At 33.8% G+C, this 72,089-nt stretch overlaps 2 protein-coding genes across 11 annotated transcripts in view; one reads left to right on the top strand and one right to left on the bottom strand.

The window, feature by feature from the left end:
- Positions 1–9,593, top strand: part of LOC141719099 (protein FAR1-RELATED SEQUENCE 5-like) — a 14,369-nt gene extending 4,776 nt beyond the window's left edge. The window contains exons 4-5 of the mRNA XM_074521481.1: positions 8,301–8,818; positions 9,063–9,593. Of these exons, the coding sequence (XP_074377582.1) occupies positions 8,301–8,818; positions 9,063–9,593 (1,049 nt within the window). The remainder of the gene's footprint in view (positions 1–8,300; positions 8,819–9,062) is intronic.
- A 3,842-nt stretch (positions 9,594–13,435) lies between these two features.
- On the bottom strand, positions 13,436–46,985 carry LOC141720380 (uncharacterized). 10 transcript variants are annotated; one of them, XM_074522760.1, is made up of 24 exons: positions 46,538–46,985; positions 45,163–45,231; positions 43,785–43,880; positions 43,477–43,601; positions 39,593–39,788; positions 37,180–37,355; positions 35,893–36,022; positions 35,176–35,336; positions 32,076–32,152; positions 31,859–31,952; positions 24,014–24,084; positions 22,966–23,073; positions 21,468–21,601; positions 21,266–21,387; positions 20,373–20,483; positions 19,358–19,977; positions 19,055–19,261; positions 18,796–18,951; positions 18,353–18,473; positions 16,458–16,510; positions 15,943–16,051; positions 15,702–15,818; positions 13,820–14,045; positions 13,436–13,652 (listed from the first exon to the last, which is right to left on the bottom strand). In XM_074522760.1, exons 1-12 carry the CDS (start codon positions 46,811–46,813, stop codon positions 22,979–22,981), a joined length of 1,566 nt encoding a protein of 521 aa, XP_074378861.1. In that variant the 5' UTR covers positions 46,814–46,985; the 3' UTR covers positions 13,436–13,652; positions 13,820–14,045; positions 15,702–15,818; positions 15,943–16,051; positions 16,458–16,510; positions 18,353–18,473; positions 18,796–18,951; positions 19,055–19,261; positions 19,358–19,977; positions 20,373–20,483; positions 21,266–21,387; positions 21,468–21,601; positions 22,966–22,978. The 10 variants fall into 10 exon arrangements, with proteins under 10 accessions (XP_074378861.1, XP_074378860.1, XP_074378859.1 ...); XM_074522759.1 differs by lacking the exon at positions 19,358–19,977 and having other exon boundaries at positions 13,820–14,100; XM_074522758.1 differs by lacking the exon at positions 19,358–19,977.
- Between the last annotated feature and the right edge of the window lie 25,104 nt (positions 46,986–72,089).

Genomic DNA, 72,089 nt, shown 5'->3' with positions numbered 1-72,089 from the left:
TCTCAAATCAACATAATTTAATCAAAACATTCATCACAACATAAAATTAAAAGTCGATGAAGTAAAGATTAATAAATTGTAATTAAACATGCACAGTCACATAATTTGAGAAACAAAGAACAAATCTTGCAATTTAAAGAAAATTTCATTGATATATCAGATGATTACATTCGATGAAATTTATCAATTTCATGCAAAAACTACAAGATGGTCCTATTCTATGATTCCTAACATCAACAGCCTTAGTCCTAAGCGAAGAAGCCTGACAAAGCTGACGGTGAAGAGAAACGAATGGATAACAATTAATTCATCTTCCTACTTTCAACAAAGAGAATAGCAAGACGAATGATTTGCTCCTGCTGTCTAAGAATACGAAGATGAGCTTCTCTTTGGAAAGACAACAGATCATTTTTAATGTTCTATGGAAGTTGAATCTAGATGACAAATGGAATGTTGTTGATAGGATATGAAGTCAGAATTCCATTTCGAAAAATGAACACAGTTTCTGTGCCATAGCTGTAACACCAACTAAAATGAGCCATCGTTTGAGAGAAATGACCAGATGTGGTTTTACTGATGAATGATCAGTCATTTAAATAGGCAATGGAATACTAAGGGACACGAGGACTGGTTAAACATTATAAGTAAAAATAATGACCCCTCGACTCCCTAGACTGATGTTCAATAATAACAGTCAGTAAAAGATCTAAAGCCAGAGTTATTGGGCACGGGATATAATAATAATTACTGTGTGCATGCATTTTTTCAAGACATACACGCTAACCACTAACCCATAATGATTATGACTATTTTATCACACATTAACCAATATTCTGTAAAAATATTATCGTTCACGTAATGACCAAAAATAAACCAAGTAAATAAATATTGTCACGTCAGCATCAAAACTTGATTATTATCAGGATTTAAAAGTCATCAGAATATGGCTCCTTAACTCGAAAAGTGAATGTGTATTCCTGTAATTCTTCACATAAATACTGATATGGTTTCATCAGAACTTAATCATCAAAACTTCCATCAGAACTTGTCCTCAGAATTTATGCAATCTGACACATAAACTGTTCATCTAAAATAACATTGATCACCACAGTAATTTTCATCATTCATATGGAGTGTAAGTGTGTGCATTAAGCTAAATATCAGACAAAGAGTAAAGTCTGATTCACTTCAGTACATCTTAGAAATAAGGCATAACTAAGAACTTTGGTCACAATCTGTCATTATTCTGAAGCCTACTATTGAATGAGTTCATGCATGAGTCCACCTCAACTATTTTGTGCTCATTTTATGCATCTTTTGAAATTCTATTTTACAGTGGCTTCTCAGTGTAAGTGAGTCACGACTGCTTATCAGAATCTATGCTGTTATCAGAGTATTTCTCCAGTAATCATCGAGTGTGAAAAGTCACCAAGAAAATTTTATTTTGCTTTTCTAATGCATATTACTTAATACCAGCAATGCACTTGGGTCTTCCCTTCCACATTTTTACTCTAGATCTCAAAGGAGTACCTGAATTTTATTTCTTTTCTTTTTCTTTTGATAAGTGAGGCTTATCAGCACTTAGTACATTCACCAGATTTACTAACATCAGAACTTAACAGATAAGAAGCACTATTCTAGTTTTTAACTTAGTAATAAGATACATAAAGTAAAGTTAACTAAGCTCAATATTAGAATTTGCTTGTGTTAAAAGATTTCCACATAAATAATTACTTCAAACATGGAATCTTTAGTATATTAAAGATTACTAGGTCAACATCTAGCACAGTTATCCTCATTGGATTGAATAGTCACAGAAATATTCATATCACTATCAGAGTTTAGAAATTCACATCAGACAACAATCATCACTTAAGTAATTTTCAATTTAAGCACAGAATACACAAAGATAGTAATATCTGTAAATACTGATCATAAAGTCTGATGTAACAGAACATAAACTAAGCAGATTTAGAGAAATAACCTGAAACCATTCCAAGTTCATTTACCAATCTTATAAAAGTAGCTTCACATAATGGTTTTGTGAAGATATCTGCTAGTTGTTGATCTGTGGGAACAAAATGCAATTCCACTGTACCTTCATACACATGTCCCCTTACGAAGTGGTACCTTATGCTGATGTGCTTTGTCATTGAGTGCTGAACTGGATTACCTATCATAGAAATAGAACTTTGATTATCAGAGTAAATAGGTATTTTAGAAAATTCTAACCCATAATCCAGTAACTAATTCTTCATCCAAAGAATCTGTGCACAACAGCTTCCTGCAGCAATGTATTATGCTTCTGCAGTTGATGTGGAAATTGACTTCTGTTTCTTGCTAAACCAAGAAACCAATCTGCCTCCAAGAAATTGGCAGCTTCCACTTGTGCTTTTCCTGTCAATTTTGCATCCTGCAAAATCTGCATCTGAGTAACCTATTAGCTTAAAATCTGATTCTCTAGGATACCACAATCCCAGATCAGTTGTACCCTTAAGGTACTTGAAAATTCTTTTCACAGCTGTTAAGTGAGGTTCTCTTGGATCTGCTTGAAATCTTGCACAAAGACAGGTAGCATACATGATATCAGGTCTACTTGTAGTAAGATAGAGTAGTGAGCCAATCATACCTCTGTAATCAGTAATATCTACTGATTTACCAGTATCCTTATCCAACTTAGTTGCAGTGGCCATATGAGTGGATGCACTTGAACAATCCTGCATTCCAAATTTCTTCAACAAATTTCTGGTGTACTTAGATTGACAAATAAAAGTTCCTTCTTCATTCTGCTTGACTTGAAGGCCCATAAAATAGTTAAGTTCTCCCATCATACTCATTTGATATCTTGATTGCATCAGTTTGGCAAACTTCTTACAAAGTCTGTCATTTGTAGAACCAAAAATGATATCATCAATATATATTTGCACTAAAAGTAAGTCATTTCCTTGGTTGAGGTAGAACAGTGTTTTGTCAATAGTTCCTCTGTTAAATCCATTTTTCAGAAGAAACTGAGCTAAAGTCTCATACCATGCTCTTGGAGCTTGCTTAAGGCCATAAAGTGCTGTATCAAGCCTGTAGACATGATTTGGAAATTTGGGATCTACAAAGCCTGGAGGTTGTTCAACATATACTTCCTCTCCCAATTCTCCATTAAGAAAAGAACTTTTCACATCCATTTGAAAGACTTTAAACTTCTTGTGAGCAGGATAAGCCAAAAATATCCTTATGGCTTCCAGTCTAGCAACTGGTGCAAATGTTTCATCATAATCAATTCCCTCATGTTGAGAGTATCCTTTTGCAACCAGCCTTGCTTTGTTCCTTGCCGTCACTGTCAGTTTTGTTTTTGAATACCCATTTTGTACCAATAACTGATCTGTTCCTTGGTCTTGGCACTAGGATCAAGACTTTATTTCTTTCAAATTCATTTAACTCTTCTTGCATTTCTTGCACCCAATCAGTATCTTGAAGAGCTTCTTCTACTTTATTTAGTTCAGTCTGAAAAAGAAAAGAATGATAAAGATATTCATTTGATGTAGCTGTTCTAGTTCTGACACCTGCATCAGGATTTCCAATAATTAAGTCAGGTGTATGTGCTTTAGTCCACTTCCTTGCAGATGGAAGGTTTTCTCTAGAACTGGATGCTCCCCCATGATCCATGCTGTCTCCATCAACATTTTCTGATGCTCCCCCTGAACTTATGCTCTCTGAGTTGGATCCTTCATTATTTGAGTTTCCAGAAATATCAGAACATGTGTTTCCAGAATTATTAGAACTTGGCCCATCAGAACTTGAAGAGCCTGTTGTAGGTTCTGATACTTTTTGAGATGTGGTTGGATCTTCAGTATGCTCCCCCTGCACAGGTGCATTTTCCTTAGGCGTAGTCACCACAGTTTCAATAACATCAGAGTTTAATCCATCAAAGTTTGCAGTATCAGGATTTACAGAATCGAAATTTAAAACTTCATTTTTGAATCTCAGCTGATCATGATCATTGAAATCTTCAAGTCCAGTAATCTTCTTATCATCAAAAGAGACATTGATATATTCCATGACAACCCTTGTTCTTAAATTGTAGACTCTGAAGGCTTTTGTAGAAAGTCGATATCCAACAAAAATTCCTTCATCAGTTTTTAGATCAAATTTGGATAGCTGTTCGGGATGAGTCTTAAGAACAAAACACTTGCATCCAAATATATAAAAATACTTCAGATTTGGCTTCTTTTTCTTCACCATCTCATATGGTGTTTTTCCATGCTTGTTAATGAGTGTTGCATTCTGAGTAAAACAAGTAGTCTGCACAGCTTCAACCCAAAATTAGGTTGGCAAATTTGCTTCATCAAGCATAGTTCGTGCAGCTTCAATAAGAGTTCTATTCTTTCTTTTAACAACTCCATTTTGCTGTGTAGTTCCAGGAGCAGAAAATTCCTGCTTTATTCCATGGTATTTGTAGAACTCTTCCATAATCAAATTCTTGAACTCAGTGCCATTATCACTCCTTATGATCTTCACAGAATCTTTGACCAATTTATCCAGTTGCTTGACATGATCAATCAAGATAGATGCAGTTTCACTTTTTGTGTGCAAGAAATACACCCATGTGTATCTGGTGAACTCATCCACTATGACCATAGCATATTTCTTCTTTGCAATAGGCATGACATTAATTGGACCAAATAGATCAACATGTAGTAGGTGATAAGGCTCAAGAATTGATGATTCAGTCTTGCTCTTGAATGAAGATTTTCTTTGTTTTGCCTTTTGACATGAATCACAAAGGCCATCAGGAGCAAATACTGATTTTGACAGTATTTCTTGACTAATTCATTTATATTGTTAAAATTTAAATGAGAGAGTTTCTTGTGCCAATCCCAGCTTTCTTCAATTGATGCTCTGCTCAACAGACAGATTGCAGAACCATCAGTATTTGTTGAAAGCTTGGCTTCATAAATGTTACCATGCCTGTATCCTTTCAGAACAACTTTGCCTTTAGATTTGCTTACAACTTCACAGTGTTCTTCAAAGAAATCCACATGATAACCACTGTCACAGATTTGACTCACACTCAGCAGATTGTGTTTAAGTCCTGAGACCAGAGCTACTTTTTCAATGATGACATTCCCAGGATTGATATTGCCATATCCCAGAGTTTTTCCAATGTTGTCATCTCCATAAGAAACACCTGGGCCAGCTTTCTCCACAAAGTTTGATAGCAGGGCTTTATTTCCAGTCATATGTCCTGAACATCCACTGTCCAGAACAAGGATGTTCTTCCTGTTGCCCTGCAATCACAAAGACCACTAATGATTAGTTTTAAGGACCCAGACTTGCTTAGATCCTTTGGCCTTTTTAAGTTTGTTAACATTTACACCGGATTTAGAATCAGAGTTTATGTTAACAGTTTTATTATCAAAATTTGCAATATCAGACTTTGCATCATAACTTATACTAGAAGGAATAATGCTAACTTTCTTTACAGAAGGTTTTATTTGATAATAATCATAGTACAGACTATGATATTCTTTACAAGTATAAATGGAATGCCATAAACTACCACAATGAAAACAAGGATTTTGTGGCTTATATCTAACAGACTGACTCTTAACTCCTAATTTTGAAGGTAACGAGTTTATATTTTTATTCTTCCTGCAAAAAGAAGCTAAATGGTTAGAATTTCCACAGTTATGACATGTTTTTCTAGGAGCATTAGGAATAGGTTTATAATTGTTACTTTTGTTCACACCTTCCTTTCCATTCCTATTTTTCCTAGGTGGCTTTACCTTGTTTACATTCTTAACATCTTTCAGCTTATGCTTAAGCTGCTTCTTAGTCATTAAGCCTATATTAACTTCAGTTGGCTTATCATGTTTATGTTTGTCAGAAGTTACTTTCTCCTTAACTTCTGATTTATCAATATCAGACTTTGCAGTTACAAACTTAACAGGATTTACCTTTGGTTTTTGTTTAACAGCTATAGGCTCAGTTTCTATAGTTCCCTTACTGTTCTTACAATCTCCATAACCTAAGTCCTCTTTCCAGTTTCTACTACTAAGAATATCCTGAGTTGTTTTACCAGAGTTAGTCCAAGTCCTGATAATCTCTCTTTCCTTTTTTAACTCAGTTTTTAGAGATTCATTCATTTTTAACACTTCATCCCTAACATAAAAGGCATCATCTCTATCTTTCTGAGTTTGATGGAACATGACTAACTCTTTTTCTAAATAATCATTTCTCTTTTTATAAGCAAGATTTTCAGAAGTTAATCTTTCACATGTTAAAGTTTGATCTTTATAACTAATGAATATGGTTTTAAGATATCTTCTCAACTCAGTAATATCATCCATATGAAAGGCACAAGTAGTTTGAGGTACCTTTAAGTCAGCAGTATCAGAACTGCTATCAGCATTTTCCATCAAGGGATAATTTTCCTCATCCTCAGAATCTGAAGCATTTGACCAACTTTTCTTCTTTGTGACAAGAGCCTTTCCTTTGTCACTTTTCCCTTTTCTGCAATCTGGAGATATGTGGCCTTTCTCACCACAGTTGTAGTATTTAACATTTGAGTAATCTCCTTTGTCAGACTTTCCTCCTTTGCCTTCAGATTTTCTGAAACCTTTCTTATCAGAACTTGCACCTTTCCTGAAAAACTTCTTTCCTCTCCTGAATTTCCTGTATGCAATCTTTGTGATCCCTTTCACCATAAGAGCACACAGCTTCATCATCTCCTCATCAGGGTCCATCTCAGGTATACTTTCAGTTTCTGAGTTATCATCACTATTAGAACTTGATGACTCAGTATCAGACTTTGTGATGAGAGCCTTTCCCTTGCCTTTCCTTGAGGCAGCTTCTTTGGGACTTTCCTCCTCAGCCACAAAGGAAATTGTCCTTGACTTTCTTCCATTCCTCTTGCTTCTTTGTTCCATCTCAAGTTCATGAGTCTTGAGCATCCCATAAATTTCATCAATAGTTGTTTCATCAAGATTATAGTTGTCTCTTATTATTGTGGCATTCAAATCCCATCTTTCAGGAAGAGCTAACAGGAATTTAAGATTTGAAACTTCAATATCATACTCCTTGTCAACTAGTGACAAATCATTCAAGAGTTTGACAAATCTGTCATATAAATCAGTTAATGACTCATCAGGCTTTGAGTCAAAGTGCTCATACTCTTGAGTGAGTATCGTCTTCCTGTTCTTCTTGATTGAATCAGTTCCCTGACACCTTTTTTTAAAGCATCCCATATCTCTTTTGTAGTCTTGCAGTTAATTACCCTGTTTGACATGACATTATGAATGACACTATGCAGCAAGTGTCTTACCTTTGCATACTTTACAATCGATGAGATATCTTCAGTAGTGTAATCACTTTTCTCCTTTGGTACAGACTTTGTTGGCTGACCTGCAACTTCCACAGAGAGTTTGGTTGGCATATGTGGTCCTTCATAAATCCTGTCGAGATATTCTGGATCTGTAGCTTCCAGAAATATAGCCATCTTCACTTTCCATATGGAATACTCAGAAGGTTTCAACATGGGAACTCTTATAGTCTCATATCAACTATGAGTTACGGTTTTTGGAGGTTCTTCAGTTTTGGTGGGCTTGGTTGGAGTTTCTTCTTCAGACATGATTGATTTTGGATCTTAAACTGTTTATGTGTTAACAGAAGGCTATGATACCACTTGTTAGGTCACACACACTGTAGAAGGGGGTTGAATACAGTTTTTAGCACAATCAAATCAAATATAAGAACTTAAGTAACAGAAAATAGATTTTATTCAACACAATAAACTCTGTTACAATATGGAACTGTCCAATCTCAGTAATGAACAAATTATCACGAGAGCTGCTAGAATTACAAAGAATAATAACTTCGATAATCGTAACACTTATGGTGTAAACTCTATGCCCGTGTTTATATACTACACAGTTACAAGATAATCTTCTAATTGATATGGAATATAATTCTGCTTCCTAAAATATATCAACTAGTTTTCTTTTCTTCCAAGTATGCTATTCTTCATAGAATTCCTTCTTCATGCACAATTCTTTATGTCTTAGTCTCGATCTTCTTTCCTTTCAATCAACCGCCTGCCTTATCTGAAAGTCATCTTAAGTCCTGATATTATCTCCTGATAAATATCTTCTGAACCTTAAGTTCTGATAACTTAAGTTCTGATATCTTAAGTTTTGTCTTCAGTATAAGTGCTGATTTCCAGTTAAGTATTGATTTGTCCTGTTAGGTAAGATCTGAAAACTAAACACAAATCATATTACACATGACATTATCAAATATATCTAACATAGAGACTGATGAGTTTGAGAGAGGCTGGACGAAAGTTTTAAAGGAGTTCAAATTAGACGAGCATAAGTGGCTTTCAGACATGTATTCTATCAGATCTTCTTGGATTCCATCATTTTTTAGAGATGAGCCTATGTTTGGTCTAATGAGGACAACATCGAGATCAGAGAGTGAGAATTTCTTTTTTGGGCAGTTTCATAGGCAAGAAGATACTCTGTGTGAATTTTGGTTGTGTTTCCAAAGTGCAATGGAACGGCAAAGGAATGAAACTGAAAGGCTGGATCATGAGTCAAAAAATTGCATTCCGGAGACATTATCAACATGGTTTATTGAAGATGATGCAGCAACTTTGTTCACTCGTGTAATATTTTATAAAGTTCAGGAAGAAATAATTTCTTCTTGTTTAGATATGCAAATAAAGCGAATGAGTGAGGAGATAAATGGGGTTACGCACTTGGAAATCAGGGATGTCAAAGTTAAAGATAAACTATTCAAGGTGACATTTTTTACTGGTTTTAAAAAGGTTGTTGTTTTATAAATGACAGTAAGTGCTTAAATGTTTAATGGTAGTAAGTTAATTTAATATTGTTTGGTTTTATCTATTTATAAATATCTTTTAGTTGCCCTAAATATTCTTGTATTCTATTAAAATTACTTAAGTATATTTTAGTTTCAGGCTTTAATTAGTTGTCTTTTAAGATTTATAATTATTTTTAATGAGTTCTTAATTTAGTTTTTAACTTTTATATTTGAATTTTTTGACGCAGGTGTCTGTTAGTAAGGATCATGCTGTTTGTTCATGTAAAAAATTTGTAATGTGTGGAATAGTTTGTAGACATGCCTTTTGTGGTTTGAAACAAATAGGAGTTACGAAGTTTCCTATGAGCCTTGCTCTAAATCGTTGGATGGAAATTGATAATTCAGGGACTATGTCTAATTCAGTTTCAGTATCAAATGATTACATAAAGATGCAACAAGCCTCTCTGAAATTGACAAATATCTGGTATGACTTTCGTCAAGCTGTTAGCAAGATTGGAATGGTGTTTGAGAAGCTCGATTTTGTGCATCAAACTATAAAACAGTTGAATACGGATTTGGATGTTCAAGGTGGTTGTGATGTATTTACTAAGAGAGATCACATTGCTGCTATGGTTGGGGAACAGTCTAGCGAAGAAATTTTTGTACTCGTGCCAAATGTGTGCAAGAACAAAGGAAACTACTTCAAAAGACTGATTGGCGCGAGAGAGAAAGCTTTGAATAAATGTAAAAAAAAGAAGTCGGCAATTTTTGTTGTGTAAGGCATATACTCATGATGCGAGGAGATGTGTTAAGAGGAATAAAGTTATGGCAGAGTAAATTATTGAACTATATTAGTTAGATTACTCTGATATGATAAATTTAGTTTAGAAGGTAGTAACATTACTTTAAATTTGTTGATACAATTTTAAACTAGTCATGTCTCATAATTTTCTCTTTTATTATTTTTGGTTTGTTACTGGAAATCTGTATATACTATTGTTTTTGTTATTGATGGAAAATCTGATTAGATTTTAACAATTATTTTGGAAACCAGTTGTGAATGTGATATTTACAAGAGAGAAAGACAGAGAGAGAGAGAGAGACAGAGAGAGAGAGAGAGATTGGAACAATTTAACCTCAATATCAAAATACTGCTAAAAAGCTCTAACTATATATAATTGTCAAATATATTGATTATTACTGATTTGTATGATATATTATACTGATTAAGACAATAGACAATATTGATTTGTTGTTTATGTATTAGTGATTGACAACAAATATATTGATTGGTCTTACATATTTATACTAACAAGCATAAATATAAAAGACTAAATACATAATAGACAAAAATAAATAAATATCAAAGCACTATTTCAGTTTTAATATGGATTCATTCAATCATGAATGATAAAAATAATCATAAAATTACTAAGTCATTGTACTGAAATACAATTTCATGCTTGATTAAAATCAAAATGTTGTTAAAAAAGTTGTAACTGTATATGATTGTCATATATTTGTTTTATTACTGATTTGTATCATATGTTATAGTGATTAAATCAATAGAAAATACTAATTTGTTGTTATGTATTAGTGATTGACAACTTTATACTGATTTGTCTTACATAAAAGACCAAGTACAGAATTCCTGGAGTAATCAATGTACAAAAAACAAAATAATCGAAACATTAATTTCAGTTTTAAAATGGATTCATTTCGGTCATGAACAATAACAATGGCAATCACAATCTAAAAATCAACAATTTTTGGGTGTTATGACAGACATCCCAAAAATTACTAAGTCATTGTACAATTACTAATTCAATGTACTGAAATACAATTTCAAGATTTCTCAGTGAGGTTAGATGCAAATGTAACCATCTTTTTTTTACTTGGACCAGCACTGTGAAGTTTATTATTAGCCACCTTCATCATTGTCTTTTCAGCATCATCTTTGAGCAATTTCTCTGCTTCTGATATGATTGCACTGCTCTTTTCATTAATGTGAGATGTCAATATAGCAGTGTTGTATTTTGTTCGAAGCTTTACCATTTGTGTGAACTGACCACACTGCAATGAAAATAAATATAATATACACAAGTTATAAATCAAAAACTAATGTAAACAAATACTGATTATATATTTATCAAAATAACAATACCAAAACAAAAGTACTAATCAATCTAACATATAAAAATAGTAGTGTTTGATTTTTCTTACCCCTACAGTCTTCAAATTACTTTTCCAACTCTGTGTATTTCCCATAAATGTCTCCATATGTCTCATTAAAAAAATAGCACAGTCATTTGCATTTTCTTGTGTTTGCCACGACATCCTCAAGCAAGAAATCTTTAACTTGCGAAGCGTCTGAGACATAGCTTCAAGACCTTTCCCTTGCAAATATTTGATGAAGTGAGAGTGCTGCAATTTAAATAATAGGTAAGTTTATTACATTCAGTATGAGTTCCTACTTCTAACGCTAATTATATCACCAAGGACTAATTGTAATTTTATCATATATCTTTGTTGTATGGGTGTAGTAATCATACATGCACATGATTATTATCAATAATGAAGGCGACCCGACAGCTGAATATAGACATAAGCAATCTCGTACTACATTATTAATTTAGTGCTACATTATCGATTAAAATGATTAAGATAATTAGATTACCAGAATATTTGGTATTTTTCCATAGTACTTCTTTGGTTCTTCATCACACTTTATGTTGTCAATGAGAACATAAGCTGGGTTTTTCAAATTATAACATATCAAATAGTAGTGTTCATATGCATATAAAGGGAAGAACACCTATAAAGATACAAAAAAAACTTGTCAATGATGTGTACAAAATCAGTAACTAATTAAAAAGATTTAATCAGTAATATACCATGTCTACATCCTGAAGTTTCCTTGTGGGGTATTTCTCTAGAATAGCATCCATATTATTCAAGAAGATAGGATATGTTTGAGCAACTTTCCTATTTGGATCAAGGCTCCAATTCTGTATGTAAGAATAATGTTAATATAATGAAAAATATTGGAAATATTTATTTATTAATCAAAATATAGTAAATTACCAAACCACCAATAGAACAAAAGAAACGCAGTGGCGATTCTTCTGCCTTATAGTTCTCAGTATCATTCAGTATTGTAGACCATGTGTCGACTGCAGAGTAGTACACTTTCGCATCAGATTTCAATGTATACAAATGCTCTCTTATGCATTTTATTCCATTCCAATCAAATACCTCTTCCCTGTAAAACAGAACATAAAAGAAGAACAGATCAAAACTTAATGAAATAATAAATAAAGCACCTTGTATTCCACATATTCAATATTCTCCTAATTTTACGGTTAAAAATAAATGAATTACTTATAGTCCATATCTATTTGTCATTGACATGTATCTCCACATTGTAATATCTTCAGAAGTATATTTTGCATTAATATCAATAATTCTGTTGATATATGGAGACTTTGCATATAGACCCAACTTTATCACTCTTGTACTTTTCTCTCTAAGCATCTGTTTTGGGGTCACAAAATCTTCATTTCCAACATCATGTTCATGTTCTTTATTAATATCGTAACAGACTTGGTTCACGATATCATAATCCACTCCAAGTGCAAATGATGGAACGAATGCAAGATCTTTATTCTCAGTCTCAGATAACTCGATGTTTGGTATGATCCCCTGTTCCAAATATAATATATCTATAATATCCATTCGACTTAGAGGATCTCGATCCAAATTAACTACACCATCACTCTCAGAAAACTCGATGTTTGGAGTGCACACCTCTTTATCAGTTGTTACTTCTGCCCCTTGTGTTCTTTCATCACTAAAACTTGCAGTTGCATTCTTTGTAGCAACTTCTGCATTTGGATTGCAAGGTTCTTCACCATTTTTTGCTTCTTCCTGTTTATCCTCCTCATTTACACTTGCAGATCCACTTTTTCTAGCAACACTACTAGAAAAACGTTAATAGACATCGGCTAAAAACCGATGTCTATGAATAAAAAAATCCGATGTCTTCGTGGGTGATGTTAAAGACCCCATTTAACATCAGTTTTAAACTGATGTGAAATGGGACATATAACATCGGGTTTTAATATGAAATCGATATCTATTTCTTGATGTTAAATTTCTAATGCACATCTATCATTTATATATTACTATAATATGATATTTTTATCAATTTAAAGATATGTGGGATAAGCAATAATTTTGCCTCTGACTGGTATAATTTAGTTAAAACTGATGTTATTAATACTTTTTACATCGGTTTTCATAATAAAATGATGTTACTAATTGTTTTAACATCAGTTTTTTTTAAAAACTGATTTCTATAGTAGATGAAACTGATGTCTATCAGTATAATTAACATCACTATTTTGTAAGCAAACGTTATCTACTGTACTATTTATCATCGGTTTTTTATTCTAAAGCATTTGTCTGTTGTGGTATTTAACATCAGTTTTTCTGCATGAACTGGTGTATATATACTACTAAAACTGATGTTATTATGTTAAATTAATATCATTTTTCATTGAAATAAATGTTACACGTTTTAAAAATATAGATGCCAAAAAATTGTCAAAAGAAGAAACTATTAAAATCAAACTCTAATTATCATTACTAAATCAAACCAATCAAGTCTTACAACAATGAAAAAACCAAAAACTTGTAATTCTCACGCCTATAATATCATTCATACATTGCTCAAATGAATGTAGTTTGGTCACTGGTTCTTCAAGTATCAATGCAGTTGAGCTGGGTCGTTGAGTCCTAAAAATATGGGCATATGTCTTCTCTAGAGTGTTATTATTCTGCGCATGTCAAGGTCAAAAATTAATTCATCTAAATGATGAACACTTGGAATTGTATATAAAAGGATAGAAAAAATTCAAAAAGAAAAGATACCAAGTATAACAACTTAGGATATGCATAGCAAATAAAAATTTACTATCAAATTATTTTTGGAAAATGAACTTACATGAAGCATACACTCAACAGCTTTTTCTATTACGAGCAAATCTCTGAATGGTTGGTCCGGGGATTACCCTTGATCCTCCTTTGAAACACCATTCAGTTCTATTCTTCGTCTTTATGCTCAGTGGATGTCGACTTTCAGTTTTGAAACTTTTAAGAGCATATGTTGTTAACTGCTCCTTTCTAAAACAAGCTTCTAATAATCTGGTAGTCAGTCTTAGGTCGTCATTCTACAGTTTTAAAGCAGAAACATGAAGGTTATTAGCATCCTTATTCCAGGGTTACCTGCGAAACAAGAACTTAACTATAGAAAAAAAAACTGAGGGATACATAAGGATCGCTACTTAACAATCGCTTTAAAGGTAAAATTTTCAACATATTTTTCTACTATATAGGAATTCCAAAACAATATATGCATACTTACCATTAAAGATAAGCCCTCACAGAGATTACACTACGGTATTTTAAATCTGATTATCAAATGAATGTCAGCTATGTAAATTAACCTTGAACTAACCTTATAAATTATATGACCAAAATTAGGACAACTAACCTTGAACTGCATGTTATTGCCAAGAGTAACATAACTAGGGAAATGGCGATCTATGGTGCTGGCTCCAATGGCAGAACTTGACTATGTGTTTATATATATACTGACTCTTGTATTACAGAACTAATGAAATCGTGGCCGAAGTCGTCTTTGGCCTACCTAGCTATTAATAAAACTTGTCAAGATTATACAAGAAAATTTAGTAGTACATATGAAAAAGCTTCTGGAACAGAAAGACCAGGATGGCAATACACCTCTCCACCTACTCCGGTTATCTCTTTCCTACCGAGGCACGAATAAATGTTACGTTCCAGAGCTCATAAATCATAAAGGACTAGATCTAATGGCAAAGAACAACAAAAGATGGACTCCTCGAGATTTGTTGTATTTAGAAGATGGAATTACTGATGAACAGGTTCTTAAAAAAATAGGTTTAAATTAGCTTACACCAACTAATCTTATTGATATCTTATCCCTGTTAAAAGTAAAAAATTTAATATAAAGTAGTTACTATTTTGTTTTTGTTTTTAATACAGGTAGAACCTAATTTAGAACCTCCATCTTGGTAAATATGGTGTTTTAGTACGTAGTTAATCGTAAGTTAACTCTTTAGTCTCTATAGGTGAGGCCTCGAGGGCATTTAAGGTTGTCAGTGCTGGGGGTTTTAGTATATATAGTAGTATATAATTTCTATTCATGTTTGGTTTTAGCTAATATAAAAAAAAAAGTCTTTTCAATTTATTTCTTAACATTGAAGATAAACATTTGTTAAATTTGTAAGCTTTACTTATAGGTACAAATTAAAGTTTCACTTGACCATGCCCAGACTAATCATCATCGGAAGTTTTGGGAGGTCTTGTTTTTGGCAGAAAGGCACAGGCACAGAGAAGGATAGGGATATCTTTTAAAGTATAGTACTTCCAAATAGACGACAAACAAAAGATTGTCTACTCAATAAATGTAGAAATGAAATGATGGACAATAGTGATGCAAAGATGAGAAAAAGAGAGTAGAAACGTACAATGACAGGACCAACACCCAAATAGTAGTTGTTGCACTTATAACTACAGTTACTTTTACGGTGGGAATTATTAATCTTGTACTTTGCATTATTAAGCATTCAAATGTTCTCATTTTTCTAAAAAGGTGCAATGTATAACCGCCAATCACTGAGCATGAAAGCAGGTATTAATTTTAACAAATCAAATTAAAAAACCCATCTTACACGAGGAAATGGAAGATTAATAAGACATAGTATGGCACAGTCCTTCCTGTCTATAGCGCAGAGATCCACATAGAGACTACAACTAAATAACGTTGGATAAAGTTACCATACATGTTGCTGTGAAAGCCTGGATCAACATCGTTTTGACTCCGCTGCTTCTTTTGCTGCTCTTTGAGATTCCAAAGCTTCTTCTTCCCTCTTCTTTTCAGCTTCAAGTTTAGCCAGCACCTATAGGATATTATACAACTAATAAGCATCTACAATTCCAAAATATATGCGGTCCCATTGCTAGAAGCTCCAGTAACCTACATTTGGTATGGTGTTATATTTCTATTGAATTTTCGGAAGATACCTCTGCATCTTCAAGAGCCGCATCATATCTTATTCTTCTTTCTTCAATTTGAGATATGTGTTCATGTCTCCTTTGTACACCAGTTAAGTACTTATCAAGATCCTCTGCACTAAATGATTATATATCTTCTCAACCAGTATGAATGATACTACTGACTCGACAACATTGATTAATATTTCTATTGTGAGAATTAACAACCAGGAAAGGCAGAATTATTTTGAAATCAAAAGTGTACCCTTTTGTATTCATATATATCAACTACAACCACTAACACGATTTCCAGAACCACCAATAGAGACGCGTATACATAAAATATTCACAAATCCACTATGATTTGCATTGAAAACATCTAAAAGGTATTTTGTGCCATAGAAACTAGCATATAAATGTTATACAACTATTACATAAATAAACAAGCAATAGTTAGAAGAAAGTCAGAGGTTTGTACTTGAAACCAACGCACTATATTACTGAGATTCACATAAAATATCAAACAACACAAATATATAACTTACAGTCCGAGAGTGCAGCTTGTTTAGCAGCGAAACACTCCGAAAGAACACCATTTCTGAAACCAAAATTACACCATTTCATAAACACAACATCAACACACAAATACAGATCCGATTTGTTCACTTTAAAATTTAACAGAGGAAAATGAAGAGAAAAAAACATGGTATTGAATTGCATACAACTGATTGGAAGGTCTTGAGATTCGCTAGTATAGAATCTTAAGTAACAGCTTACATTAGATGATGATATAGACTCCAAATTACTGCGTTGCAAGACTCCAAATTTTCACTTGATCAAAAGTTAAAATCAAAAACAAAACATTATCCTCACTCCTTACCACAAAAAAAACATAACACTAAGTAAAGAAAAAAATAAAAAAATACATTTGACACAACATACACAAGCATATACATTAAAATTGACACCCACATAAGCAATTCAAATAGTTACTCAACTTATTAAAAAACTAATTAAAAATTAACCTGCTCAAATCAAACAAGTACTCAACTAATTAAAAATAATTAGGGTTCCAAATCAACTATTTAAACTAATTAAAATTAACTGATTAAAAAATTAGGGTTTCAGATTAAACCCCCTAATTTAAAAATTAGATTTTAAAGGTTACCCAATTCAAGTTTTGGCCTCCTTATGCTTTAAACTCCGATTTAAGCTTTAGATAAACTCCGATTCTTACCTCTTTAAGACTTTTTCAATCTCCGAAGAAAAGAGAGCAGAGTTGGGGAGAACTGGTTTGGGGAGGGAGGTATTAGATCGAATGAGAGGAGAGAGTCGAGCACAAAGAGCATAGATAGTCGAGTTCTCCAATAGATGAATTGAATCGAGTTCTTCAGTAAAGAGAGTAGAGAGAGAAGGGAGAGAGCTGGTTTGAGAAAGAGATAGAAATGAATGTTTTTTATTTTTGTTTTATGTTTTTAGATAAGGGAGGGGGATATTTGGATACTTGAAAAATTTCAAGAAAAAACGGGGGATTTTTAAGAGGGAATAAAATATTTGGCTAAGGGGGGAAATGTGGGAGGCACGCTGAATCATTTTTTTAAAACAGACTTACAACATCGGTTGGGCTAAAAAATCGATGTCTATATTAACAAAAGACATCGGTTGATAAAAAACGATGTCTAAAAAACCTTTTACATCGGCTCAAAGAGCAACCGACGTCTAAGAGGCGATGTCTATTCTACTTTTTCTAGTAGTGCAACTTCAGCATTTGTTTTATCAAAAATTTCATTGAACACATCTTTAACAACTCTGAGTTCCATATTATCTGGATATTTTTCCATAGCACTCAAAAGATCCTTCTCAAATTGAATTTTTGAATTAATAATATTTGTTGCTCTGTCACGCAACAAATCCACATAATCCTGACAATGAACATTGTATTAAAAATGGACATTCAATAAGTTTTCTTATATATGTTACAGATATCAATAAACATTACTAACAGAATTAATAAATTAATAAATTAATAAATTACAGTTTAATGATTAGTAAAATGTACTTCTGTGACCAGCTACTACTTGTAGTTAGCTTATTGGTTGAATTTTACACGGTTTTTAACTTAGCTAAAATATTGGTTGAATGAACATGATTTAGTATTATAAATCATATACAGTTAATGAAGATAAAGTCATCTTGAAACACTTGATTATAACTTCATTATTCAATCGTGTATTAATCTATAGTACGATTATTAATCTATTCTTTTTTATACGTGTGTAGCTGCTGTTGGAAAAGAATTCATGGCAAAAGACAGGGTGTTCAACAACACAACAGAAGCAGAAAAGCACCAGATTACAAACCAGGGTTCTAGAGCACAAATTACAGATAGTCAAGTTAAATTACTAATCAAGAAGTGTATGCGAATAATCTACAATATTACCTGCTCTGCCATGTCACTAATATTGTCTTCTGATTTGTCATCTTCTTCATTTTCAATCGGTATAGATTCATTTCACTCCTAACCATCTTTTATGTTCACCCATTTCATCAGTATTGCAATTCTGTTGCATAAAAATATAAAATACAATTAGTTCATTGATATGTAGTAATTTAATCAGATAGAGATATAGTTTTTGATGTTTTCCTACTTTAAATATTTGCATATTTCACACTAGTTAATTGTTTTTAATATCATATTTCTGATTTTACCTTAGCTTGTGGCCAATCATTCCATCCGTCATAAACATGTTCTTGACTAGACAAATTATCATCATCAAGAGAAGTATATTGATCCCAGGTCTTTTGTAAATAAAATAAGTAGGTCTAAAAATTTATTTAAAAAACTGTGAGAAAAATCTTTAAATTATCCATGAACTATGTTACCTTTTTTGACATTTCAGTAATATTCTCGTCATTTGGCCATGATCCATCATTATTGTCGATATCATTTGTTACTTTCTGTTGTGCCGATTTCCCATCATCATTCAACTCTTTATCATCTTTCTATCCTTCAATCATATTGCCATTCAATAAATTCTTCTATATAGATAAACAGAATACATTGTAAATATAACGACTAACTGCACTATATATATTAATATTGTACGATATGCAACAAATGAACTTATAAATTATGTTTTACCCTCTCCAGAGTTGGACTTTTTTGTGATTGTGATTGTGAAAAGTATTCCTTTAGCGTAGATAGAATTCTTCATTTCCCAAACTCTCCGGTATAAATCTCCATTGCTTGCCTTTCTTTCAGTTTTTCCTCTGTCCATCCTTTAAAAGTGGGAAATTTTCTTTCAACTAGCTGAACAACCCTGTGCTTCACTCGGTCAACATAGAACAACTAATAATCACAAATAAAATAAATTTTATTAGTGAAGATTAATAGTAATATTTATCAGTAAGTAATTATTTTAACGGAACAAAAGAATTATCTTACAGTAAGAAATATTTGTGAGCCTCTGAAAAATGTTGAAGCTGTATTATTCCAACTGTCTTTTACCATTACTAGAGATTGAATCAGAAAAGCAACCCAGTTGTATGAAACACAACTATCCAAGCCATCAAATTTTACTAATTGTTTATCAACGTACGAATAAATAGTTGTTCCTATGAGAACGTTTGATAAAACAACTAAAAAATTGATTTTAAACATCTCTGTCACATTCCTTTCTTCTCTAATCTTCTCAACAACTCGAGCTGCTGTTATTTGCTCATTTGGAAACTGAGATAACCATTCTTACATTCTTCTGGAAGTTTCTTCATTTGTTACTGGTTCAACTTTTTTACCTCCATGAGGTAGTCCAAGTACATAGAATATATCCTTTTCAGTGATCTCAATATTTCCTTTCTCAATTTCTATCATCACACTCTTATGGTTAAATGCTTGAACTACTTTTAAACTTAATTTTGATGGTATCATCTCCAAATCAAAATCAAGCAATGCACCAAATCCAGACTTTTCCACCCATTTTTTCTGATCATCGGACAGATGAAACACTACTTCGCTAAAAAGTCCTGGAGAGTTTCTAATTCAGCTTTTTTCTGATTGTCATTTTCCTAATAGAATTCAATAATCACAAAATTAATATTGCTAGCTAAAAGTAATGTCTAGTCTCTTAACTATAAATAGGATAATTATACAGTGTTCTTTTTGTGATTTTTTTGTTATTAAATACTGATCTACGACAACTAAAATACATATAATACAATTTAATACCTGATCATCCATATTTGATTTTCTTTTGTAGGTTTTTTCTCTTTTTTTTTGGTTCTTGATCTTTATTCATCATTAATATTTGAAAAACAGGAAAATATACATATATATAAAAAGATTGTCAGTTATTCAGTTATTGATTAGTACAATGAATGAAGAACCAAAAATAAAAATGAATCAGTAAATATACTGATTGTATAGTTAACACTAATTAATAATTATTTATTATTATAAATACCTTTCAACAGAATTTTATTTTTTTTATCTTCTCCTGTGCTCCTTCTTCATAATCCGTCGTTTGTTCAGTAGTATCTTCATCTCTATTTTTATCCACAGATCTGTCTTCAACCTGTTATATTAATGGCACAGAACATTTTGTTGGTTTAAAATATTATTTGGGAACAAGGCATGCATAAAATTGTCAATTAGACTTTAGCTATATATATGAACCTTGCTGGAATCTTATGAATGACTGTTAGGAAGAATATATAACATTCTTCATTCAGATGAGGCAAGTCTGGAATGTAGGTACATGTGTTCTCTATATACAAACTAGGCTAAACAAGTTCACCAAATCATACAAAAATTTTGTATCTGTCTAATTCGAGACAGATACAATCTTTCATGCTCAGCTAATAATTTGTCATCACTACTCACAAGTTAAATCCCCGGTACTACACTCACAACCATTGAAAAAAAGTATGATATTCTTGGCCTATATGTGTTTGTAGGAAATATACTTCCATTCTGTTTTTGAATTCATTAGTGAAAGTTCTAATTAGCTTTTCTGATCACCACCATCTTAACTTTGAAGACTAGAATTGTGTCAAATCACAAATATGGCATATATTTCTATACTACACACACACGGGTAGAATTTGAGTTTCTTTTGAATGAGTTCAGAAGATGGTGCGAAAAAATTATGTTAAAATCATGCGAGCTACCCAAAAATCATTCCCCTGTTTCTAGTTCTAAATAGGGTCGGCCTTGAAGTTTACATCATTCAAGTCAAAATCAGTTTACGAGACCCTAACTAATATACAAGCTGCAGTTTTCATATAACTAGTATTTATAAAGAACTCAGAAAATCGCTAAAAATTTGATTATTTTCACGCGTTTACAGAAAAATACCTCACGAAAAGGACTTAGTTGAGGTCTTTTAGCTCTTGCTTTCTTCCATTTAACTGGTGGCATTGTAACATTTTCTTCCATAGAAGAATCCTTGTCTCTCCTTTTATTGTTATGTTGATTCTCTACACATATTAAATTAATGATTAAATCCTTTTATTAAAAAAATACTAGATTCAAGTTATTAATTTAAAATTCTATATACCTTTGGGTACTTCTTTCATTATATCTTCATCTGTGCTTTCAGAGTCTGTATAAGCAACCAACTCAACAACTTTTCCTTTTGATGGCGATCTTAATTTTTGAAGGCGTGGACTTCTGCATGCTTCCATTTTTTTCCTGCAAAAAATGTTGTTACATATTATCATACAGGAATTAAACACATCTCAAAACATTGGTAACTGGAATCATATTTCATTTTATTGATTTTTTAAATAAACAAGCTTCAGATCTAAGACACATAGTTTTTTAATAGAAACATCTAATACATCTCTTAGAAAAATATAAAATTGCGCTATAAACGCATTCCATTAAAACATTTAGTCACAAAAATCCGAAATTAATTGAATGTAAAGTAACGTTCAAATAACACTATCCAACTAATTATGTTCATTGTTCATAGATATCTCCCAGGAATCCACAGACAAACTCACAAAAGAATTAGCATAAACTCGAATTCTATTCTAACTAAAAAGCTCAACTTAATTTTTTATCCGGGCGTCCAAGCAAAATTCAGTCAATCCAAGCTCAAATTATCAATCTGAGTCTATTCCATTCCTTAAACAACCCTAATTTCTAATAAATATCTCAACAAGTAATGCATTCACTGTTTCAAAATATATTTTGAAAATCAGTATAATACAAACATTCAAACACATTAATCTAAGAAACAATATGAACCTAATCAGTAAAATACACAACACTTTTTGTTCACATAATCAAATCAGTAAGAGCATAAAAATTAGAATCACAAAATTTGAATACATACTCTATTAGCAGTTAAATTAGTCTTAGATCAGTGATTAAATACTAATTAACATCTATTTCAACAATATAATAACAACATCACTTTATAGTTTAATGACAAAAATTAATTAAAAACCACAACAATAAAAAAAACACATATTGAGTAATAATCAACTAATAAAAGTGATAATCGATTGATGTTTATTGTCGATAAATTTTGCACATAGAAACATCTGATGTTTTCAAAATATATCTTAAAAATAGGTAAAATCAATAAAACTCAAACATGCAAACAGATTAATCTAAGAAACATTATAAACCTAAACTGTAAAATACAGAACACTTTTTGTTCACATAAATACTGATTTTAGACACAAATTAGAAACACAAAGTTTCAAAACATACTCTATTATTAGTTAGATCAGTGATTAAATACTGATTAATATCTATTTCAACAAAACACAACATCAATTAGGAAGAGTATTAATCAGTAAAAGCATAAAATTTTAGAAACACAAATTAGGAAGAGTATTAATCAGTAAAACATACTCTATTAGTAGTTAGATCAGTGATTGAATACTGATTAACATCTTTTCAACAACACAAAAACATCATCAATCAATATTTTCATGACAAAAATTAATTAAAACCTACAGAAATCACAAAAAAACAACATGCATATATGTATACAACTTTATATCAACCAATACTGCAAGTGATAATCGAATGATGTTTACCGTTGATAAGTTTTTACTGATTTTTTGAAGAACAAGCTTCAGATCTACAAATTTCGAGCGATTTGTTTGATATTTGAATAGCTTCCTTCAAATTCGTACTGCTAATCTCTGCATAAAGTGATGAATATGAATTTTTATTTGATTTTAGACTGTTTGTAGCGGTTGAATTGATAATAAATGACTTTCAAGTCTGTAACTGTTTTGTATGTATCGTGTGTGTATATGCGCCAAAAATAATTTTGAATAATGGGTAACTACTTTTTATTTTGGGCTGGTCTGGATGTTCTTATTTTTGGGCCAAGTTTGGGTTGGGCTGGGGTTTTTAATTTTTATTTTAATTTGGTTTGTAACTGAGTAGAACTCTATATAACATTAGCAACCATCTTTTAAAATTAAAATTAAAAATGGAATAAAATATTAAAGTAGAATTGGATAATGAAAATAAATGTTTAATTTGTATATGCCAAGCGTAAAATTCTAGTAAATATAAAGGGCTAAAAAATGCATAGCCTTAAAAATTACCATAAATAACCTTGAAACTAATTATAATTTATCACTGTACATCTGACCAAGATGAATTATAGTTCAGTATTTCAGATTTGTCAGTTTTATATAAATTAGTAACAAATCTACAGACTTAATTACAGTTAAAAACTTAACACAACATCAAAGTTCTTGTAATTCACAAAAGAATCATCAATTTAGCATACCGTTGCCAAACCTCAAACCTGACTATGACTCGCTGCAAATTGTAGTTCATCCGTATTTAATACATTGGTATATATACCCAGGATGCATCTTAAATGTAGACAGGATGAAATTGAACTTCAAACGAGTATTATTGAAATGATACATATGTAGACCAAAATTTTTCTTCCTATAGCTAAAAAGGATGTTGCAGCTGGACCAGATTACACATAAGGCTGCAATTTTATATAGACTTTCTTCTGTGGTTTTGAATTTTGCTTATGTAGCAACACTGTTCCCAGCAACGTAAATATGCATGTGAAAATAAAAACAGTTGATAGAGTAAAAGAAAACGGCGAACTTGGAAGTCTATTAGAGAAAATAGACGTGTCCACACTGACTGATGCAAACCTCTCCCCGGAATGCTTTTCCCTGCAAATAGTACAGTAGCCAAAATGAAATTATACAATATTAATATGAGAGTGACATAATCATTTCAACGAAACGGACTGCCTATTGTAGATGATAACTAGTAATATGCGTCTATGCCTCATTCAGTTTGATGTAGCGATATTTCATATTATGAACCATCTTAAAAGAGGATCTACAATCTGTATACACTCGGTGAAAACACCAATGCACCATATCAGTAATCTAATTCATTTCTTTTGAAACAAAGACTTGTACATTAATGGTTGAAATGACGATACCTGCCATAAATATGCTTGAACTCATTTACATGTAATGACCTATCCTTAACATTGACCACATGGAGCAAGAATATAGCAAACCGTACAAACCGAATTTTACGCTTTATCAATGGTCTGGTTTGGTAATGGTTTGTTATATTAAAATCCAAATTTTTCGGTCCGGTTCCGTTTTAAACCTCCAAACTGATCAAAGTAACTGAACCGAATCTTTAGATTGATACACTAATGTACCTGAGTAATGTATGCAACGCTAATCATAAAATAAAAAGAAATCTATAGAGTATGTACTACCCCACACATAATGAGTATGCAACGTTATGAGCATCTTTGTATTTCAGCTAAAAACTTTTCAGGCCTATTCAAATGACCTGATCCTAATATAATATCACATCTTATAATCGGCATATATCTTGTTCTTTGCTTTATCTATTACCTATTTTATAAGATATAAAGCAAGAAAGCTCTTTTCTCAAGGGACCATGTGGACAAAACCACACGCAAAAGCCATATCAAGACTCAAGTTATCAACCAAAAGCATAAACCTTGTTTACAATTTTAAGCCACTGCATCTAAATCTGAAAATGTTTCAAAGACCTATCATCTCGCTTAGCAAAAAAAAGACCTATCATCTCTTAGAAATCTCTAGGCAGCACACACAGAAACATATTCGAAAGTGTTGATCTTTGGGAAACCGTGGAAAGAATTTACACTATAGCCCCGCAAAACCCAACCATGGCACAACTTAAATAACATAAAGAAATAACGACAAAGAAAACAATCTCAATTTAACAAAAATCATAGTCTTCTAATAATAAACTATCGGTTTTTCTATTGTGTGCCCATGGGCACATGATAAGTACGGAAATTTATAAGTCTAGGTCAATTTGATTGGTGGAGTTGGTGTGAATGCAGGAGGGTCCACCACTATTATAAAAAAGTAACCAATCAAAGATGCACTAAAATTATAAGTTTCCGCGCTTATCATATGAACATAATAGAAAAACCGATAAAGTATTACATTCCCTTATATATACTACAGCTCCTTGTATAGTGGAGTGAATCCTTACACTTAGGCAACAGATCCTAATAATAGAGAAAATAAATCTGTTTATTTTTCTCCACATTTTATAGAATAATCCTAATAATATACTCCCTCCGTCCCTTTCAATTGTTTACATTTTTTAGAGGGTCTCCGACACGCATTTTAAGGTGCATATAAAGTATAGTTCTGTAATTTTTTTTTACAATTTTGTTTTTCTGAATAAAAATTAAAACATTCAACTTTTATTCAGAAAAAGAAAATTGTAAAAAAAAATTACAGAACTATACTTTATATGCACCTTAAAATGCGTGTCGGATACTCTCTCAAAAAATGTAAACAATCGAAAGGGACGGAGGGAGTATATAGTATACCTTTTATTAAATCTATTCTGAACTAATATTTGTTTATCAGAACATCCAAAAGGGGACATAAGGATGCTATCTTAGGAGGCAGGGATTCTTGGATTATACAACAAGGAGGCAGGGATTCTTGGATTATAGTATTATACAACCCGGATATTTTGTACAAATCAGGTTTTTTATTTTGTATAAACATTTTTTATGTGAAAATTTTAATATAATCGTTTGTACTCGGATTTCTCTGTGCGACATTTTATATGAATATTCTTCTATTACTTTTAATATCTGTATATTTAGGAGCATTTAGAACTTTTGGTTTTTCCGACATTTAAAATTGTTGATTCAGTTAGAGAATTAGGAACACTCTCTTCTATATGCAGTAGACACACTTAACTGCAGCCCAAGATCAGACTTAAGAACTAGGCAGAAAATGCAAAGAAAACACACACACTGTTGTTTAACACAGGAGAGAACAAGGGAATTATTTCTGAATATAATCTGATTTCTGAGTTCTAATGATACAAATCTGCAGAGTACAATTTATTGTAGCAGCAGAATTTTCTAGAACATAATTTTCTAAATGATTATTAAGTGCATGAGCCTAGTAGAATATTCTAGATGGTTATTAATTTCAAGTACATATTCAAGAACCTTCTAATATATGATTTATCTTAACAATTCTAGTACTTTCATGATGCCTTCACAATCTCTCTAGAACTTTCCAGAAGTTTGCACAATATTTCAACACTCCCCCTATGTGTGAACTTCGGGTACTAAGCCAAGTTGGGCTCTACGAAACTCAAATTTCGCCTTAGGTAAAGCCTTCATTAATATATCAGCAAGTTGTTCATTGGTATCCACTTTGATAAGATCAATCTCATTTTTCAGCACCTTCTCTCGTATGAAATGATAGTGAACTTCGATGTGCTTAGTTCTTGCGTGAAATACTGGATTTGAAGCTAGACGAATCGAACTCATATTATCACAATATAGCTTCACTGCTTCCATCTTAGAATGAGAAATGTCCTTTGAGCAGTCTCGTTAACCATACACACTCTTGTGCGGCAAGTGTCGCAGCATTATATTATGCCTCTGTACTTGATAATGCAACAGTAGCTTGCTTCTTGCTGCACCATGAGATTGCAGCTGAACCTAGGTCAAAGGTATAGCCGGAAGTAGATCTTCTTGATGACGGATCACCTGCCCAATCTGCATCGGTGAATCCACTAAGTAAAATCTCCGCACCTTCTTTATACATCAACCCATAATTCATTGTGTGTTTAAGATAGCGAAGTATCCTATTAGCTGCATCCAAATGTGGCTTCCTTGACTTTTGCATGAATTGACCAACTCCAACCGAAAAAGAAATATCGGGCCTTGTAATTGTCAAATATATTAAGCTTCCAACCAAAGTGCGATATGTCCTTACATTTTTTAGCTCTTTCCCAATATTAGCTTTCAACTTCAGATTTTGCTCCATTGGAGTAGGTCCTGGTCTGCAATTAATCATCTTGAATTTCTCAAGGATCTTTTTAGCATATTGACTTTGAGAAACAAGGATACCTTCCTTGCACCTTGATATCTCCGATCCAAGAAAGTGCTTTAGTTCTCCCAAATTTTGCATCTAAAACCGAATAGCGAGTTCATCTTTCAATTTATTTATTTCTTGTTCATCGTTACCGGTTATTATCATGTCATCGACATATAATAACACAAGAACGTGCACCTTGGAATCTTTCTTTATGAATAAATTTGCATCGGCACTTGAAGAAACATATCCACAAAATGAGAGGTATTGAGCAATTTTTCCAAACCAGGCCCGCGGTGCTTGTTGAAGCCCATAAAGAGCTTTCTTGAGTCGGCAAACATAACTTGGAAAATTCTTTGATTTAAATCCCGAAGGCTGCTCCATGTAAATCTCTCTATCAATGTCTCCATAAAGAAATGTGTTCTTCACATCTAGTTGCCAATGTTTCCATCCTTTTGAGGCAGCCATAGATAAAGTAGCTCGAACGGACGCCATCTTTGCTATTGGACTGAAAGTTTCCTCATAGTCCAACCCGTATTTTTGGGAGAAACCACGAGCTACAAGCCTCACTTTATATCGATCTACACTTCCATCGGATTTAAGTTTAACTTTGTAAACCCATTTGCAAGAAATTGGTTTAACTCCTTCAGGTTTGGGAACTAGATCCCACGTCTCATTCTTATAAAGTGCTGATATTTCTTCCTCCATAGCAGCTTCCCAGTTCTGATTGCCTTTTGCATCTTCATATGTTGATGATTCAGATTCATCAAAAGGGCCAGCAAAGAAACATTCGGTTATTTTATCATAATCAGCTCCAATAGTGTAGTCGTTGTACCTTTCATTCCTTCTTCATGTTCTTTGCGATCTTCGTGGCAACTGATCACTTCCTTGATCTCCATTATCTTCTTCATAATGTTCCTCACTTTCACTTGCATAATCATCGTGAGGTATGGTTGGACTTGGAGCATTTGTTTTGTCTTGTATATATTCATTTTCATCGTTTGGCTGATTTGCAAGTTTCGTTAATATAGTTTGTACATAGTAAGACGATGTTTCATTAGACCTGGCAAAATGGGTCTGGATCCGAAGAACCGAACCGAAATTTATGAAACCGAGATCCGATCCGAGATCCGAATTATACAATCTGATAATTATCCGAAAACCGAATTAAACCGATCCGAAAACAACCCGAACCGAAAACTTAACCGAAAATGATCCGAAATACAAGATCGGATTATAACTTGGAACCGATAAAAACCGAATAATATATTACCTGAACCGAATATGACCCGAAATAAGCAAAAATTATACTTTAAACAATTTTATGTTTATGATAACATACTTATTTAATCATATTCTTTTGTAAAAGTATATTATATTATTTTAGAAATACTAAATTAAATAAAAAAGATATTTTTAAATCTCAGAAATTGAAAAAAATAAATAAGTTATGATCCGAAAATATCCGAACCGAATTTAATCCGAACCGAATTTTATCTGATTTTAATCCGAATTTTATCCGATTTTAATCCGAATTAGACCCGAACCGAATCACATCCGATCCGATTGGTCTTCAAATATATCATAATCCGAAAGCGGATCTGATCCGAAATTGATCTGATCCGAAACCGAACCGATTATCCGAATTGTCAGGTCTATGTTTCATCAAATACAACATCTCTTGATGTCACAACCTTGAGTGTTTCAGGATCCATACATCGCCATCCTATTCTATTAGGATCATAGCCCACAAATACGCATTTCTTTGCCTTAGGATCCATTTTGGCACACAGCTGATCAGAAACGTGAACATAGCATGTAGAGCCAAAGATTCTGAAATATGAAACCGAGGGCTTCTCCTTGTAGAGAAGTTCGTAAGGAGTTTTCATGTTGATAAAGTCTGAGGGTAAACGATTTATCACATGACAAGCACACCTCATGGCTTCTGCCCATAATTCTTGAGGAAGACTTTTTGCATGTATCCAACTTCTACTCACCTCTTGTAAATGTCTTAATTGTCGTTCAGCAACTCCGTTTTGCTGTGATGTTCGTGGAAATGTAAATTGTCTTCTTATTCCATGCCTGTCACAGAAATCAACAAACTTGTTTGATGTAAATTCCCCTCCATTATCGGTCCGCAAGCACCTAATCCTTCTTCGAAGCTCCCCCTCAACCTTCCTCTTTAATTGCTTGAAGATTGAGAAAGTTTCAGACTTCTCCTTCATGAAGAAAACCCATGAAAATCTCGTATAGTCATCAACAATTACAAGCATATAGTGAAGTCCACTATAACTTGATGCATTGCTTGTTAATAAATCAGAATGAATCAGCTGCAAAGGTTTTGTACTTCTTATTGAAGATTTTTCGAACGGAAGACGACGTGCTTTGCCATATTGGCATCCTTCACAAACAACTTCACGATTAAAGCTTCCCAAATTAGGCAGCCCGCTAACAACATTATTTGCTGAAATAGTTTTCAGCTTTTTATAACTCACATGAGCCAACCGAGCATGCCACAAAGATGCTTTATCTTGTTGGCTGGTATTCTGCACAAAAGCTTCACTTGCTGACAAAACATAAAGAGATTTAACTCTCTTCCCTTTTAGCACCGTATCAGCATCAATAGTTTTGATATTTTCAAGAATTTTGAAATTGTTTGGACCAAATAAAACATATCCACCAGAATTTGTTAATTGGGAAACAGAAATCAGATTTTTTGTCATACCTGGAACATGGTATACACTGGTCAAATTTACTGGTCCTTGCATTGCCTTAACCTTTACATTTCCTTCCCTTTCAACTGGATGAATGGAGTTGTCTGCTGTCACGATTGCTTTATTTCCGATGTATTCCTTTTGTTGTGAAAGTAAAGAATCATTACCTGTTAAATGATAAGAGCAACCTGAATCAATTATCCAATCTTTTGAATAATCGATACTTGCAAAACCTTCTTCTACATTGCCTTTATCAAGAGAAGTTAAGGCTGGTTCTTGTATAAAGTTCTTCAAATTTGTCGTCTCGGTTGAAAGACAAGTTCCCCAGTCATCTGAATGTTCCTCGTTTTGAGAAACACTTCTACAAATCTTGATCCGCAGAACTTCTTTATATGTCCAGGTTTACTACACCTGTTACATATTATTTTCTTCCTGGCCTCGTATTGCGAATTGTCAGAATTTCTCTCCTTTTGATTGAAGTTCTTCCCTGGCCAGCTCCTGCATTTGAATCCTTGAGTTTTCATTGCTCCTCACTGTTGGAACTCCTTTTCCAATCAGCTGCTCCTTTGGGATTATTTGCCTTCCACCTCTTGTAATTATAAGTATGATGCCTTTGTTTTCTAGCGAACAACACTTCATCATTTTCTGATGTACTCTTTCTTTATGCCACGAATAAGATATCTTCGCATTCGGGCTTCTTTGATAGGCTCATCTGGATCAAGTTCAGAAATATCAGCACATAAATTCTTCACTTTTTGAAAATATTGAGCAATCGTCATGCTCCCTTGAGTTGTATTTGCCAACTCGTTCTCCAAAAATTGAAGTCTGGTCGTGTTCTTTGTAAAAAGCTTCTCCAATGTTTCCCAAACGTCTTTTGGAGACTCTTTATCTCGAATATGATCAATTAGATCATTGTGAATAGAGCCTCGTAATGCAAACAAGGCTTTCCCGCACTTAATCTTCCATTTCCTTTGTACTTCTGAATTTTCAAGGCTATCCTGAGGCAATTCTATATCGCCTCCATCGACAATATCCCAAAGATCTTGTCCTTGGAGATACGCCTTCATGCACATCCTCCAGTACTGATAATTGTTGTTAGTTAGCTTCTCCATGCCAAACTGATTCAGAGCTCCACCATTCATATCCATCTCCTGGAATACAAATACTAGCAACAAAACAGCAGATTTTCTGCCTAAAAAAACAATATTCTGCCTTCCTTTTGCGAGCAGCCTTTACTGAGCACAACAGCTGATACACAGCTCTGATACCAAGTTGAGAGCATTAGGAACACTCTCTTCTACATGCAGTAGACACACTTAACTGCAGCCCAAGATCTTCTAAGTTCTAATGATACAAATCTGCAGAGTACAATTTATAGAAGCAGCAGAATTTTCTAGAACAGAATTTTCTAGATGATTATTAAGTGCATGAGCCTAGTAGAATATTCTAGATGGTTATTAATTTCAAGTACATATTCAAGAACCTTCTAATACATGATTTATCTCAACAATTCTAGTACTTTCATGATGCCTTCACATTCTTTCTAGAACCTTCCAGAAGTTTGCACAATATTTCAAGAGATTCCTCGGGGTTGCTCAACATTTACAACCCAAATAAATTCTTCCAAGCCAGATGATGCGGGGAAGATTTTTTGAAGATGTAGAATAAAAACAAGAACAAGATAAAAATTCGATGAATTAACCACAGAAAATTTACTTGGATTAAACAATCAGAATTTGACTTTGTTCTCTCAGAAACAACTACAAGTACAAGCTAGCATACACAAAACTTATAAAAAGTAAAAAAAGTGTGAGAGAAAGGATACCAAACTAATATTGAAACAAATAACATACCTCCAGAAGTTCTTTATTGGTTTCCAAAAGGATGAACCCTTGTTACTTTTAGAGCTTGAAGCCTCATATTGACCAGAGTGGCTTTTTAAATTCTCTGTAAAAGAACAATGAAGGATAAGAAAATGACTATCAGAGTCTGTTTACTTAAATTTAGTAAATTTCCATGCATAGTTTAATAATGTCAATGAAGTTTCACAGTAAAAAGAAAAAATTGTACCGGTGAATGAACTTGAGCACTCTGTGCTTGATGCCTTATATGAGGCTAGTTTTTCTACTAGAATGCGTTCCTCATCACTGGTTTTACACAAAGTCCATGACATCAGACAGTAGAATTTCATCAAATTGAAAACTGATATACAAAGTCCATGACATCAGACAGTAGATGTTTATCAAAATGATAACTGATATGCGTATATTGTCTTTGCCCATTAGTTAACCATTCATATATTATAATAGTTTTTTCATCATATAACTTCAAAGCATATGTCAATCTTTAAAGTATGAATAGAGTCATCAAGGCGTTTGTGCAATGCTTGCAAGTTTTTTTATTAAGAAAGAGAGAAACATAAAGTCTTGAAACAATGTAAAAGCAAAAAGAGTTGAAGATGGTGGGGGAATGGGAGTGAAGAAATTTTATTTATGTTATTAATTAGTGTAGAGATAAACTTGTACTTAAATAGTATTTATATACGAGGCTAGTAAATAATTAAATAAGTAGTTTTTTTTATAATTAGCCAATTTGTTGATGGGCCTTGGTTCATTAGGTTTTATTATTAGGATTTCTCTTATCATACAAGTGACGCAATCCCCCACATCATATAAGACTTAATTACTGGAACAATATCAAACTATTAAATTGAGTCTCTTCTTGGATTCCGATCCATAGCTTTTCTCCCTTGGAAACCCTTGGGGTTGTGGATTTCTGTGGTTAATCCACCAAGCTTATCATTATTCTTGTTTTCAATTCTTCAATCGTGGTTTTAGAATCATGTCATCATGGCGTGGTTTTTGAATTAGATCCTGCATTAGAAGAGAGATTACTTTTTCCAACCCTATGAAGTCACATATCACACTACCTAGGAGATTATATTACCTTTTTTTTCTGAGGTCAGTGGGAGTTGTAGATAAAAGACATACAGAAGGTCCGGTCACAAGAACATTGGAATGTATTAGAATAACAAAAGAAGAACATAAGTATACCAGTACATAGCCATTTACGTAGAAAAATGGCATTCCATTTTATACTGCCATGTCAAATAGACAAAAGTATATGAACGACTCTGTTTGACAATTTGACTTTAGATTAAAGCCACCTTTATATCATGAGTTGCAGTTGCCACCAAAAAATTCCTGTTAAATTCCTTGAAACCAATCGCAAGACGCAACAATTCTGGAAAACTATTTCACCAGAAAAGGTTTAAAATGTGGAAATGACAATTGTTCAGGTAGTTCTTGATCATTTAAAGGCATTAAGTAGATATTTCGTAATTTTAAGTCGTGACTAACAATGGAGAACACTTGAGGTTGTGTGACAATGAAATATGCAAAAAAATAAAATCAAAGTTTTATCTGAAAGAGTCTCAAGAGTAATTCTATGATAAAGTTGGTAAGATTAATAATGAGCAGGGGATGATCGGAATGTTAAGAAGTTCACTCTTAACCCGACCCCAAGTGTTGACACCATTGAGTAGGTAAGAAAACCACAGATAAAATGTAACGAAGTTCTCCTTTTTTTCCTCTTTTTACAGGAATTTAATGAAGTATCCAAAAGAAGATAACACGAGGACGGCAACAATTACTAAATTCTACTATTACTCTGGATCACACCCGCAAACTGACATAACATTTAAAATAAAATGACTGGATAAACTGCCCAGCCTCTTTACAGCACACATACCAACTCGGAGATTAACTGACATTCAAAAATAAATGACTGGATAAACTCTCCATCCTCTTTACAGCAGATACATCAACTCGGAGATAAACATTGATAAGGTTAGTATCCTTAACACTAATTCTATTTAGAAACAACCTACCAAAGACCTTAACTTTAAGAGAAAGACATTTCCCAAAGGCCCTGGTCAATCTCATTACCTCCTCCAACTGAAGATAAATCGGCCTTTAAAATAAACGACTAGTATCTGGAGTTGGCGAGTTGCTGAGATAGAAACATGTTTCGGTTGCATCTGAACCAGACTGGCTACTACTAAACTATATATATAACCAAATTCCTCCTCTATACTCGTGTTCACCTGGAATAGTTGTCTTAACTCTTCACAAACTAAAACAGAAAGATAAATGCCAAGAGACTAATCTTGGGAAAAAAAGAAGTTCAAGGGAATGCCACCTATAAAGCATCTTTCTGAACCAATTTTATCTCCATTCCACACTAAAGCATGACAGAACTGAGACACTCTAGTATTCCTGACACCCATGCTATACATAAAATATTTTTTTGAAATGCTAGTCTTACAAGACAATGGGAAGGGTGCTTCGTTTAGGTATTAATTACCAGTAAGCTGGCCAAACATGTAAATTAGTTTGGTGCGCATGTGATCTTATATTACTATTAACCAATGATCTCTGTTGATGTGCGGGTGCCACAACTAATATGTTACAAATAGTTACACCCCTATACTCGTGTTCACCTAGAATAGTCGTCTTCACAACCTAAAAGCAGAATGATAAATGCCAAGAGACTAATCTTTGAAAGTGAAAGTTCAAGGGAATGTCACCTATAAAGCATCTTTCCGGAACCAATTTTATCTCCAGTCCACACTAAAGCATGACTGAACTGAGACATTCTAGTATTCCTGACACCCGTGCTATACATAAAATATATTTTTTTGAAATGCTAGCCTTACAAGACAATGGGAAGGGTGCTTGTTTAGGTATAAATTACCAGTAAGCTGACCAAACATGTAAATTAGTTTGGTGCCCATGTGACTTATATTACTATTAACCAATGATATCTGTTGATGTGCCACAACTAATATGTTACAAATAGTTACCCCCCCCCCCCGGGTAGGTAATCTAAATTAAGTGCATCACACATAAGAAAACTGATATCTCACTTGGCCCAATTAGAAATAGATAGGTAATATACCAATATTGGTTAAAGTAGCTTACCAGTAGTATGATCTATTTATTACCAGTCACTTGACTTTTTGCATACTATCATCACTATGAACTTAAGTGTTAGAATGTAATGTGTTAATCACTGATATGCTGAAACAACTTAAACACTGGAAAGATATCCCACACAGTTATTCACTCATGCTTGATTACAGCACTATATAATGCAAAACGACTCAAACCTGAGATGTTTTGGGATTTGGACTTTTACAATAAAGTGATGATCTCCCCGTTTAGAAGGTTTATTTATATCTGGAACTCCCATATGAGGCAGCTTCACAGTATCTCCAAACTGAATGCCTGAAGGAATCTGAAGGTCTCTCAAACCATCAACAGTCTCGACCTGAAATTTATTAGGATATCTTAGAACAGACATCTATAAAAATCTCAAGAAAGTTGAACTGAACCAATCACTTAGAGCCCTAAATCATTATCAACTATCAAAGACCTCTTCTCAGATGAAATAAAAGAGAACTACATATAAAGCAAAATCAATATTCAGTAACATATATAGCGACTTACTGTGAAGAAAATTTAATAATTCGAAATAATACCAAAATGACTTTCTAGTTCGTTCGGGTTAAAAAATAAACAATGTATATATAATCTATTTTATCTTATATTAGTTTATAAGTACCAAGGAACGGGAGAATGGCATTTTAAACCGGTAATCTAATCAGGGGTGGGAATGAGCTTCTACACTTGGCTATCCATTGTAAAATACAAACGCACAACCATACTCAAAATCCAACAGTGATACATTTCCCGAATTGTTTCGTATCAATATTTGAATTATGCAATGAATCCAATATTGAGAAGATATATTAATAAATAAAGTGTTTAGTATCAGCTGGTGAAAAAAATGCCTTGAAGGTAATCACACCACGTAGAAGTTTTACCTTAATGACTGTTCCTAATATCGCCTGAGTATAATCAACATTAACATCTGAGTAGAGATGAAGGCCGTCCCTCCTTATTCCCTTTTTCTTATTGATATGAAGCACTAAAAGGAGATCCCCAACAATGCCCCTGCACTACAACATCAGAAATATTACACACGGATCAAATAAATGTTTCTCAAATTAACCTTCTCCTGGCCGGGCTGCATTTGTCATTAGATTTATCCTCATATATGCCAATTACAAGAATGGTTGATGAATTCCCTAGGAGCAAAGTAGATATAGCTAGCAACTTCATATAAATGAGATGTTAAGGTTCTTTCAGAAAATAAGAAATGCACAAGTACCTTAATGAGGAACTAGGTGTCAGCATAATTTTTTTTAGTCAAGTAAAGAGACAATCTATCTTGAAGCAAAACATAGACGTAAGACAATTTTGATTCATTTACAAATGATAGAGAAGACAAAGAAAGAAACCCTGAGACATAACAAATTCATCTTCGTAGGGGGGTTTTCACTTCAGTACCTCTGTTTTTAATTTTTTTTTGTCAGCTACTACGCCTTTAATTATAATATAGTTAAAACTGGATTCACATGAGTATTTCTGATGTGTTAATGCTAATTCAGATAATTTAACAAGTCGGTATTAAAAAAAACAAATTAATTTTCTTATAAGGTACCATGTGGTCTTCTAATAAAAAACATTTTAAATGAGAAACATAAAAAATTAGTAATAAATACTTTACTGCTGTACCTTCTTATTTGTAACAAATTCTCTAAAGTCATATATCTGAGTCTTTAAGATATGCGAAACATCATTAAAACACAACTGACTGATGTGTCGGCCTAATTTTTATGAACTTTAAAGTAATGGACTGATTATGGGTTATGTTAACAGGTAATCAAAAAACAAAAAACAGAGGTAAATCCAGGTGAGAATCACCTCTATGAGTAACAGTTTATAACTAAATGTTTTGAGTTGGGTATTTAATTTATGTGTCCAACAAAGTTCAATGTTTTCCATAACATATAAAATATTAAATTGACACCCAGATGCAGCCTACATGGCAAAAATTTGGGCATGAATATGTGGCCATGCATCCATTTGTGGTAGATAACATATAAAACATTAAATTGACACCCAGCTGCAGCCTACATGGCAAAAAATTGGGCATGAATATGTGGCCATGCATCCATTTGTAGTAACTTTAGACATTTTATGTTAGTTATATTTAACAAAATGCATGATGCATCTTGTTGAGCAAAACTATCACTTTAGTTGAGTACCTTTTGTTATCGACATTGCCCTCTCCTCGAAGTTGCATAGTGACTCCGTCCGTAGCACCAGGTGGGATGACTACTTTGATAATTCGCTTGGTCTGTATTTTACCTCGGCCTCCACAATATTTACAATGGTCAGTTATAATATTCCCATCACCCCCACACCTTGAGCAGGTAGATACCTGTAGGATATGTCAGAAAAAACACATTAGAAACAAAAAGTTGAGGAAAGTTCATTCATGTACAGAAATTCATTGCACTAATATATTACGCAACAGATCCACAGGATCCTGAATTCAAATGCGTCTCCTATCCTCACTATAATAAATCCCTTTCTGTTGCCAACTCTTCTAGTTTAATCCAAAATCTAGGCCTAACTGCTAAACCCGTGCACAAATTAACATTAATCCAGACTTCGCTCCAATTTAACTCTTTTTTTTAATCTCTAGTAATAATGAATCCAATAAATACATGAATGAAAAACCTTTGAGGGTGTGAAAATTGAAGAAAATAACTGTTCACGAGAATCCTCTCACCACTCACATAATTCACAAACTTATCCATATATGTTTGGTGTTCTCCAATTAGAGGTGCTCACAGTCACAAGAACATATACATATTGTTTTGGATGCTTGAGATATAGCTCCAAATGCTCACGCAATAAAGTGATTGTTATAGTTCAATTTGTAATCATTTAAAAAAAATTCAGTTTACTAATATGGTGTTTCCTTCTATTCTATTTGTTTTCTTCTTGGTTTTGCTGCATAACTCAAAGTCAGGTGTGACGAGACGGAACTTGAAACGATTTGCTTCCACTACATATATTTTGATATGCTTGGTTGTGTATTCTTGTGTTTATATTATAGTTGCAGGGATCGCGGGTCGATCCGGCACGTGGTACGAGTATGGGTATGTGAAACTTTAGTTTGTTTGAATCGGGTACGATGAGTCGTGAATCAGTTTTGCGGGTCGATATAATGATCCTTTTATATTTATGTAATTTGGTATATTTTTATACTAGTTATAGGAAAGACAATATTTTTCTTTTAAAGTAAGAATATAATAATATAAAGTATACTTAATCAATTTAAATTATAATAATAGACAACTTAGAGAGATAGTCAAACAGAGTACAAAATACATATATAACAATAATATTGTATAAGACAGCTGTAGTCCATCTCATCCCAATATCGAGACCGGAACTTTAATATAGTTTAACATAGTATGTTTCAAATATACGGCAGCATCAGAAGCAATGGGGATTCTGAGGTTAACTTATGTGGAAAAAAGCTTTTTAAGGATTGAGCCTGCAACAAACTCATAAATGAATTAGAGTAGAAAGTTCGATGTAATTGAACTGAAAAATCTGAAGAAAATTTGAGAACAGTCTTGTTTGAGTCGATACAAGGTGGAAACCGCTGTGTTTGAGCTAGACACCCTTACAGATATTCATTCACTTCTTAACTGAGTATTTGTGTTTGGGTCGTATCTTGATCTCTAGATGTCAAACTAAAATGAATCAAGAGCCGTTGAAAAGAAAATCAAAGGACCTCAACTTTGCAGGAAGGTCCAAAATCTAATGCATCCATCTACAAATTCCATTCTCAAGTTGCAGCCGATTTATAATAGGAATTCCATATGCTTTAAAATACTAATTTCCAGATATAAAAGAAGATACTGGGATTGAAATAAAATCAAAGTTCCCAAACGCAATCTAAAATTTTAGTTCTTCACCCGTCTTGATCGAACCGCTCCTCAATCCTCCATGAATTAATGACAGTCAAGGCACTTAAATTTCTGTGTGATCTCCTTTATGGGTAATGTGTTTCTTGAGCATTGTCGCCTGATCAACTTATTATTTTGTAAACAACCATAACATGGCAATATAATGCTCAAGCGCTTAGCTCTAAAGGGATTACCACATAGGATAGGAAAAAGGTAGCACCTTCCCACAATGGCTACACAGGTGAACTACATGCTTATGAATAGGTTCGAGTGTTTGACAAAGCTGTCAGGAATGTGACTGGATTATAGTACTCCATCATCGACACATAGTCAGAAAGTTCAGCCAAGATCTACAAGAAAGTGTACACTGCACAGCAAAGTCATGACTTTTGAGTAACACTGCGATAATTTAGTTGACTACACAAGCAAGGTCATTATATTTGGGCAGTGGACAACTTATTTTCATTAAAGATCCCGAATGTGACCCGTGGTATTACACAGTATATGCCAGTCTCTTCAAAATTTTGTGAAGTAAAAACCAAGGATTTAGAAAACAGAAGGGAATGAATCTTAATACGCATATATATCCTGGTTTGAGGTATATTTTAGAATTCGAAACTAGACCTGCTCATAACAAGAGAAACAAAATATCAGTTTCTAGAGCAGTAAAGTCAATATAAGCTGAGATTACCTGGGACATTATCCCGAATGGCGTTTTCTGAGTTTTGACAACTCCACCTCTGCCTCCACAATTAGTACAGGACTTTATACTACTGCCATATTTAGCACCAGTTCCACCACAATTCTCACACCTCTCATAACAAGAAACTTCAGTTTCTATCTCGGCTCCATAGATTGATTCTTCAAAGCTCAGAAACAAATCATGACTGAAAGATATCATGTTAGCCCAATATTATTAAAAAAGGATTCAAAATCAAGATTAAAAGTTCTATATAGTGAATTAATTGATTTTATTATGTATAGCCTCCAGCTCAATAACAATGTTGTTCTTATAAAACTAGTACGCAAGCTAAAAAATTAGGGGGTTATTAACAGTTCCACCCTTGAGTATGCTTTTTAAACACATGAACTCTTAAAGTAATAATATCATAGCTCCCGACCTTTATGTTTGTCATTTGTACAATTCAACCCTTTATGTTCGTACTATTGGACAATACAACCCTCTCTTAAAAAAATTATACCCATTTTCTGAAACGGCTGACCATTCTGATTGACGTTTGTGCAAAGCAACTGTAAAACATAAACGCTTGAAATTTTATGATGCTAGTGCGGTTAAGCATTTTAACATCATTAAAGAGGACTGAGAAATTAAGGGTGTTGAGATCATAAACATAAATTTGAGGAAGATTTTGTTAAACCTGGCATAAGAAGAGAATTGATTTATTACAAAGAAGGAACATGCTTTAGTCTCTAGTTCATCTCTTTTGTTATTACGAACATAAACTTTATCTCGACTCCAGTTGATCATATTACTTTAATTGTTTAATGACTGGTTTTACAATATATCATTACTATTTTTATTATGTTTTAGCATCTACATATGCTTATGTTTTTACATATATATATACAAGGAAAGAGTCAGTTAGGAACTCCTTATATTAGTAACCTAGTAACTTTCAAAAAAATCATTGATACATAGCCTTGATTATAAGTAAAACAGATGCATCTACTTTTACGTGTCCTGAAAAATAGCCACTCATATCATGCATAATTTTTATTATTTAATTCTTAACCATCAATATCAACATTATCAATATACAAACCACATCAACACACAACAAAAATTGAAGAACACGATGTCCAATACCAAAAATTATTATGATATAAAATGGTTAATTAACACAAAAAAATGATGTACAACACATCGTGAAGTTCTTAGATCACATTACAACCATTATAGAAATTAGAAATATCACATAATATAAAAAATTACACATAACACAAATATCACCTATGTTGCATGGAGATGGGTACGGGAAAGTATACGGGTACAGGTATTTATACTTAGGATACAAACAATATTTAACATCCAAAATATTAAAACATAAATGACATCATGCATTCTTAAATTTTAACATTATCATGTTTCAACTTGCTTCTTATTTCATACTAATCAAGTGAATCATATCATAGATTCGCTTTGTGAAATCAATGATATTATGGTGAAATCAATAATTTATTCTAAAGACTGCATTTATAGTGTCACCATCACTATAAGAACTCCACTCATCATTTTATACGTAAGTAGCGGCTGAATGAACTAATCTTTAGGACTTCTACTTTAGTGGGGACGGTTATTTTAGTCATTTTAGTCGATTTTTGGCCCCAAGCCGTCCCCATCACATACCCGTACCCGCCCCGAGACATCCCCAAACTTGGGTACGATCACCGGTCGGCATCCCCGTGCAACATAGAATATCACAAAGTTTATAATAGAAAGAAATTGGAAGAACACCTAAAAATTACAGGCTCGGCTTTGGGAGAGTGCTAAAGATCATGAATAAAAATGTTATGGTCTGAATATATTTTTCGTAGGATAGGATTTTCTATTCAACGAGATATTGCGACGCAGTTTGTTGCTCACTTACCTTGTACACTTGAATAGACTTTCTTTATTATTTTTGATAAATTACAAAATTACATAACCACAAAAGTTGAGAACACGTATAATTATGAAAAGTACCGAATACAAAAAAATATAATGGCACGACGTAAACAAATAAAAATATATAAAATATTACAGAAGGTAGAATAAAAATTATAAAATACAAAACGATACGTAAACACCAATATTTCTTTAATAAAAACAACATATTTAAAAAGATACTTTTGTGTTACTTAAAAAGCACAGGTTATTAATTACAATGCAGTATTCTGTAGAAGTAATAATGTTCAGTGATTTCTTCTACTCTATTATGTAATATATTATATGAAAAGGATAGTGTTCAATATATATATATGGCTACTCCAACAGAAACCACTAAAATAGAAACCTAACTTTTAGAATGATAGGAATGGTTGTGGGCCTTGGCAGGGTTACGTTGTGGCCGGGGAGGGGCCTAGTGGGCAAGCGTGGGGCCTACTAGGGCCCATTGGGGTATATTTTGCATGTCTGGGGCCTATCTAGGATTTTGATTTGAATCTTGGTGAGGCCTTGTGGGCCCGTGGCAGAATTTGGGGGCCGGTTGTAGGCCCCGGATAGGTTATGTGATCTAGGAAGTGGGTGATGTGATCTAGGGAGTGGGCGATGTCATATAAGGGTTGTTTTTCTTGGTTTCCATTTAAGTTCCTATTTTAGTGAATTTTATTTGATCATTTGCCTATATATATAGAGAGAGAGAGGTAGCACAATATGACTCCATAAACAACACCCTTACATTAAAAACACGGAAGAACACCATCATAACACTTTATTTTTTCATAAAAGTTGATTTGTTAAGATTGAAATGAGAATATTTGACAACAATTAAGGTTAACATATCAAACACAAAACTAAATCTGACTTAAATTTAAAAATTAAATGTAACATAAAACTAGTTTAAAATCTTATATATATCTTTGTACAAAAGAAATAATATAAATCATGTCAAATTTGATCATAACGTGTAGTTAGATTCTATTTTTATTCATTAATAAACTTTTTCAATGTGAAAATTACAATCTGAATGCAATTGTAAGTAAGATTCTATGATGCTCTTTATTGTTCTTTTATTGTTCTCTATATAAGAGTGTTTTTAATGGAGCAATGGCTTATATATATTGAGAATTTATGTATTTTGTGCTTAGCTTTAATGAAGTGGGTTTCGCATTTGCACGTTAAGCAGAAGACACTTGTAAGAATATGGACGAAGAGAGGGAGTTAAGAGATTAAAGCATCACAAAATAAATATATTAAAAAACATATTTTCGCATTTCTACGGACTCCTAATCCACCCATAGGCCATATGACCTCCCTTAACTAACAATTTTACATCTTGTATAAACAACCAAAGCTTACAACATATGAAGCTGAAACCTCATTGCAAATATGAATTAAGTTTTACTTTTTTCGGATAGTATACAAGGCACATCGTCTAGACTAGACTTCAGCAATATAGCATATATCCATCATAATTGTTTCAACTAGCTCATTGGTTCAAGATTGATTGTGGAATGAAATATTTGTCACCTATAAAAAAATATTGTGTATTTTCTAGTGGACCAAAGAAAATAACATAAAAGAATCATAGTGAAAAAATGATGCCTTATTGACTTCTGAGTGCATCAATGTGATTAATAATGAATACGCTAAGCCAAGTTATAATCCCTTCAATCCATATAATTTCTTTCCAATCCCCTGTCAGCTGTCCACATCACATATACTTTCAATATGGAAACAAAATGCTTGTACTTATTGTTTGACAGTAGTAGATGTGATTATTAGGTTATCATCCAAATAAGACATTTATGCCTACAAAAAGAAAATGCAAAAAAATTGCTCATACGGCAATCAGCATAAGGTGAACTACACAAGATTAAAAATGGAATGCGATCTCTGGGTTTTTTTAATGATACCTTATATCAAGACCTTGCCTTCCATTGTATCTCAAATTAAAGTTCATGCCTCCTGATTCTTCCCTCCCACCAAAAGCGCCATTTGAATCGCCAAAAAATGCACCAAATACTTCAAAAGGATCTACCTAATAAAACCATGCATCAAAATTTAAAATAAGTAGAAGAATTTTTTGATTGATAACATGCATCAAAAGAATCGTGAACAGAAAGAAACTTCAAGAAAACAAAGTTACAATGTAATAAAATCAATAAAGAGAACTGCTTCCTTTATATGTAACAGAACACAGTAATATATTAGATAATACTACCTCATGTGAACTGCCATCTGCTCCATTATAGTCTCCTCGTAAACCTGCCTCGCCATATCGATCATATAAAGATCTTCTTTCACTGTCTGATAGGACCTACAAGAACACTATGTTACAACTTTAAGAGAATGCGGAACTTGGAGGTCCGCTTAATAGAGCTATATGATACTTCTTTTTTTGATTTAGCCTTTGAATGCCACTTGTTATAAAAAATTTAGCTGAATCGCTCCAAAGGTAACTGAACCAGTTAGTTTAAAAACTCTGGTTGAACGCATAAGAGACCAGGTATTAACAGATTTCTACAATATTTATGTGCACTTCTTCATTTGTTTTTGTATTTTTCTTCTATTTATTTATCATTTATCTATTAAGTAGCTTGGCACAAATTAATTGTTTCACAACTTCGTCAGTGAAGTTAAACCATAGTTCTTCCTAATCAAGATTTCTTCAAGCCGTCCAAAGGACTAATATAAAAGTATGTAAGGGTCTCATTGATTTGAACATGTAGTTCCATTGTGATTGCGTCACCTACTCATCTTGCTTTCAAATGTAAGCCGCATCTTTTTCATACAATCTTTCACTTAGATCAACACATTAGAAATTTGAGATTCGATTAAATATTAAACATCATTTACATTTTTTTTAACAAAAAAATTAATAACAACCGTAAAATTAGTGGCAAACTATATACTTCAGAGATCTGCTGTTTCAAGGATCCGATTAAACCCCTGAAGATGGAGGACAGCCTAATTTATGTTCTTAATAACATTTGATATTTTACTAATCAAATCCTTTTACACTTAAACTTACAAAGTTCAAGATAATAAACTACATCGATGATAGTTCAATCAAAAACTAAATTTATCTTGAAATTTAATACTTCCCCAAACTTTAGTTTGTCTCAATGATAATGTCCATTTTCCTATTATCTTTATTCCAAAAAGTTGGTAAATCTAAATTACCATCACAGAAAAGTGGCTTTATAACAGGTCCTAAGTTCAGCATATTATGTGGCGTACAGAGTACAATTCAGAAGTGACATGCAACATACTGCTACTATGTTGAGACGCGTTGAATGATTATAAAGTATCGTTTTTACACTGTATTAAATTAAAAACGTTAGGTTGATTTTCTTGATATTGTAGTATCTTCAGTCTTCACAAGTGAAAACATTTATTTATTTAAGTTCTCTAATTTACAACACCCAAAACATATTTAATTGGGCCGCCTGGCAGCTGTAGAAGGGGAAGACTGACACTAAGTGCGAAGAGGATGTACTAACGCATTTATATACAATCAAGATATATTATAAACAGGAATAGCAATTCTTGAGTCTAAGAAAAGTTCATTGCAAAATTGTAATTGAGCGAGAAGGTACCTCATATGCAGCACTAATCTCTTTGAACTTGTCTTCTGCCCCAGGCCCCTTATTCATGTCTGGATGAAACTGTTAACCAGGCCAGGAATACAACTCAAAATCTCACATATTCAAAAGAGATGCAGAGCTTAATTATAAAGGAGCGACATATGAACAACTGAATTCATCAAGACAGAACATCAAACAAAAATAGAATCTCAAGTGTAAATGCAAAAGCTTCACATTTGTAATTGCATCAAGGCTTCCTCAAAACAGAAAACGGTTTAATTAATAGCCAAGCAAAGAAATTTTCCACGTCATCATAAACGTATTCCTACAAATAAATAGAAGGAAGGAAAATGAAATACAGGACAATAATTTACAAACTTGTTTGGAATACTCCAGTAGTTCTTAAAGCAAGTTACTATCAATGTCTTCCAACTTATATAGCAAATTCATTTAATTAAAGCCTCTGACAGATCCATACTGCGCAAGTATCTTTACCGAACCTATTAGTCTGCATCATTATATCAAGATGCTTACAAGAAGTGCAGGAAACACCTGTGCTTCCGTAAAATTTCAAGGGGTGAAATTAAGCAAAAAAGGCTGCAGGAAACAATAATGATAGCGTCCAAAAACATAATTCATCACAAGTGATAGTCATTATCCGCAGTGTGCCGCCAAGGCAACAACATATCGACCTAGCGCCAGGAAATGCAAGGTCCCCAGGTCACCGTGTTCACAAGCCCATATCTGTTATATGCTTGCCTAGATGGCTGGATGTGTTTTATTCTAGCCCAGATATGTTGGAACCGACCCATTTCAGATTGTATTCATTTTCAAATCTTGACTATAAGTTAGTTGACAGAAAACTTTTTACATCCCATTTCTCATCCAAGCTGTTGAATCCAGCAGCTTTCATCTTACATAGTAGGTTCAATATCTGCTGTATCCTATTTAATGATACACTATCTCTCGTCTCCCCTAACATACATAAAAGTGCTATGACACTTCCCATCCTTGTTCTCACAAACTACAAAAGGCCCAGACACATCGTCATAACTAATTATAAGCATTGATGTTTATAATTAAAACTGCATCAACAGAGATCACCTATAACTAATTAAAACTTTATACCACACATTTTACACAAAGCCAATACTTCATAATATTAGGTATAAAGTATAATAACAACCAAACACAACATACATTACAATAGTAACCTTTTCATTCCGAGTCATCAATCATCATTTTAAGCACAACTTAATCCTATTTTCTCCGAAAATACCACATACATTACACAAACAAAAAAAAAATCTCAATCAAACCAGTGTAATAGACATAATCAGAAAGTACAAATCACAGAAACAAAGTAGGCAGTAAACAAAACGAAAACCTTTCGAGCAAGTTTTCGATAAGAGGCCTTAATCTCAGGCAAGGTTGCAGTGCAACTCAAATTCAAAACAGAATAGTAATCAGTAGCACGACTCGAAACAGCTCGAATAAATCCAGAAAAGCTAAGACGACGCCGATTATTAGGAGGTGTAAATGAATAATTAAGGTTTATAGAAAACGAATTAGAAGTAGGAAACACAGAATTGAAGAATCCGAAAGATTTAAGTGAGGTATGCGTTGAATTGAAGAGGTAGTTAGTGGTTAGGTTAAGTATCATTTTGGTATTCGATTAGTAATGGCCAAATTCAGGGACAGGGGTTCGGTTTTATACGAGTGTGTGTGACTGTGAGCGTGAGAGCTTGTGTCTTTTTGACTTGTCTTTGAGTAACTTGGACTGTGTATCAAAATTGCAACACAACTTTGAATTGAAATCCGTTCGTTTAAGAGTTGCTCAACAGTAGACCCGGCCAAACGGTCGGCCGAATTTCCGGCGGTCCGGTTCAACAGGCAGTGAACTCGTGAACGGCCCGTAAAGCTGCACGAGCTGTGCCGTGCCGTGCCGATTTGACAATATATTAAGCCGTGAACGGCCCGCGAATTGGGTGATTTTAACGGTTCCGGTGAGTCTGGCGGTTCAGGGCGGTCGAACGAATAAAACAAATAAACGAATAAACGAATAACCGCGAATAACCGCGGGCTTCCTTGATTTGACACAAAAGTGAACTGATTGATCCAATCCTCCCACCTTTTGTTTTTTTTTTTTTTGTTTTTTGTTTTCTTTTTTTATTTTATACAAACAGACATTGCAAATAATTAAACATAATTTGTTCAAACCTACCTTTTACTCGTATTTTTATTTAATAAAATAATCAAAACAAATTTGTTTTTTTAAAAACAAAGTTAGTTTTTCAAATTAGTTACAGCTTTGAATTTTATTTTCTCAACACAAAAAAAACATAATTGAATTTTACGGCTTTATTTCTCTTCATTCATCTCAAAGGACACCACCACCAAAAAAACATAATCATCTAATGGAGAAAACTTCCAAATACTACTGCTACTGTGTGTTTTAGTGCGTGTTCAAGGAGGAGGAGTAAAGATTTGGATACATACACAAGTAACAGATAGATAGAAGTGTGTGTATTATCCAGTGGTATAATAACCGCTATTTACGGCGATTAGGCGGGCCGAATAACCATTTTATAAATAATTATTCAGATGCGGTTTTGGTGAGCGGTTCCGGGCCGGTTCCGGGCCGGTTCCGATTTCACATTTTACAATTCGTGTTCGGCTCGTGTGGATACCCGGTTAGTGCCGAATATTGAACCGGCACGTGACGAGGCGAGTCAGGCGAATTTTCAGCGATCCGAGTTATGTTCATGTAGAGCCAAACCGCTCGTTTGGCCGGCTCTACTCAACAGTCAACACCAGCGCTTCGGTTACGTTTGCGAAAACGGAAAAAATACCCTAAATTTCACTATTACTGTATTTATTTTAAGATAAAATATTCTTCAATGTCATTTCTCAACTTATGACCCAATATCACTTCATAACTTTACTTAACTTACTATTTTTGTATATTTTAAAATCTTTCGTTTTTCAACATTTTTTTCTTTTTTTTTTAATTTATTACATCAAGATCCTAAATAATAATTGATTTTACGTTTTTAATTATAGAACACAACTTAAAAATACGTTTTTCATAATTTATAATTATTATTTTATATTTTTATATAATTTTCTTGGGTTTCAAAAATATTAAAATTTTAAATTAACTTTTTTCTAATTTAAATGCGAGCCCTAATTCAATAATTTTATATTTTAGACTTCGACAATCCCCTATTTTAGGTTTAGAAACGTTCAGGAAATAGATAAATAAGTAACACAACGATTTATCCTTTAGGCCTTAAATCCTATAACCCAAACCCTAATTAAATCTAGGGTTTAGGGTCTTTTTTTTTGCTAAATATGATTTAGGATCTTTAGGAACTAGTATCTAATTATTGACAATTTTTAAGGTTTACTAGTTTCAATTTAAGTTTTTAAAATATTAAAATATTTTTATATATGAATAAAATACAAACAAAATATAATTTAAAATATCGTTTTAAACTTAAAAATATAATATTATCTAGCATTTTAGGTAAAAATACAAAAAATGCTAATTATGTATGCAATATTGTTAAAACCGTGGTCTTAAGTTGCATTTTTAATTTTTGAGAAATAAAAAAGAAAAAAGGAATTTCAACTTACGTTTTAACGCCTTAAACAAAGTCTTAAGTTGCATTTTGTTTTTAGCACCTCCAACAAAGTCTTAAGGTGTGTTTTGTGTTTTTTCAAAAAAAATTCATAATAAAGAGGGAACACAACTTGAACTTGTGTTTTGTGTATTTTAAAATAAACGTGAGATGCAATTTCGTTTTTAACAGCTTTTTCAAATGAAACATGCATCCCGTTGAACTTGTGTTTTGTGTATTTTAAAATAAACGTGAGATGCAATTTCGTTTTTAACAGCTTTTTCAAACGAAACATGCATCCCGTTTTGTAATAATATGTGGGGCCATATTTTCAGCATATGACATTGATGGTCCACTCCCACTGAAATAGTGACATTTCGGGTCAACACCCACTAAAACGTGGCACAGTGAACATGAAAATTTGTTCCAATAGTAAACAGTAAACGTTGTTCGGATCCAATTCGACTAACTCTAACTCGATTTGCATAAGTATATTATAATGCATGGATAATTTTAGTATTTATTTTTTTTAAAAAAAATATTTTTTTTATTTTTAATATATACTATGTATAACACACCCAGATGTTTTAATTAAATATTATTTATTTATTTTTATTTTAAGTAATATATACTACAGACATATAAAAAACCTATAATTATCTAAACCATTATTATTAACCAAATCCCAATAATTATATTTAATTTATTTTTAAACTTTTTTTTAGTCTGAGTTAAATACTATTTTGTTTTAGCGCGAAATGAGTATTATATATTATTTTGTTTTATTTTTGCTTGATGTCATTATATCGACCATCAATTTATCTTTCAATTAAAATATTGTTCTAATCTGATTTAATATTATAAATTTTTTAAACATGTCATTAGTATTTATTTTTTTTATCCTGATGCAACAAATCCAACTAACAATATTTAGTTTTTTTAACTTATATCAACAATATAATTTTCTTTAAATCTGGATGACTATTTTATGTTAATTTCTTTTATCCGGGGCCATTATACCTCCCAATAAATTATCTTTTTATTTTAATTTTATTTTAAACCGATAGTATAATCTTTTTTTTACCCGAGTGAATAGTATATATTATTTTATTTTGGCTCGAGACCATTATATAAAATTAAATTATATTTGTATTTATTTAATTATATTGTAAATATTTATTTAATAATGAAAGTATGTTTATGTTAAACTAGCATAGTTTGAGACACATGTTATTTTTTAGCAATGTTTCGTAATGCAGAGGGTTACGATTTGTGAATTTCAGTTTGTGTGAGTTTTATTAAAAAAATAAATATATTATCCTTCATTATTTATTTGAAGTGTAAAAAAAATGTCAATCAAAATAACTTATACTAAATATTTGTTTAGACCAATGAGTGATAAAATATTGTGTGGTGCTTACAATTATTCTTTTCAATACGGGTGTGAACGTTTTTTACCAAAAATCATTATCAAACTGTGTATGTTAGTTTAGTTCGATTTTTAGCTATTAATCGTAACCAAATCGCTCAGAAATATTATTATCGGTTAGTTTATCGTTTATCGAATTTAATTTTGTTGGTTTTTATTTTTTAATTAATTTTTTAATATAATCCTAAGAAAATTTTGCAAGTGTCATTTTACCTTTTTAAGAATTCATCAGCAAAATAACATTATATACTATTTTGCTACTACTCATGGTATATCTGAATTTAAGTATTACTACAGCTCTGCAAATGCCAATACATAATAGCATTTTTAAATCAATTATTTAAGTCCATGGTACCCTTACTGAACATTTTTTTGATTTAATATAAGTATAAATGTCAAATACTCATGTATGTATAAAATAAATAAATGCATTTATAATTATTTTATATGTATATAATAGTAAATATTAATGTTTTAAGTCCATGGTACCCCTATACAGAACATTATTTAAATTCAATTTATTGAAATTAACTCCAGATAAAATTCAATATTTATGTTTTTAGTTAAATAAATTGTCTCAATATTGAATGACATTCACATATTATATGTATGGTGAAAAAGACAAGTGATAATTTGATATAGTGTGTGGAATCTGGTAACAATAAAGTTTGAGGTTTCTCGCCGGAATCAAGATCTGTGACGGTGGTTCTTCGCCGAAAAATCAAGCGGTATGTGGTGTTTGTGTGTTAATTGGTGGCTGAGATTGATTAGGGTTAGTGGTGGCTCCTTATTAGCTCTCAACTTCTAATCCTCTCAATGTGCCTACGTATCTTTTATATGGGCATCAAGCCTGACGTAGTTCATGGAGAACAAGAAATCTAATGGGCTTAGACTTCTTATTCCTAGGCGGTAGAAGTCCTTCTGGAATCCATCTTCCGCTAGCTTTAGAAATGTCCGACTATGAGACCCAACCGCGAAGGCCCAAGGCTCTTCATGATCATAGGACTTTACGGATAATGCATCTCCCTGCACAAGGATAACACTCCGCTACAGTTATCTCCCTTGATTTACGAATGCAGGTATAGACACGCTTCATCCCAAATATTGGATGAGAAAACCCACCAGATAACAAGACAGGTGATCCCAAACTCTTGGGTGCAAAGTGTAGGACGACTCCAAAGTTCTCCAACGAGGACACCCGTTGAATACAAGAACAGAGCTCCCAAAGTACACACCAATGATAATCCCACATCCCTAACAAGGACACCCGTTGAATACATGAGGAGACCTTCAATCATCAGTCATATCCTTGGAGGCCTTCAAGCTTTTCACGTACATCTCCCTCCTTGACCGACTCAAGAAGGAAATTCTTCAAAGAGTGCCTACAAAAAATATGTTGATAAAAATAACCTCCAATACTCCTTACGTGCTTGCTTTGTCCTAAACCTATCCTTGCTTGCCTTGTCCTGGATAAGGTTAAGCCTAAGTATCCAAATAAACCTAATATCATGTATCCTCCAAGCCTAGGACGCGTCCTCTCCCTGCGGAATGCACAAAATCTTCCTTGCATTGTAACCAAACATATAAATAACCCATTATCTGCAGTTTATTCAAGCAGGGTGTTAGGTCACACAACACTATAGAAGGGGGTTGAATATAGTGTTTTATACAATCAAATCGATTTATCAACACAAGTATGTAACAGTAATCAAGTATATTCAATATAATAAACCTTGTTACAATAGAACAGTTGTTCTCTCTCAGTGATGAACAATATCACTAAGAGCTGCTAGGTTACAATTAATAATGTTCTCGTGAATGATAACGCATATAGTGTAAACCCTAAGCTGTGTTTATATAGTACACAGTTACAAGATATCTTCTAATTTATATGAAATATAATTATGTCTCCTAAAATATATCAATCAGATATTATCTTCTACAAGTCTTCTAGCTGTCCAACTCTTCACGCATATCTTCTATTATTTTAGTCCAGATCCTCTCCTGTAAATCAGCCGCATTCCTTATTTGAAGTACCCGCACTTAAGTCCTGATATAAATCCTAACGACCTTAAGTTCTGATATAAGTTCTGACTTTAGTAAGTTCTGATTTCCAGTAAGCCCTGATATTAAGTTCTGAAACTAAACACAACAGATTAGACGTAACATCTCAAATATATCTAACAATATCCCCAACTTGTAAATTATGAAAATATACAAGTTAATAGATTTGATGATGTCAAAAACATTTAAGTACAAATGTAATGAGAGTTTATTTAAACAACTAACTACAACGTACAGTCCTTGTAGCTTTTACCAATCTTAATGAGTCAATTTGAATCCAAAGTGATTCTTGACAAAGTTTGATATCAGCTTCTCTTTTGCATTCCTCAGGACTTGAGCTAATGTAGCCTTGACTTGCTTCATTTCTTCATCTTGACTTCCAATCTGGTAGATTGCAGTCCTAAGTACTGAGATGTGATTTCTTTCCAATCCATCACCAAGTTCGATTACTCTTGGATGAGATGAGTTTTCATTATAGCACAGACATTTCTCTTTCAGAATAACTTCAAGTTTAGCAGAATCCTTCTTCATTGGAATTTCACTTCCATCATCTTCAACTATATTTGGAATGAATTTTGTAACCCTTGATCCAAAAATTCTCGCTTTATCCCTTATGGTCTTTATTATGAAATTCGACCATCTCCTAGTAATCTCAGACTTTATCTCCACAAGATAATGAAAGAATTGAAGTTCTTTCAGAGATTTGTTCAGCACGTCTGATTCTGACATTCTATATGTTCTTCCATCTTCAAGAAACAGAATCAGCTTTTCTTTGACATTACTTTTATCATGAGCATCCAGTACAACTTGAACATATATAACCTTATCAAGGTGTTTCTGTGTAACTTCTTCAAGAGGTTTGTCAGTTAACAAAAATGGATCTCTTGTAAGTACTTCAACTCTTGTCTTGATCTTGGCTTCTTCAGAACCTAATCCAACTTTGTCTCTTACTTCTCTGGCTTTCAATCCAACAGTCATGAAATCAGATAACAATTGACTTTTCTTAGGATCTGATGGATTAACATTCTTCCATAGGAGTTTTCTCTTATCAATAACTGTCATTTTGTTCAAATCAACTTAAGCAGTGTTAGAGGTTGATGTCTTGATGAGTAGCTTGCTGTTCTTCACTCTGAACAACTTGAGCTATGTCAGAGGTTGTTTTAGATTCTTCTGTTATCTTCCTTCTTTTCAGAGTTTCAACAGTTTCATCTTCAGCAGCTGTATCATCAAAAACTTGAACCATTTTGCACACTGGTTTCATCAGGATTTGAGGAATCTTCATCTCCTGTGTCTTTGTTGGTTCATCAATCTTTCCTTTCCCTTTTTCTTTGGGATCACTTTCAACTTGTGATCTTGTCTTGAGCTTTGAAGCTTCAGAAGTTGACCTTTCCTTGATCATAATGCCTTTTTCCTTAGGCCTTGGAGGTTTCTTTGCATTAGAAGCTTTAGACTTAGGATTTGTCTTCTCAGCTGCAAATTTAGCTTCTTCCTCCTTGAGAGTCTCTAAATCCATTCCAGGATTATGCTTGAGAAATAATCTTCTAGCAATTTCTTCATCAAGTGTCTGAATCTTGGGATCTTTATAATAGACTGTAGTCTCCCTTCCCTTAAGCTTCAGAGTTTACAAAAACTTCTGAGAGTCTTGACTTCCTCCTTAAATGAGAAGATCAGAACTTGATATCAGACTTTGATCATCATAACTTGCTTTCAGAACTTGAGCATTCACAACTTCAGAACTTGTATTCTTCTGTGTAGAAGATTTGCTAGAATCAGAGATTAGTTTCTTTGAAGAAACTTTGTTGCTTTGCCTTGACCTTGACCCTTGCCCTTGCTAGGGTTTCCCTGGTCATCTTCTTTATCATCCTTTTTCTTCAGTACTTGCCTAGTTGAGCATTTGGACTTCACCACATTCTCCCCCTTTTTGGCATCATCTGGCAGGAGTAAAGATAGAAGAAGTTCTACTGAAGATTGGATTTCATTCAGTTGAGAGGCTTGATTCTGCAGGACCTCAGTCAGTTGGGCCTGTTGCTTTTCTTGAACCTTCTCAATAGCCTCTACTTTCTCATGAATAGGTCTGATAAACCTGTTCTTGTCTAGCTTGATCATCAGGTCCAGCTTATCAGCATTTTCCTGTAGTTTATCAACCTTGGCATGAGTAATGGAGTGTTGACCTTGAAGGCTTTTAGTACTGAGAGCTGTGACTTTAAGTTGAGCTTTAAAGTCATAATTTATCATCAACTCATCAGCTTTAGCAATATGATCTGACAGAACTTTGGAGCTTGGAATGAAATCAGATTCATTCCACTTCTTGGTCCATTCAACTGCTCTATGAGTTTCTTCCCATGGAACAGGAGCATCTTGTTCAACAAACTTTTTAATCAGTGCCTCATTTCCAAGAGTTTGAGCTGGTGTGTGACGCCCTCCAAACCCGGGGTCTAGGTTTGGGGGTCACTCGCCAATAAACCAAAATAAAATAATCACAGCGAAATAATATAATAAATACGACCCCTTTTACCTACACTGGATCGATCACAGGTTATAGTATGGAACAGACACTAATACAAACCAACTGTTATTACAGACCATAGTCTAATTAGTTTTACAACTTATTCAAATTTTATTACAAACCTCTAGACTAATTAAGCGTCCCAAACTGTCTACCTGGAAACACACCAACTATTTACAAGCACAAAACCTCTAGTCAGACCTGGAACTTAAGCTTGCTCTGGCCTAGCTGAAAGAATCAAGATATGAAACAAGTATGAGCGAAAGAAATGCTCAGCAAGTAATAAATAGCTTATGATTTGGAATAACAACAGTATATCTGATGAACAAAACCAACTAAGCTAACTGAACAGTATCAAAACTGATAAAAATTTGAGAATAAACAACATTTGCAATATATTATGTTTTGGGACTGGAATCCTCGAACGACGGTGTGTTGCCGCCGGTGATCAGCCGCGGAGCAACACCGGTATGCCGAAGCATATCCAACTAAACAAAAGGTACCCAAGGCACATATTGGCCTAGCAAGGTGTTATATCCTGTATAACACATAGCTCACACTGGACCGCCGCCACGGCCTCTTACGCAACCATCCAACCCATAAAAACAATTTTCCGCCAAAGGAGTCGAATCAAATGACATCCTTAACCACATAACTCCCCATTTCTCATGGTCCGGAGTTTTCTCAACAACCAATGGCGAAATAACCAGAATAATTAGTTATTCGCTAATCTCAATTCAAAGCTTTGCCGTATAGAGTAATTCATAGCGAAACATAAAACGTTTAACTATTCTGAACTTAGAATAGTATGGATATTGAAAGAATAAAGTTCAGAGTCAATATCAATTGAATGATAAATAAAGATATAGGTACTTGTATAATATGATTAGAAATGAACGTCACTTGAACAATAAGTGAAGTTAGGGGTACTTGCCTGGTATGCTCAATAACCTCTTACTTTAATTCTGCTTCTAACTGCTGGCTACTATCTTTGTCTAACACTTGAATGTACTCCTTGCTACCCGATTCTATAAACAAAAAGACTATCTTAATTGATAGAACTAAACTCAATCGACGTAACTCTACGTCTTGACATCTCCCCGACCATTTATAACTAAGCATGGCATAATAAACTGTAAACAGATAGCATACTTATCACATAACACATAATCATGACATTTGTATAACACGTAATCACATATTTCATGTAACACATACGTCAGATCATTACAAGACACGCCTCAGTGCGTTCAGAATGAAAATCAGGTCAATAATAGCATTTATCGATCAAATACCGACTCAAACTGATATACAAATTAAATGACATTGCAATATAAAAGAAATTAGGTCTCAAAAGTATTTTTATTGAAAACGCAATATTTTTCTGAGTCTGTACGCGTTCGTTTCGTATTAAACGGATAAACGGTTGATTTATTATGAATTTTTGAACATTTTTCGGAATAAAACGGGTCTCCAAATCATTTAATAATTAAATAATAGGGCTCGAATACTCGAAAATAATTTTATAAAAATTATCGAGCCTAGAAAATAATTTAAAATAATATTTTAAAGCTCGAAACTATTTTTCGGAATTTTTAAATCAATTTTAAATAATTAAATCTAATTATCAAATCAATTAAAATCAATTAATAATTAATTAAATTAATTAATCAATTAATTATAAATTAATCGATTAATTAAAATAATTAAAAACTAATTAAAATTAATTAATAAAATAATTTCGATTTATTTTTGAATAAATAAATAATTAAAATAATTTTCTGAATTAAATAAATAATTTTTTTCTAATTTTTAAAATAATAAACTATCATTTCCTAAATATTTTTAAACAGAAATCTAATTTTTGTAATATTTTAAAACAGAAATCCATGTTTTGCAAGATTAGCAAAAATACAGGTACCAACCTGCATTTTTGCCATCTTCCCCGACCCCGTCGCCGGTTGCCGGCCAGACGCCATTAATGGCGTTCGGAGCTTTTCCGGCGAGCCAAAATCAGTCCAGAATTCAACCAAAACACAGGCGTATGATCTATGCAATCCCAGAAACACATCTGCAAGGTTCGTTCTTGCAAACAACACTTCGTTTGTCCGAAAAAAGTGACCAAAGTTTCCGCCGCCGTCGAGTTTTAAAACTTCGGCGAGCATGAATGTTCATCCTCTGTTCAATCCAATCATATCACTCGATTGCTTATCACACGATCTGTTTAATGGTATAAGTCATACGTTCCCAGGTTTAACGAGTCAAAAATCCGGCCAAAAATTTAAGTTTTCCGGTGAGTTCATTCAAGAACACCAAGAACACTCAAACTCGAGAATCAAACCAACTTTTCTACATGATGCAGAACTCAAAATCTGACATATTATATACCAAATTGACCAGAAAAACATACTCTACAACATGGAAGCATCAAATCACATAAACAACATCAAGAACAAATTTTCATAATTTAATTATCAAATAATTCGAATATAAATAATTACATAAGAAAATTACCGTGATTTCTGGGCAGAAACTGATGATTGTTTCAGAAAGAAGATTTCGAGAGCTTCGTTTTGATATGCTGCACGCCCGAATCGGAGTTCGATAACGCCTTCGTTCGTGTGTTTGATTGTCGGGAACGTATCGGTTTCTCGGGTTTTTCTCTGTTTTTACGGTATTTTAACTGGTTGCAAATGAATAAACCAAATAAACGAAATAAGAAATAGGCTATTTATATTTATGGAATATTGGATCGCTCTGGATCATTTTAGATCGTTAAATTAGTTGCTTAGCCGCTAAGTAACTGTAAAAACGATACAATTCAATACCAGAATTGGATAATTATCAAAACCGGGCTTTTTATAAAACACCATATACGAAAATAACGTAAAAATATCCCGTCTTTCGAGATTACGGGTTTTATTGATTACCGAAATAACTATCGTATCGAAAATATTGCGCCGGGCCGCGCACGGGTCAAACTGTAATCCGGATCGAAAAAGTCAAAACACGGAAAATGTCCGGAATTACCAGATTAGGTTAGGAAGGAGTTTTCGGAAGAGTTTCGGGTTGTAAAAACGCAAAACGGTTGAAGTTGGAAGATTCCCGGCTTTATAAATTTTTTTATAATTATTCTGAAAATAATTAATAATTCATAAATCATTATAAAATCATATAACACTCCAAAAATTACCAGAAAAATACCACAATTATCTATATTTTATTCTGGACATATAAAAATTCAAATATTCAAATAATGTCACATATAAACATTCAAATATCAATTCTACTTTTCAGATAATTCACCAAAGTTCACATAAAATCACATAAACAATTCCGAATAATAACAATAATATTTGAAAATATATTGGATATTACAATCTACCCCCCTTAACAGGATTCTGTCCTCAGAATCAGCCTAGGAAAATAAATGAGGATACTTGGATCGCATTTCGCTTTCCAATTCCCAAGTCGACTCTTCAACCTTGGGATTCCTCCACAAGACTCGCACTAAAGATACAGACTTATTCCTAAGTACTCTTTCTTTCTTATCTAAAATCTGTACTGGTTGCTCTACAAAAGATAAATCTGGTTGGATCTCGATTGGCTCGTATTCTATCACATGGTTCGAATCAGGCAAATAACGCTTCAACATTGACACGTGGAACACATTGTGAATATGTTGCATGTGAGGTGGTAACGCTAATTCGTACGCAACTTTTCCCACACGCCTCAAAATCTCAAAAGGGCCAACATAACGTGGACTTAGCTTTCCTTTCTTTCCAAATCTTGATAAACCCTTCCAAGGAGAAACCTTCAATAACACTGCTTCTCCAATTTCAAATTCCATATCTTTTCTGGTAGGATCAGCATATTTACGTTGACGGTCTTGAGCTGCTGTTAATCTTTTCTGAATGAGTTCTATTTTCTCTTTTGTCTGCTGGATCAATTCTGGACCCAAAATCTTTCTCTCACCAACTTCTTCCCAACATATTGGAGATCTGCATCTTCTCCCGTACAAGGCTTCATAAGGCGGCATTCCAATGCTGGCATGATAGCTGTTGTTGTAGGAGAATTCAACTAATGGCGAATGCTCATCCCAACTCCCTTCAAAATCTAGTGCACATACCCTCAGCATATCTTCAATAGTCTGAATCGTTCTTTCACTCTGACCGTCCGTCTGCGGATGATACGCGGTACTCATGTTCAGCTTCGTTCCGAGACAATCTTGAAAACTTCTCCAAAATCTTGAGTTAAATCGAGGATCTCTGTCTGAAACTATGGATACTGGAACTCCATGTCGTGTCACAATTTCTTTAAGATATAACCGTACCAATTTATCCATTGAGAATCTCTCGTTGATAGGAAGAAAATACGCTGACTTCGTCAATCTGTCGATAAGAACCCAAATAACATCATGATTCGCCCTGGTCCTCGGTAATCCAACTACGAAATCCATCGCGATATGCTCCCACTTCCATTCTGGAATGTCCAATGGTTGTATCAGTCCACTGGGCCTTTGATGTTCCGCTTTGACTCGCTGGCAAGTGTAACACTTACTTAACCATTCTGCAATTTCCTTCTTCATGCTTGGCCACCAAAAGTTTTTTCTTAAATCTCGGTACATCTTCGTACTCCCGGGATGAATTGAGTATCTAGAGTTGTGAGCGTCTCGAAGAATTTCATCTTTCAGCTCGGCTATGTTGGGTATCCATATTCTGGAAGAAAATCTTAATATCCCTTTATCATCCTTTTGACTCCCTATTTCTTCTCCTGTCAAACTGTCTCGTTCATGGCTCATTACTTCCTCCTGACATCTTCTTATCTTCTCTAATAGTTCTGGTTGAAAAGACATTGCACACAATACCTCTATAGACAAACTTGGGATACTAACCTCTATTTCTAGCTTCTCAAATTCCTTGATCAACTCCTCTGATGAAGTTATCATATTTAACCTCTCTTTTCTGCTCAGAGCGTCGGCCACCACATTTGCTTTACCTGGATGATAGTTAATAGTACAGTCGTAGTCCTTGATTAGTTCTAACCATCTTCGTTGTCTCATGTTTAATTCCTTTTGGGTAAAAATATATTTTAAACTCTTGTGGTCCGTGTAGATCTCGCACTTTTCCCCATAAAGATAATGCCTCCATATCTTCAATGCAAACACTATAGCTGCCAATTCTAGATCGTGCGTTGGATACTTTTCTTCATGTGGTTTCAATTGTCGTGAAGCATAGGCTATCACCTTGTCATGCTGCATCAAAACACATCCCAATCCTTTATACGACGCGTCACTGTAGATCACAAAATTTCCTTGTTCATCTGGCAAGACTAGTACTGGAGAAGATACTAATCTATTCTTTAATTCCTGGAAACTTTCTTCGCACTTCTCCTCCCATTCAAATTTCTGATTCTTCCTGGTGAGCTTTGTCAATGGCATAGCTATCTTCGCGAAATCCTGCACAAATCTTCTGTAGTAACCTGCTAATCCCATGAAACTTCTTACTTCTGTTGGTGTTTTTGGCCTCTCCCAATTGATTATGGCTTCAACCTTTGCTGGATCCACTTCCACTCCTTTATTGCTAATCACGTGCCCAAGAAATCGTACTTCTTTTAACCAAAATTCACACTTGGAGAACTTTGCGTACAATTTCTCCCGTCGCAGTATTTCCAGAACTATCCCCAAATGCTCTGCATGCTCCTCTTCTGTTTTAGAATAAATCAAGATGTCGTCTATAAACACGATCACGAATTTATCCAAATATTTCTTAAATACTCGATTCATCAGATCCATGAAAGATGCTGGTGCGTTGGTTAATCCAAATGCCATCACTAGAAACTCATAATGCCCATATCTGGTTCTAAATGCGGTCTTCGGAATGTCTTCAGGCTTGATCTTAAGTTGATGATATCCGGATCTTAAATCTATCTTAGAAAACCATACAGCGCCTCTCAATTGGTCAAACAAATCATCGATCCTCGGCAATGGGTATTTGTTCTTAATGGTCAGCTTGTTTAATTCTCGATAGTCAATACACAGTCGCATACTCCCGTCTTTCTTCTTGACAAACAGTACTGGTGCACCCCATGGGGATACACTGGGTCTTATAACTCCTTTCTCCAAAAGATCTTGCAGCTGAGTTGCCAATTCTTTCATCTCCACTGGTGCCATCCGGTACGGGGCTTTAGAAACTGGTTCTGTTCCGGGTGCTAGATCAATCGCAAATTCAATTTCTCTGTCGGGAGGTAATCCTGGTAGATCATCTGGGAAAACATCTGAAAATTCATTGACAACTGGAATCGCTTCTAGTGCTGGAACTTCTTTACTGGTGTCTACCACATGGCCAAATATGCTTCACAATTCTGACGCAATAACTTTTTCACTTGAGCGATCGCTAAGAACTTCTTCTCTTGCCTATTTCCTCGAAATATCACCTTCTTCTTACTACCCAAGGTCTGAAGTCTCACTTTCCTATTTTTACAATCAATCTGAGCGTTATTTTCTGACAACCAATCCATTCCTAAAATAACATTAAATTCTCCCAACTTAAAAGGTATCAAGTTGGCATAAAAATGATGTCCTCCTATTTCAATATCGCACCTCGGGCACACTCGGTCGACGGAAACTTGATCCTTATTAGCTAACTCTATCATCAACGCTTGTTCTAACAACTTAACTTCGCAATGCAGTTTATCGACAAAACTTTGAGAAATAAATGATCTTGTAGCTCCAGAATCAAATAAAACTTTAACATCTATGGAGTTGACTGGAAGCGTACCTGCCACCACGTCTGAACTCTGAACAGCATCCTTCATAGTCATATTGAATGTCCTAGCCTTTGGCTGGTCCTTTGTTGGTGGTCCTTCAATCCTTGGCACATTAGCAGTTGGTTCAGTTGTCTGGCAGTCCCTGGCAATATGCCCCATCTTTCCACATTTAAAGCACACTGTCCCTGATCTTTGAGCTGTAGTCTGACTTCGACACTCATTAGAATAGTGTCCCTTCTGATTGCACTTATAACACAACACATTAGCCTTACAAATCCCAAAATGCCTTCTACCACAAAATTTGCACTCTGACGCAGGTGGACGATTGGGTCTCTGCTGATTTGAATTCTGAAAACGGTTCCCATTTCCTGGCTGTGGTTTCTTAAATCCCACACTCTTATTATTCTGAAACTCTGGCCTTTTATTGAAACGGCCCTGGAAATTACCTTGTTGCTGGCCTCCTCCTGAGGTTTCTATTTTCCTTTTCTTCCCATCCTTCCCTTTTTGATACATATCACTCTTACTTTCAATCACCATTGTGTTCTGCACCACTGCCACATATGAAATCAATTCAAACATGGCCACCCTATTCTGAATCCAAAATCTCAATCCCTGTTCAAACCTTCTTGCTTTCTTTTCATCCGTATCAACCTGGTCTGGCACGAACCTCGCTAATTCAGTAAACTTAGCTTCGTACTCAGCTATAGTAAGATCTCCCTGGGTCAAGTTCAAGAATTGGATCTCCATTTGATTCTTCATATACCTCAGAAAATACTTCTCTAGAAACAGCTCTGTGAATCTCTCCCAAGTTATAAACTCACCTCCTTCCAATGCTCGCGCGGATTCCCACCAATAGTTCGCCTCACCCTTCAGAAAGTAACTTGCAAACTTGGTCTTCTGCTCAGCTCCTGCTCCGACCAATTCAAAAGCCTTTTCCATTTCCTTAAGCCATGTATTGGCTTCCACAGGATCAGCACTTCCCTTGAACTCAGGTGGCTTCACTGCTTGAAACTGCTTAAAAGTCACTGCAGGTGGTGCTGCTTGCTGCTGCTGTTGCTGTTGCTGTTGTTGTTGCTGCTGTGTAAGATGAAACATCTGTTGCTGCATCAGTCCCAACATCTGGATAATCGCTGGATCTGTACGGCTCTCGGTACTACCCTCTCCTGAATTATTCCTTCTCTTTGGTGCCATTATTCTGGTAAGAGACAAGCAACATATATAATAATCTGTCAAGCATTGTGTCAAATATGTAGCAATTCCTTAGCATATCAAAATTCGCAAACAGTATCTCTTCCCTGAATATCATAAACTTGCTACCATATTAACACAAGCGACATGATTATCACATAATCCTGCTTATTATCTCAAGAATAATAACACAAAGAAAATTACTCCAAATTATCCAACCCTTTTAAATCCTTGCTCGAAATCTTAACTAAATCAACAAAATAGCGGCAATGACACAAGGCCTAAAGCTAAACACAAAACAGGAAACCTAAACAATTTAACTACAACTTAACCCAATAACCTAAATTTAATCCTATAAAAGCTAAACTACACGCGCCTATATTATGTGATCTTCCTATGACTCATCTATGACAATCCTACGCCTGTTTCAGTGACCATAACCTGTAGCTCTGATACCAACCTATGACGCCCTCCAAACCCGGGGTCTAGGTTTGGGGGTCACTCGCCAATAAACCAAAATAAAATAATCACAGCGGAATAATATAATAAATACGACCCCTTTTACCTACACTGGATCGATCACAGGTTATAGTATGGAACAGACACTAATACAAACCAACTGTTATTACAGACCATAGTCTAATTAGTTTTACAACTTATTCAAATTTTATTACAAACCTCTAGACTAATTAAGCGTCCCAAACTGTCTACCTGGAAACACACCAACTATTTACAAGCACAAAACCTCTGGTCAGACCTGGAACTTAAGCTTGCTCTGGCCTAGCTGAAAGAATCAAGATATGAAACAAGTATGAGCGAAAGAAATGCTCAGCAAGTAATAAATAGCTTATGATTTGGAATAACAACAGTATATCTGATGAACAAAACCAACTAAGCTAACTGAACAGTATCAAAACTGATAAAAATTTGAGAATAAACAACATTTGCAATATATTATGTTTTGGGACTGGAATCCTCGAACGACGGTGTGTTGCCGCCGGTGATCAGCCGCGGAGCAACACCGGTATTTCGAAGCATATCCAACTAAACAAAAGGTACCCAAGGCACATATTGGCCTAGCAAGGTGTTATATCCTGTATAACACATAGCTCACACTGGACCGCCGCCACGACCTCTTACGCAACCATCCAACCCATAAAAACAATTTTCCGCCAAAGGAGTCGAATCAAATGACATCCTTAACCACATAACTCCCCATTTCTCATGGTCCGGAGTTTTCTCAACAACCAATGGCGAAATAACCAGAACAATTAGTTATTCGCTAATCTCAATTCAAAGCTTTGCCGTATAGAGTAATTCATAGCGAAACATAAAACGTTTAACTATTCTGAACTTAGAATAGTATGGATATTGAAAGAATAAAGTTCAGAGTCAATATCAATTGAATGATAAATAAAGATATAGGTACTTGTATAATATGATTAGAAATGAACGTCACTTGAACAATAAGTGAAGTTAGGGGTACTTGCCTGGTATGCTCAATAACCTCTTACTTTAACTCTGCTTCTAACTGCTGGCTACTATCTTTGTCTAACACTTGACTGTACTCCTTGCTACCCGATTCTATAAACAAAAAGACTATCTTAATTGACAGAACTAAACTCAATCGACGTAACTCTACGTCTTGACATCTCCCCGACCATTTATAACTAAGCATGGCATAATAAACTGTAAACAGATAGCATACTTATCACATAACACATAATCATGACATTTGTATAACACGTAATCACATATTTCATGTAACACATACGTCAGATCATTACAAGACACGCCTCAGTGCGTTCAGAATGAAAATCAGGTCAATAATAGCATTTATCGATCAAATACCGACTCAAACTGATATACAAATTAAATGACATTGTAATATAAAAGAAATTAGGTCTCAAAAGTATTTTTATTGAAAACGCAATATTTTTCTGAGTCTGTACGCGTTCGTTTCGTATTAAACGGACAAATGGTTGATTTATTATGAATTTTTGAACATTTTTCGGAATAAAACGGGTCTTCAAATCATTTAATAATTAAATAATAGGGCTCGAATACTCGAAAATAATTTTATAAAAATTATCGAGCCTAGAAAATAATTTAAAATAATATTTTAAAGCTCGAAACTATTTTTCGGAATTTTTAAATCAATTTTAAATAATTAAATCTAATTATTAAATCAATTAAAATCAATTAATAATTAATTAAATTAATTAATCAATTAATTATAAATTAATCGATTAATTAAAATAATTAAAAACTAATTAAAATTAATTAATAAAATAATTTCGATTTATTTTTGAATAAATAAATAATTAAAATAATTTTCTGAATTAAATAAATAATTTGTTTCTAATTTTTAAAATAATAAACTATCATTTCCTAAATATTTTTAAACAGAAATCTAATTTTTGTAATATTTTAAAACAGAAATCCATGTTTTGCAAGATTAGCAAAAATACAGGTACCAACCTGCATTTTTGCCATCTTCCCCGACCCCGTCGCCGGTTGCCGGCCAGACGCCATTAATGGCGTTCAGAGCTTTTCCGGCGAGCCAAAATCAGTCCAGAATTTAACTAAAACACAGGCGTATGATCTATGCAATCCCAGAAACACATCTGCAAGGTTCGTTCTTGCAAACAACACTTCGTTTGTCCGAAAAAAGTGACCAAAGTTTCCGCCGCCGTCGAGTTTTAAAACTCCGGCGAGCACGAATGTTCATCCTCTGTTCAATCCAATCATATCACTCGATTGCTTATCACACGATCTGTTTAATGGTATAAGTCATACGTTCCCAGGTTTAACCAGTCAAAAATCCGGCCAAAAATTTAAGTTTTCCGGTGAGTTCATTCAAGAACACCAAGAACACTCAAACTCGAGAATCAAACCAACTTTTCTACATGATGCAGAACTCAAAATCTGACATATTATATACCAAATTGACCAGAAAAACATACTCTACAACATGGAAGCATCAAATCACATAAACAACATCAAGAACAAATTTTCATAATTTAATTATCAAATAATTCGAATATAAATAATTACATAAGAAAATTACCGTGATTTCTGGGCAGAAACTGATGATTGTTTCAGAAAGAAGATTTCAAGAGCTTCGTTTTGATATGCTGCACGCCCGAATCGGAGTTCGATAACGCCTTCGTTCGTGTGTTTGATTCTCGGGAACGTATCGGTTTCTCGGGTTTTTCTCTGTTTTTACGGTATTTTAACTGGTTGCAAATGAATAAACCAAATAAACGAAATAAGAAATAGGCTATTTATATTTATGGAATATTGGATCGTTCTGGATCATTTTGGATCGTTAAATTAGTTGCTTAGCCACTAAGTAACTGTAAAAACGATACAATTCAATACCAGAATTGGATAATTATCAAAACCGGGCTTTTTATAAAACACCATATACGAAAATAACGTAAAAATATCCCGTCTTTCGAGATTACGGGTTTTATTGATTACCGAAATAACTATCTTATCGAAAATATTGCGCCGGGCCGCGCACGGGTCAAACCGTAATCCGGATCGAAAAAGTCAAAACACGGAAAATGTCCGGAATTACCAGATTAGGTTAGGATGGAGTTTTCGGAAGAGTTTCGGGTTGTAAAAACGCAAAACGGTTGAAGTTGGAAGATTCCCGGCTTTATAAATTTTTTTATAATTATTCTGAAAATAATTAATAATTCATAAATCATTATAAAATCAAATAACACTCCAAAAATTACCAGAAAAATACCACAATTATCTATATTTTATTCTGGACATATAAAAATTCAAATATTCAAATAATGTCACATATAAACATTCAAATATCAATTCTACTTTTCAGATAATTCACCAAAGTTCACATAAAATCACATAAACAATTCCGAATAATAACAATAATATTTGAAAATATATTGGATATTACATGGTGTGTTTACTAAAGCTGACTCTCCAGAACTTGCAAGAAACTCATCATCTTCTGACAACACAAGTGTGTGTGTGGCTGTTGGAGATTCTGGTACAACTTCATCTGTTTCCACATCCAGAATTGGAGTAGATGGTATTTCAGCATTTAGTGGAGAAACAGATTGAGTTGCCACATTTTCTTGTGGTGCTTCCAGAAATAGGACATATGGAATATTCAGTCTATGAATTTCAATTTCAGGACTTAATCTGAATCTTCAATTGTAGCTGTTTCTTTGATTGGAGAGACAGGGGGTGTGATCACTATATGTGGAACAGTGTCTTCAGGTGCTGGAAGGGCTTCAATGATTGTAGGTTCTTTCGAGATAAGAGATTCATGATCCCCTTCCTCAGTTTCTGTAGCATCCTCAGATTGAGATTGTGCCATATGCCTTCCTGCTCTCATCTTCTTTGATCTTCTGGATGGTGCATGAGTTGCTTGAATAGCATCAGAACTTGAAGTTCTTTTCCTCTTTCAAATACCAGAACCCTCAGCTTCAGTTTCCTTCTGAGGAGTTACCTTTTCAGCTTCTACCTCCTACTGAAAAATTTCTTTTTCAGCTTCTAGTGTCACAGGTTCTGATGCATGAACCTGGACTTGCTCCTCTTCATCTGATTCATCCCTTAGAATCATCCTTCTTCTCCTTGGTGGAGATTTAGGAACATATTTTGCTCTTGAAGGTTTGGGTCTAGATGTTGTAGAAGATGGTTGTGGTTGAGAAGATTGTGCAGGTTAGAAATAAGTTCTGATGGTAGGCTGTGGTTGAGGTTGAGAGGATTGAGCTGGTTGTGTATTGGTTATAGGTGCTGATGGAGGTTGAGAGGGTGCAACTTCAGGAAATATGGTATTATATGTGTTGGGGTCAGAGTTTACTAAGAACTGTTTTACTGATGTAGGAATTTGGATTTTCTTAGTATAGTCTTCTTATTATAAGTAGATAATAAGTCTGTGAAGGCCCTTTTGACAAGCTTAAAGGGTTGAAATGTCTCACTATAGTTTTGAGGCTTATCAGGACAACAAAAACTGTAAATTAATTGACAAAATCTAGCAAAGTACACAGTATTTGGGTCCTCATTCATCATATCTCCAATAAAACCAAGAATAGCAGTAGCATAATCAAAGTGAGTTTGATTTAGAAGTGCATACCCTATTTGCTGACTGAGAATGAGAATTGCATTAAAGTTGGAGCATTTGTTGGCAAAAACTCTGGTGATGCGGTCAAAGAAAAAACTCCACTCCTTTCTAATATACGGCCTTTTCATTTATCCCAGCTTGAAAAAACCTTTCTCATAGCCAAGATTGGCCATCATACCCTGTAGAAGTGACTCCTCAATCTGAGCATTAAAAGTGCAATTTTTTGGTAAGTGCAAAGCCTGTCGAACTGTTAACAATGTTACCAGATGCTCTTCTTCCCCTGTTGTGAAAATGATACTTGGGGACCCAGCCTCACCTCCATTATCATAAACACCAGTCCTCCAAAACTCCAGTATTTGAGTTTCTGAGAGTAATTGTGGTTGGGTCAGAGCATACCCAATCTCACTTCGAGCCAGAAAGTCTTGAACAAAATGAAGATCTGATGGAGCATCATCCTTGCTAAGAATAGCCATGTAGTTGTTGGGGATGAACTTGGCTCCATTAAAGATGATGTCCTTGGGTGCCATTTCTGTAAAAAATTAAGTGAAAGTTGTATGTACGAAAGATGTTTGATAAAATGCCTGTAAGAAAAAGCTACAGAGAATATTAGAGAGTGAGAGAGAGAATAAGAGAGATTAGAAAGTAAAAATAGTAGGTAAAAGATTGTAAAATCTTTTAACTCTCTTATTTATACACCCCGCATGACAACGGCTAATTTTGTGAAGCAGAACAGACTTTTTACACCTGGCAACATGGAAACAGTCAAAAAATTAATGAGTTGGCACTGTAAACGTGCAGTAATTATTGCTCACATGCTATTACCAAAACAAACATGCAACCCATAAACCAAATGACTATCACTGTTTTTATCTCACTTAATTATTTTCTGATAAAATATAACTGTTACAGTAAATATTAAAAATAAGCCACGTAATTAAATAATACCACAGAAGCATCAGAGTTTCCATCAGAATTTAACGGTCATCAGAACATGGCTTCTGTACTCAAAAAGTGAATGACTGTATCTGTGATTCTTCACACAAATACTCACTGGTTTGTTCAGAGTTTAATCATCAGAACTTTCATCAGAACTTGTCCTCAGAATTTATGCAAATAATACTTAACTGTTTGTTATAAACAACTTAATCACCACAGTAATTTTCATCATTCATATGGAGTGAGAGTGTGTGCATTTGCAAATGATCAGATAAAGATTAAAGTCTGATAAACTTCAGTATATCTTAGAAATAAGGCATAACTAAGAAAAATGCTTAAAATCTGTCTTAAATTTGAAGTCTACTATAGAATAAATTTATGCAAGAGTCCACCTCAACTGTTTGTGCTCATTTTATACATTTTTTGACATTCTTTTTACAGTGGCTTCTCAGTGTGAATGAGTTACAACTGCTATCAGAATTTATGTTGTTATTAGAGTATTTCTCCAGTAATCAGAGAATGTGAAAAGTCACCAAGAAAAATTTATTTGCTTTTCTAATGCATATAACTTAATACCAGCAATGCACTTGGGTCTTCCCTTTCACATATTTACTCCAGATCTCAAATGAGTACCTGGTTTCAATTTTTCTTTTCTTTTATTTTCTTCAGATAAGTGAGGCTTATCAAGCATGTAGTTCATCCTTAAGATTTATTGACATCAGAATTTGACAGATGAGAAGAAAGAATCTAGTTTGTGACTTAGTAATAAGATACACAAAGTAAATTTGACTAAGCTCAAAATCAGAATTTGCTTGTGTTATTGGTTTCCACATAAATAACTAATTCAAACATGGGATACACAGTTTGTTAAAGACTACTAAGTCAGCATCTAACAAATAATCCTCATTGGAGTGAATAGTCACAGAACATTTAAAACACTATCAGAGTATATAGAATCACATCAGATAACAATCAGTATTTAATATATTACAATTTAAGCACATATTACATAGAGATAAGACAATTTGTAAACACTGATCATAAAGTCTGATGCATGAGAACAAAAGCTAAATAGATTTTGAGAAAGAACCTGAAACCATTCCAAGTTCATTTAACAGTCTTGTAAAAGTAGCTTCACATAGTGGTTTTGTGAAGATATCTGCTAGTTGTTGATCTGTTGGAACAAAATACAATTCTACTGTACCTTTCATCACATGTTCCCTTATGAAATGGTACATTATGCTGATGTGCTTTATCATTGAGTGTTGAACTGGATTTCATGTCATAGCAATAGCACTTTGGTTATCACAGTAAATAGGTATTTTAGAAAATTCTAACCCATAGTCCAGTAGCTGATTCTTCATCCAAAGAATATGTGCACAACAGCTTCCTGCAGCAATATATTCTACTTCTGCAGTTGATGTAGAAATTGATTTCTGTTTCTTGCTAAACCAAGAAACCAATCTGCCTCCAAGAAATTGGCAGCTTCCACTAGTGCTTTTCCTGTCTATTTTGCATCCTGCAAAATCTGCATCTGAGTAACCTATTAGCTTAAAATCTGATTCCCTGGGATACCACAATCCTAGATCAGCTGTACCCTTGAGGTACTTGAAAATTCTTTTCACAGCTATTAGATGAGGTTCTCTTGGATCAGCCTAAAATCTTGCACAAAGACAGGTAGCATACATGATATCAGGTCTACTTGTAGTTAAATAGAGTAAAGATCCAATCATACCTTTGTAGTTAGTAATATCTACTGATGCTCCAGTATCTTTATCTAACTTAGTGGCAGTGGCCATGGGAGTTGATGCAGTTGAACTGTCTTGCATTCCAAATATCTTAAGTAGATTTCTGGTGTAATTGGATTGACTGATGAAAGTGCCTTCATCAGTTTGTTTGACTTGAAGTCCCAGAAAATAGCTCAACTCTCCCATCATACTCATTTGATATCTTGACTGCATTAACCTGGAAAATTTTTCACAAAGTTTTGTATTTGTAGAGCCAAAGATGATATCGTCAACATATATCTGTACCAAAAGTAAGTCCTTTCCATGGTTGAGATAGAACAGAGTTTAATCAATTGTGCCTCTGTTTAATCCACTTTCCAGAAGAAATGGAGCCAAAGTCTCATACCATGCTCTTGGAGCTTGCTTAAGGCCATAAAGTGCTTTGTCAAGCCTGAAGGTTGTTAATATATACCTCTTCTTCCAATTCTCCATTGAGAAAAGCACTTTTCACATCCATTTGAAAGACTTTAAACTTCTTGTGAGCAGCATAAGCCAAAAAGATTCTTATGGCTTCCAATCTAGCAACTGGTGCAAATGTTTCATCATAGTCAATACCCTCTTGTTGAGAGTAACCTTTAGCAACCAGCCTTGCTTTGTTTCTTGTAATTATGCCATCACTGTCAGTTTTATTTCTGAACACCCATTTTGTGCCAACAATGGATCTGTTCTTTGATCTTGGCACTAGGGTCCAGACTTTATTTCATTCAAATTCATTTAACTCTTCCTTCATTGCTTGCACCCAATCAGCATCTTGAAGAGCTTCTTCCACTTTTTTTGGTTCAGTCTGAGATAGAAAGGAATGATAGAGACATTCATTTGATGTTGTTGTTCTAGTTCTGACACCTGCTTCAGGATCTCCAATTATTAAGTCAGGTGTGTGCTTTAGTCCACTTCCTTGTAGATGGAAGTTGATCTCTAGAACTGGATCTTCCCCCATGATCCATGTTGTCTCCATCAGCATTTTTTGATGTTCCCCCTGTAGTTATGCTCTCTGAGATTCCAGAATTTGAGTTGGATTCTTCAGGAATTGAAGAATCAGAGTTTCCAGAATTATCAGAATTTGGCTCATCAGAACTTGATGAATCCGAACTTGAAGAACCAGTGACAGGTTCTGATGCTTCTTGAGAATCCTGAGATGTGGTATGTTCATTAGCTTGCTCCCCCTGAACAAGTGCATTTTCCCTTGGAGTAGTTACCACAGTTTCAATGACATCAGAACTTAACCCGTCAGAACTTACAAGATCAGGATTTAGGTCATCAGAACTTACAGAATCAGAATTTAAATCTTCATTTTCAAATCTCAGCTGATCATGATCATTGAAATCTTCAAGTCCAGCAATCTTTTTATCATCAAAAGATACATTGATGGATTCCATGACAACCCTTGTTCTTAAATTGTAGACTCTGAAGGCTTTTATGGAAAGTGGATATCCAACAAAAATTCCTTTATCAGCTTTTAGATCAGTTAGAGTAGATGTAATTTCATTCTTCTTGTGCAAGAAATACACTCAAGTGTATCTTGTGAACTTAT

This window comes from Apium graveolens, chromosome 4 (assembly GCF_009905375.1).
Source record: "Apium graveolens cultivar Ventura chromosome 4, ASM990537v1, whole genome shotgun sequence".
Lineage (NCBI taxonomy): Eukaryota > Viridiplantae > Streptophyta > Magnoliopsida > Apiales > Apiaceae > Apium > Apium graveolens.
This window is presented reverse-complemented; position numbering and strand designations above follow the sequence as displayed.

What these genes read in the sequence shown, in the direction of transcription:
- LOC141720380 (XM_074522757.1), bottom strand. Translation starts at nt 46,813, where the DNA reads ATGATACTTAACCTAACCACTAACTACCTCTTCAATTCAACGCATACC. An exon ending in GGCAATGTCGATAACAAAAG is followed by an intron (nt 36,023 to 37,179) that starts GTACTCAACTAA and finishes GTTGTAGTGCAG; the next exon opens with GGGCATTGTTGGGGATCTCC. An exon ending in CAAATCCCAAAACATCTCAG is followed by an intron (nt 32,153 to 35,175) that starts GTTTGAGTCGTT and finishes GTGTAAAACCAG; the next exon opens with TGATGAGGAACGCATTCTAG.